This window comes from Solanum lycopersicum, chromosome 9 (genome assembly GCF_036512215.1).
Source record: "Solanum lycopersicum chromosome 9, SLM_r2.1".
Lineage (NCBI taxonomy): Eukaryota > Viridiplantae > Streptophyta > Magnoliopsida > Solanales > Solanaceae > Solanum > Solanum lycopersicum.
The window spans coordinates 37,315,044-37,387,132 of NC_090808.1; the positions used below are offsets into that span (position 1 = coordinate 37,315,044).

The window sequence follows — 72,089 nt, forward strand, 5'->3', positions numbered from 1 at the left end:
ATGACTAATAATATGAATAGATTGCTTTGAGTTGGAAGTCCAACGAAAAGAGGAAGACTTGAGTAACAGAGTGATTGTGTGACTATTTGAGGCAAGTGGATTTCTAAACTCTTGTAAAGTGTATGAAATGCGTGTATTTCCTTGTGAATTATGTTTGGGAGTAACGGTATTGGTGATGGGTTTACTTGTCTACATTGATTAATTCTAATGAAAAAAAAGGGATAACAAAAGGCAATGTTATTAATTATTTTTGTGTGATGTGTTGAAAAAGGGTTGAAGGCTTGTTGAATCATTGTTGATATGACTTCATGTTTGTGTGGTTGTGAACTATGTGATGTTATGTAAATGTTCATCTCCTCATTATTTGTGTGACCTTTTCATCTTCATTATTCTGAGGCCTTGGTTGTGACAAGTGTTTGTGCATTGATAAATAATGAGTACTTAAGAGGATGTACCATTTAGAGGGACATTTTGCGCGCCGCGATGGATAATATATTTCGAGGGACGTATCGCTCAATGCGATGATTACTATTATCTAGGGTCATGTTGTGCGCCGGGACAAATGCATGGACAGATATATCCCCCATGGGTCCTGGACTAAGAGACAACGGGTGTGTATCACTAGTTCAGACATGCATCATTATACTTGTCAATTCATTCCATGGCATTGCACATTCTTATAATTATTGAAATGTATATCGTGTTTTGTTGATCTTCTGATTGCCTTTCTGTTGAACTTGTGATTGTTCAATTGTAACGAACTGTTTAGTCGTTTTGAGACGCAGACTTCAATTCTGGAAAAACGGTCAGAAATGACGGACCCCACGACGGACCGTCATGGGCACGACGGACCGTCGCAGGGTCTCGTTTCAAAACACTTTTTTTTGTTTCAAAACACTAAGAAAATCTGAAATTGGGTACTGAAAATCAACTCTCTGAACTTCGTGACGGAATGGCAGGACGGACCGTCACAGGCGTGATGGACCTTCACAGGCGTGACGGACCGTCACAGGCGTGACGGACCGTCACAGAGCCTTCAATGAAAATCCATTCTCTGAACCTTGCGACGACCTGCAAGACGGACCGTCGCAGGCACGACGGGCCGTCGCAGGTTGCGTAATCCCAGTCTGGGTCAGATTTCTTTACACGTTTTAAGGGACGTTTTGGAATATTCCTACTTTAATTATAAAGTTAGAGGGTTAATGTTAATAAGTCTAATTACTTGGTGGTTAAAAGAGGTAACCTTAAGTTTATTAGTGGGTTATTATTGTCATCTTTTATTCTTAATTATATACTAATTAGGGTAAAAGAAAGAGGGTTTGAATAAAGAAAATAGAAAATAACAGAAAGAGAGAGAAGGGGAATCGATATAGAGAGAGACGCTCGAGAAGGGGGAAAAATACAAAGATTTAGGGAAAATTTGCTTGCTTGATCACGAATCTTCGGTGGAGGTAGGTTATGGTTTTCATGCTATTCGTAGTAAACTCTTAATAGCGAATGATATGTGTTAGTAGTATTGTAAACCCTTCTATATGCTTAATTGTATGCTTGCATGAATGATGTGATTATGTAATCATGAATAAATAAGCATGATGAAGCTATTGAATCTCAAATCTTGAACAGAAACCCTAATCTACTTTGTTAATTATGATGCCTTTGTATAAAAGAAGGCTTGATGAACGAAAGTAGTGAGATTAGGGGATCGGGTGCCACGTTCCCGTACCAGGATAGAATATGGATCGGGTGCCACGTTCCGGTACTAGGATAGTATATGAGGATCGGAGTGTCACGTTCTGACACCAGGATAGAATATGGATCGGGTACCACGTTCCGTTACAAGGATAGTATATGAGGATTGAAGTGTCACGTTCCGACACAAGGATAGAATATGGATAGGGTGCCACGTTCCGGTACCAGGATAGTATATGAGGATCGGAGTGTCACGTTCCGACATCAGGATAGTATATAGATCGGGTGCCACGTTCCGGTACCAGGATAGAATATGGATCGGGTGTCACATTCCGACACCAGGATAGAATGAGGAGCAGAGTGTCACGTACCGACGCGAGGGGAATAAAGATAATGAATCTTGAAAAATGTTAATATATTCAATCTAATGAACTGAATTCCCAAATGAGTATGTAGAGGAGGCGTGAGTCCTCATTGATGTGCTTGGTGTTGTAACCAAGGGTTATGGTAACTATAAATGCTGCATGTTAAGGATATTAGTCGATTTTATGATATTGCTTAATATATACTATTTTCTATTTTGAGTTGGCCGATGATATCTACTCAGTACCCGTGTTTGTACTGACCCCCTACTTTTATGTTTTCTTCTTGTTTATTTGTGGAGTGCAGCAAACGTGCCGTCGTCTTCGATTCAACAGTAATTCAAGCCAGTCTTATTACATCGGAAATTCGGGGTGAGCTAATGCTTCTAGCTTTGACTGGATTTTCTTCTTCAAGTCTTGATGCCTTGAACTTCCGGCATGGACTAGCTTCTTATGTATTTTTAGCTTTTAGAATACTCTTAGCTTAGTCATTTGATCGTAGATGTTCTTGTGGTGATGACTTCCAGATTTTGGGGATAATAATAGTTATTGATTTTAATAATGAGTTTAGTCTTCCGCATTACTTTATGTTGATATTACATTGAAATGTTAAGGTTTAGATTGGTTGGTTTGCTCAAATAGGAGGGTAAGTGTGGGTGCCATTTGCGGCTCGGATTTGGGTCGTGACATCAATATTGAGCTTGTTATTGAAGATATGTAGTTTGTTAAAGTATCATTGTTGAGGATACGGAATTTGTTAAAGTGTTGTTGTTGAGGATATATAATTTTTCCAAGTGTTGTTGTTGAGCTACGTTCTATGTAAACTGTCAGCTGTTAGGTTGGGTTGATATTAATGCAGGTTGAGGTTGTGGAGGTTCGGTTGGGGGTTATAGGAGTACCCGTGTTTCATCCCCTTAGCTTGTGTTTAGAGGTTTACTTGCTGAGTACCGTGTGGTTTGGTACTCACCCCTTGCTTCTACAAATTTTTTTGTAGGTTATGAGCCTGGAATTTTGTTGTACTTGTCATTCTCTTCTTTTCCGACGATTCTTAGAGATTTGTCAGGTAGATTTTTCCATCGCAGCAGATTCTCTTCTCCTTAATTATGATCCTGTTCTATTCTAGAAACAAGTTCATTTGAGACTTGAGTTTTTCTTTTAAATCAACTGTAATACTTTAAAGGCTTGTACACGTGTCTACCTGGTTTTGGGGGTTTTATTAAGTTACATATAATTTATTTCTGCACTTTATTGTAATGGTTGAGTTTTAGGCTGACTTGTCTTGGTGGGATAAGAGGAGTGCCATCACGTCCATTTTTGGGTCGTGATGAAAATGGTATCAGAGCCCCAGGTTCATAGGTCTCACGTTATACAAGTCGAGTCTAAATAAAGTCTTGAGGATAGGTATGTAGACGTCTATACTTATCTTCGAGAGGTTATAATGACTTTTAGGAAAAAAACATCACTTTTGAATCTTTATCGTGGATCATTGTCCCTTCTGATTCATATTGCCTCATTTCATTCTCTCTCAATTATAGTGATGAGTCATGTGTGGTTCCTTAAGTTTAAAGTTGGTGTTTCCTATATGGTTTAGAGGTTAGACCTGATAATAAGATGAAAAAGATGTGTGGTTAGATTGGAAATTTTCAATTTAAAACGATTGAGTTAGGTGATGGCTTGGCTCATAGAATTTGTAAATGATGAGGTTGAACAATGGTCTGATGGACTTCACGAATGCGTTATCCTCTTCCGGTTAGTTTCCCCAACTGAAGGAATAATACTTATGTGGTATAGGCATTATTTGGAGTGGTTTGACAATTTGAAATGGAATGATTAATATGATGGCTTGATAATGAAAAGTATAACCTTGGAAAATACAATTGGCATAGTTTTCATGACATATATTGATTTCTTAGAGAATAATGTTGCATCAATCAAGGTTAAAGTCTTTCATAGATTGAGTGTATATAAAAAGGTTCATAGTACGACTACTATACTGGTGCCGATTCCTACTTGTTTCGAGTTAAAGAATGTGTACTCTTATTATTGACCTGATCTACGAAGAAATGCATATAGCGTTGGACGAGAAATCAAACAAATTTGATAGTGTATGTTAGTTCCTTAATGGGGCAGGAATGTGTAGGCTATTTGGGTACAATCTTCTCCATATGTATAATGTGTTCTAGTAATGGATTTAACAAATTTAACAATGTGGTACTAGTGGCTTATGGAAATGAATACGGTGCTGTCAAGTGCAAGTACTAACTACTTAAAAAGTTGTCAATTGTATCACATGCTCGTATAATGATATTCGATGTTGTATTCACATTTGAGAAACCAACTAAATTGTAACTATAGAAAAATAAGTTAAGGATTGTTTGTAAGGGGAATTTTTAGTGGTGGATTTTTGATTTGATATTAATGTGTTTAGGTTGTCAAGTGTATCTCGAGAAATTTAACAAAGGACACTTGATTTCACTATAAGCTCCAATATAATGGATTAATGTTTAAATGCCAAGATTGTGGGTAAAGGAAGTCCTAAAGTGTATAGTTGTGTGAAAGCAATTGAGAATTTTAGTAGGAAAGTACATATAAGATTGAAATGGATTGAATTAGATTGGAATAGATGGGTTTGAAATGTCATGAAGATGAAAAGGTTGACTCTGAGATGAGAAAAAATGACTAACGAGAATAACAATAATAAGAATTTGTGATGAAATCGCAATTAAGATGCAACTATATGATAAGGATTTTTTGTTAAACAAATTTTGTATCGTAATAACGACTAGCAAGTAACTAATGTAGTCGTTTCCACTATTTGATGAGTAATGTGGTTGTATGAAAAGTTTAACAAGATGTAGAGACACTACTTGAATAAAATTTAAAGCATGTACAGTCATACTGAAAAAAGTGTTGAATGTAGTAGAGCCTTCAGAAAGAGGTAAGAGTGAGTTTATTTTTTTTCTTATTGCAATGGCTAAAGGGGTGTCTTTAAATTGATCGAGAACTGCGTTTAGAGACATGTGATTTATTTCAATATGTGTTGGTTATGATAATAATGTCACAAGTTGATCATATTGGTTAACAACTATTGGATAAGATTTGACAAAGGAGTGTATATACGTCGTTCAACTCGAGTGTGATTATAATTTCTATCGTGATCTTGAGTTTGATAATGAGTATAATGGTTCAATTTTTAGCGAAGCATATGATAAGATCGAGAAAAAGGCAAAATGAAAAGGTAATACAAATGAATTCATAAAAATATATGAGGTATGAGTTAATGTTAATAATAATGAGATTGTGCTACATGGTTGGAAAGAAATTAATTTAAGATTTTCATTGTGAGGTACTGGTAGCGTGTTTTTTCAAGGTATGGATTGGTAAGGTATGAAATGTTGATGGCAATGAGTATGAAGCACTTGACAAGACTTAAAAAGAATTTGATTAGTAACCTTTGATTGTTATACTTAACGGGGGGTTTCAATATATCATGAATTGTTGGTCAAAGGATAAAATTTGTAATCAAGTCAGCGAAAGGAAATTGAGAATTGTGTATTGAAGGTTCAAGATATTTAGAATTTTATGGCATGGAAAGAATCTAAGAAAAGCGAAGGAATAAGACCTCTCGTATAAACCCTTGATTTCTAGTTGAAGAATTTATTAATTTTTAATTACATATGATTGTGAGATATGAAGTAGTAAAGACTTACTAGAAATTATCATCAACTTTTCTAAAGATTGAGTTTTGTTTGGGTGACTAGTAATGATGTGGGAAAGATTATATGTGGTTATATCGAGCTAGATTGTTGAAATTATGATTGATAACTTATTGATGTTCAACACTAAGTACCTAGATTCTACATGGTTAATTAGAATTTTGAGGGGATTGAAATAAATTTGTTGATGGGATGATATATACTATTATGATATTTTACATAGGCATTTGATAATGTGTAAAGATTTTGAGATTATATTATACATAAGTATTGGAGTGACCAATAGTGTCTTTGAGTTTTGGCATGAGGTATATGATGGTTTGAAGGATACTTAAACCTTGGTATGTGAGTTGTTGTGTGATATTGACAATGAGTATGATTCAATTATGTTACCAAGATGCGAAAGTACTTTAATATTTATAATTAGTGTCATTTTTTTAGTGTGACTCGTATTTGTCATGAAAAGGTTAAATGTAAATAAAGAGAGCCATACTTCAAAAATTTTAAAGACTACAATATGTTTGCTAAGAATAATTTTTTTACATTAATGACACTTTGAGAGTATGGTAAATTTCTTATATGGTAATGATGTTTGTCAGTATCAAGAGTAATGAATTAATGGAGTATTGTTAGAAGTTTGTTGGATTTGATGAAACAAGTATTTGTTATATTGTAATGAGGATTTGACGGATTGATTGTTGATGACCAAAAACCAAAGAGACGAGTCATTTGAAAGGAATGTTTGATATGGGCGCTATAGAAAAAATATATTGTGTTATTCGATTTTGTTATGTACATTTTTATGTCGACTACCTACTTCATTTAAGACATGATTGGGAGTATCATTCATTGCGTAAATCCACGTATGTTTCTACATCAATGGGTGAATCCATAGTGGTGGATCTAATGTATCGATCATCTTGTGTCCTCTTGATAGGATATGATCTTTAGGCAAACGTGGTTATTTCAGTAATGATAGGTTTGATGTTGTTTGGGATAGTTAAAGTATACCACTACCTGCACGACCTTGCTTTTGATAAGTTGAAGAAGAACTTCCGCGAGTACTTACAATTATCCGACAATGTTGTTAAAGGTTATGCATTCTAGAGTGTATCACTTGTTCGGTGTTTACTTGATCTTGTTCTTCTTTTTGTTAGATAAGTTTGATTCTCCCTTCATTAGTACTTCATGTCTAAAGATCAAATTTTCATAACTTAAGTCCACAAAAAGATTGTGTTGTGAGAATGGAATTTTGAAAAAAAAATTAGGATGGTTCACTTCTGGTTTCAGCCGATATTAATTCAAAATTGTCTTGTGGTTAATTATGAACAGATTTTCCATGAAGATTGTGGTATGGGATACTATGTCTTGGTTTAAATTTTTACTCATCAGTTAGTAGTTGATCTCTATGGAATGATCTTAAGGAGGAGCTCACTTGAACACGAAATAGTAGTTCATAACTCAAGATTTTGATAACATCGGTTGATTTTCCTTCACCTACTTTATGTTCGAGGACGAAATGATTTTAGTGGTGGATAATGTAACGACCCCTTAGTCATTTATGAATTTTACACATTTATCAAAACTTAATTATTTTAGTAGTTTTGATAAATAATTTATGACTTATAGAAATAAGTGCTATAAATTTATAAAAAAATAATAATTAATTATGTTTTAAAAAATAATAAAATAAAAATAAATGTACTTAATTTTAATAAAAATATTATAATAATAATAATAAAATAATAACTAATTAAAAAAAATAAAGGGTTAAGCCCAATTTAAAAGGAAAAAAAAGGGTTAAAGCTACTGTACTTGTTAGCAGCAGCAGTCACGCATAATTTTTTTTTTTGGAAAAAGAACATACCACGAAGTGTAACAAGAAAAAAAATGGAAGAAGAAGAGAGGCAACGTTGCATCGTTAAACAGGAACCATGTCTTTAAATCAGGTAAGAAAATCAATCTTCTATAATTGGATTGAATTATTTTGTACAATTATTTATGAAATCATTAACACCAAAGGGTTAAATTTTAAAGTGTTTTATCAATTGATTTGAAATTTGGTTAAGATCATATTTTTTTAATTTGTGGGTTAATGTATTACTAATGTATTGAGTGGGTGAGGATTAAGAAAGTTATGATTTTTGATTGAAATACAAGAATAATTCAAAATTTTACATTATTATATGTTTGTTCCTAAGGAGTTATTGTTGTGATTCCACATAGTGAATAATGTGATATCCTTACCAAAATTAAAGATTTATATGCCTAAATGTGAGAGAAGATATTCACAAGTTCTTGAATCAGTGACAAGGATGTTTTCTATTCAAATTATGACACTGGTAGAATTATTGCAAAAGCATGCTTGTCAATGTCAATGATTGTCCATTAGTATTTTGTTAGAATTATGGAATGAATGATATATTGAGATTTTTGTATAATAATATTTTAAACGGTGGTCTATAAAAATGCATAATGGTTATGGGATTGGTTTAGTCTCACAATTTTCTTATAGTTATCAAGTAATAATTAAAGTTTTGTGATAATGAGATAGGTAATTAAATATTAATGTCATTAGAATTATGATATAGGAGAAGGGAAACGTAACCCTAGACTTGAAATTTGGAAATATGAGGGTTGACATCATAATTGACATCAATATTACGAGCTTGATTACATATCTGAGTGAGTTTTGTGTTTAGAATAGACCTATAGTAATTTGAGTTTTGTTGGGTTCGAAATCTTATTATGACTAATAATATGAATAGATTGCTTTGAGTTGGAAGTCCAACGAAAAGAGGAAGACTCAAGTGACAAAGTGATTGTTGGACAATTTGAGCCAAGTGGATTTCTAAACTCTTGTTAAGTGTATGAAATGTGTGTATTTCCTTGTTGTATATGTTTGGGAGTAACGGTATTGGTGATGGGTTCACTTGTCCACATTGATTAATTCTAAAGATGAAAAAAAGGGATAACAAAAGGCAATGTGATTAATTGTTTATGTGTGATGTGTTGAAAAAGGGTTGAAGGCTTGTTGAATCATTGTTGATGTAAATTCATATTTGTGTGGTTTGGAACTGTGCGATGTTGTGAAAATGGTCATCTTCTCATTATTTGTGTGAACTTGTCATCTACATTATTCTGAGCCCTTGGTTGTGATAAGTGTTTGTGCATTGAGAAAGAATGAGTACTTAAGAGGATTTACCATTTCGAGGGACGTATCGCGCGCCGCGATGGATACTATTTTTTGAGAGACGTATCACGCGCCGCGATGGTTATTATTATCGAGGGTCGTGTCATGCACTGTGATAGATGCATGGAAAGATATGTCCCCCATGGGTCCCGGACTGACAGACAACGGGTGTGTATCACTAGGTCAGACATGTATCATTATACTTGACATTGCATTCCATGGAATTGCACATACTTATCATTAGTGAACTGGATATCGTGTTTTGTTGATCTTCTGATTGCCTTTCTGTTGAACTTGTGATTGATCAATATTGAGCTTGTTATTGCGGATATGTAATTTGTTGAAATATCATTATTGAGGATACGTAATTTGTTAAAGTGTTGTTGTTGAGGATATGTAATTTGTCTAAGTGTTGCTGTTGAGCTACGTGCTATGTAAACTGTGAGCTGTTAGGTTGGGTTGATTTTAATGCAGGTTGTAGTTGAGGAGGTTCGGTTGGGGGTGGTAGGAGTACCTATATTTCATCCCCTTAGCTTGTGTTTAGAGGTTTACTTGCTGAGTACCGTGTGGTTTGGTACTTACCCCTTGCTCCTAAAATTTTTTTTGTAGGTCATGAGCCTAGAATTTTGTTGTACATGTTATTCTCTTTTATGGGGCTTCTTGGAGATTTGTCAGGTAGTTGTTTCCATCTTAGCAGACTTTCTTCAATCTCAATTAGGAACTTTTTCTATTCTGGAAACAAGTTCATTTGTGACTTGTGTTTTTCTTTTGAATCAATTGTAATACTTTAAAGGCTTGTACACGTGACTACCAGGTTTTGGGTGTTCTATTAAGTTACTTATATTTTATTTCCTAACTTTATTGTAATGTTTGACTTTTAGGCTAACTTGTCTTGGTGGGATAAGACGTGTGCCATCACGTCCATCTTTGGGTCGTGACATTATTAGGTTTATATGATATAACTTAACATTGAATTTTTAGGTTATTTGAAGAGATTACAGTTAAAATATTGGCTTGAAATTTAGCACATATGATAATTTTGGCACATAAACTATATCAAGATTTTGGAGCTTATGAGATATATGAGTGGGTTTTAGAGTCTATGATAAGACAAAATAAATTGAAGGTCTACAAATTCACTTACTTACGAATATTGAACAATTGATAGATTGGGAATGTTCCGATGCTTTGCGAAAAGGAAAGGAAAAATCTTGAAGATTGGTGAAACGAGTTCGGCATTAAAGGTATGTTTAGACTTTTTAGACCTGATGAAGGATGTTTTCCTAATTAAACATTAAAATTAACATAGACAAAGGGGTAAGGGTGAAAGATGGGGGTCTCATATCAATGATGTGACGGGCATTGGTATGAGTACTAGTGTTATAAAATGCAAAGTTACTACTATAGAATGCGGATTGTAATTTGAATATTTCCAAAGCATATGGACATTAGCTGATTTATTATTGACTTGAAATCCTTGTGTGATAGTGTTTTATTTATTTCACCCGTATAGTTGTGATAATTGAGATGGTAAGGTATTATGTTGATATTGATTGATTGAGATGCATCATCATCCCCATATGTTGAAATAATATTGTGCACAGGCATTAACATGAGACTGAGTATAAGTTATGCACGTGGAGATCGTCCATGCTAGGGATGGTGAGATGTTAAGATTGTTATTTGTGCACGTGGATACCGTCTGTGCGGAAATTGTTTGGTATTATGATAGTGCGTTGATATCATCCGCACAGACACGTGGAGATCGTCCGTGTCGGTATATGGACTTCGCGAGTCCCCCATGGGTCATGATCTCTCGATTTATTTCTGAGGAGTATCATGTATATACGGTTGAGTGAGTAGCAGATATTCTGAGACATATCATTAAATGGTATTATATTGTATTGCATTTCATCACATCATTCATTCATTCTTGATAATTGTGTGTTTTGTTTGTGTTGGAAAATGCTTGATGTTTGATTACCTTTTGTCACGACCCAAAACCGGGCCGCGACTGGCACCCACACTTACCCTCCTGTGTGAGCGAACCAACCAATCTAAACCTTAACATTTCAATATAATATCAACAGAAAGTAATGCAGAAGACTTAAACTCATTAATAAAATCAATAACTATTATTATCCCCAAAATCTGAAAGTCAACATCACAAGAACATCTATAATCAAATTACTAGACTAAGAGTATTCTAAGAAGCTAAAACAAATAAAAGCTAGTCCATGCCGGAAGTTCAAGGAATCAAGACATGAAGAAGAAGATCCATTCCAAGCTAGAAGCTTTAGCTCACCCTGAAATCCGAAGTAATGAAGACTGGCTAGAGTTGCGGTTGAGTTGAAGACGATGGCACGTTTGCTGCACTCCACAAATAACAAAGAAGAAAACAATAAAAGTAGGGGTCAGTACAAAACACGGGTACTGAGTAGATATCATCGGCCAACTCAAAATAGAAAACAATATATATTAAGTAATATCATAAAATCAACTAATATCCTTAGCATGCAGCCTTTACAGTTACCATAACCCTTGGTTACAAAACCAAGCACATCAATGAGGACTCACGCCTCCTCATCATACTCATTTGGGAATTAGGTTCATTAGATTTGAATATATTATCATCTTTCAAGATTCATTATCTTTATTCCCCTCGTGTCGGTACGTGACACTCCGCTCCTCATATACTATCCCGGTGTTGGAACGTGACACTCCGATCCTCATTTTATCTTGGTGTCGGAACGTGAAACCCGATCCATATTCTATCCTGGAACTGGAACGTGGCACCCGATCCATATACTATCTTGGTGTCGGAACGTGACACTCCGATCCTCATATTCTATCCTGGTACCGAAACGTGGCACCCGATCCATATACTATTCTGGTGTCGGAACGTGACACTCCGATCCTCATATACTATGCTGGTATCGAAATGTGGCACCCGATCCATATACTATCCTGGTGTCGGAAGGTGATACTACGATCCTCATATACTATCCTGGTACCGGAACGTGGCACCCGATTCCCTAATCTCACTACTTTCGTTCATCAAGCCTTCTTTTATACCAAGGCATCATCATTAGCAAAGTAGATTAGGGTTATCTTTCAAGATTTAGGATTCAATAGCTTCATCATGCTTATTTTATCACAATCATATAATCACATTCATGCAAACATACGATTAAGCATATAGAAGGGTTTACAATACTACCCATACATATCATTCGCTATTAAGAGTTAGTACGAATAGCATAAAAACCATAACCTACCTCCACCTAAGATTAGTGATAAAGCAAGTAAATTTTCTCCAAAGCTTTGTGTTTCTTCTTCTCGATCGACCCTCTCTCTCTCTTCTTGTTCTTTGTATTTTCTTTATTCAAACACTCTTTCTTTTACCCTAATTAGCATATAATTAAGAATAAAAGATGGCAGTAATAACCCACTATTTAACTTAAGGTTACCTCTTTTAACCCACAAGTAATTAGACTTATTAACATTAACCCTCTAACTTTATAATTAAAGTAGGAACAGTCCAAAATGTCCCTTGAAATGTATAAAGAAATCCGACCCAGACTGGGATTATGCAATCTGTGACGGCCCGTCGCGCCTGCGACAGTCCGTCCTGCTGCTCCGTCGCAGACTTCAGAGACTCAATTTCTCTATAGGGTCTGTGACGGTCCGTCACACCTGTGACGGTTTGTCGTGCCATTCCGTTACGAAGTTCAGAGAGTCAATTTTCAGTACCAAATTTTAGATTTTCTAAGTGTTTTGAAACGAGACCCTGTGACAGTCCGTCGTGCCCATGACGGTCCATCGTGGGGTCCGTCGCTTCTGCCAGTTTTTTCCAGAATTGAAGTGTGCTGCTCAAAACGACTAAATAGGTCTTACAATAGATACTAATTTACCCATCGTTCGTCCCCGAACGATCACAAGAAGGAAAACAAGGGCGAAAAGGAGTACCTGAATCTGTAAACAGGTGTGGGTATCTTTCTCGCATATCGACCTCCTTCTCCCAAGATGCTTCTTCAACCGACCGATTCTTCCATTGAACTTTGATGGATGCAATCTCCCTTGATCTCAACTTGCGAATCTCTCTATCTAGAATGGCAACAGGCTTCTCCTCATAAGACAAATTCTCATCAAGCAAAACTGAATCCCAACGGATAATGTAGTGTCCATCCCCATGGTATCTTTTCAACATAGACGCATGGAATACCGGATGCACTCCAGACAGCACCGGAGGCATGGCTGACTCATAAGCCACCTCCCCTACACTCTTAAGTACTTCAAATAGACCAATATACCTTGGGCTAAGTTTACCTCGCTTACCAAACCGCATCACCCCTTTCATTGGCGAAACCTTCAACAAGACTTTTTCATCCTCCATAAACTCCAAGTCTCTAACCTTCCGATCTGCATACTCTTTCTGTTTACTTTGAGCCGCTAACAACTTTTCTTGAATAGATTTCACTTTATCTAACGATTCTCTCAGAAGGTCAGTACCCCAAGGTCTAACCTCAAATGCATCAAACCACCCAATGGGAGACCTACATCTTCTCCCATATAGTGCCTCAAATGGGGCCATATCAATGCTTGAGTGATAGCTATTGTTGTAGGAGAACTCTGCTAAGGGTAAAAAGTTATCCCACTGACCACCAAATTCTATCACACATGCACGAAGCATATCCTCCAACACTTGAATCGTTCGCTCAGACTGACCATCGGTCTGAGGATGGAACGCAGTACTAAGGTCCAACCTACTACCCAATTCCGCATGCAGTGTTTTCCAAAACATAGAAGTAAACTGCGTACCTCTATCTGATATAATAGAGAGTGGAACCCCATGCAATCGCACCACTTTCGAGATGTAAAGTTTGGCTAACTTCTCTGCATTGTAAGTCACCTTGACCGAAATGAAATGAGCAGACTTAGTTAACCTATCAACAATTACCCAAATAGAATCAAACTTTCCAAATGTCTTTGGAAGACCAACCACGAAATCCATTGCAATTCTCTCCCACTTCCATTCAGGAATGGGCATTCTCTGAATTGTTCCTCCAGGCCTTTGGAGTTCATACTCTACTTGTTGACAGTTTGGACATTTGGCAATAAAATCAACAATATCACCCTTCATTCTACTCCACCAAAAGTGTTGCTTTAGGTCACGGTAAATCTTGGTTTCACCCGGATGTATTGAATACCTTGAACTATGAGCCTCTGTCAGAATAGTGTTGATTAAATCATCGACGGGTACACATACCCTTCCCTTAATCCTCAAAACACCTTCCTCATCGATTGTCGCCTCTTTAGCCACTCCTTGCAACACTTTATCTCGAATCCGGATCAATTTTTCATCATTAAACTGCTTTCCCTTAATCATGTTAAGGAAGGAAGTTCTTGCCTCCACACAAGCTAAAAATCCTCCCTTCTCATTTACTTCTAGTCTCATAAGGTCGTTAGCCAGAATCTGAACTTTTCTAGCCAATGGGCGTCTAGAAACTTGCAAGTGAGCTAGACTTCCCATGCCCCCTGCCTTTCTACTTATGGCGTCTGCCACAACATTAGCCTTTCCCGGATGATATAAGATAGTGATATCATAGTCCTTCAGTAGTTCCATCCTCTCCTCTGTCTCAATTTCAAATCTTTCTGAGTAAAGAGATAATGTAGGCTACGATAATCTGTATAGACCTCACACTTAACTCCATATAAATAGTGTCTCCATTGCTTTAATGCAAACACTACCGCGGCCAATTCCAAATCACGAGTTGGATAGTTACGTTCATGCACTTTTAATTGTCTTGAAGCATAAGCAATCACATTCTTCTCTTGCATTAGCACTGAACCCAAACAAGAATAGGATGCATCACAATAAACAATGAAGTTCTTACCCTCTATGGGCAAGGTCAGAATGGGTGCGGTAGTCAACAAAGTCTTGAGCTTCTGAAAACTTTCCTCACACTCATCCGACCATACAAATGGAAAATTTGCTTGGTCAAGTTTGTCAGTTGGGAAGCAATAGAAGAGAATCCCTTGACTAATCGGCGATAGTAGCTAGCTAAACCAACAAAGCTCCTTATTTCTGACACGTTAGTAGGTCTTACCCAATTTTTCACTGTCTCAATCTTAGATGGATCCACCATCACTTCATCCTTAGAGACCACGTGTCCAAAGAAGGACATTGAATCTAGCCAAAACTCACACTTGGAGAATTTGGTATAAAGTTTCTTCTTCCTCAATAAATCTAACACCATTCTCAAATGCTCCTCATGTTCCTTCTTACTCTTTGAGTATATCAATATATCATCAATAAATACTATCACAAAGAGATCCAAATATGGCTTGAAAATCCCGTTCATCAAACTCATGAACGCAGCAGGGGCATTCATAAGACCAAAAGACATTACCACAAATTCATAATGCCCATACCTTGTTCGAAAAGCAGTCTTTGGCACATCCGTTGCCCGTATTTTCAATTGATGGTAACCGGATCTCAAGTCAATCTTAGAGAAGACAAAAGAACCTTGTAACTGATCGAACAAGTCATCAATGCGAGGAATCGGATACTTGTTCTTAATAGTTACTTTGTTCAACTGCCAGTAGTCTATGCACATCCGAAAACTCCCATCCTTCTTCTTCACAAACAAAACCGGAGCACCCCAAGGAGATGCACTTGGTCTAATGAAGCCTTTGCTCAACAACTCTTCAAGTTGTGCTTTTAACTCTCTTAACTCCGTGGGAGCCATTCTATAAGGGGGTATAGAAATGGGGCGAGTACCCGGTTCAATATTAATACAGAAGTCAATATCCCTATCTGGTGGCATACCAGGAAGATCTTCAGGGAAAACATCCAGAAACTCACGGACCACCCAAACCGACTCAATCGAAGGTACTTGGGTATTGTCATCCTTGAGATGTGTCAAGAAAGCTAAACACCCTTTACTAAACATATTATTAGCACGAAGAAAGGAGATGATACGCACCGGATTGGAAGTGTAGTCACCCTCCCACACTAATGGATCTGTCCCAGGTTGGCTAACGTCACAGTTTTAGCATTACAATCCAAGATTGCAAAATTCAGGTAAAGCCAAGTCATACATAGAATTACATCAAAATCAACCATTTCTAAGATAACCAAATCTACATAAGTGTTTCTCCCCACAAAGTTCACCTAACATGACCTATATACCTTTTCAACTACCACAGACTCACCCACCGGAGTAGAAACACGAATAGGCATATCAAGTAATTCACAATGTAAATTTAGACCATTAGCAAATGAGGAAGATACATAAGAAAATGTGGATCCAGGATCAAACAATACAGAAGCCATGCAATCACAAACCGAAAGATTACCTGTGATGACAGCATCTGATGTCTCTACTTCTGACCGCCCAGGGAAAGCGTAACAATGGGCCCTTTCGTTTGTTTTTCCGTTGACCCAACCATGTTGTGATTTAGTGGCTCCAGTTTGCCCATCACCCCGACCGTTTTGGTGACCACCATTACTTCGACCACCACGTCCTCCAGAATGACGACCTCTTCCATAACCACCTCTACCTCTAACATTTGGAGGTCTGTAACTCTGTTTTGGACAATACCTCTTAATGTGTCCGATCTCCCCACATCCATAGCACTCTCTGGGTTCATGCATAGGTCTCTGAGAGAAGTGATTACCGGTCTGAGGTGGACCCCCAACTACAGTCTGTAGTGAAGACTCAATTGGTCGGTCTGCGTAACCTTCGGAACCTTGTCCTCAAGAGTAAGAACCATTAACTCACCTCCCTTTCGAAACCTTTTTGATGTAGTTGCCATGGTAATGTCATCTGGCTTCACACCCTTTACCTCTATTACGAAATCTACCACTTCTTGGAAGGATTTTGCCGTAGCCGCTACCTGTAAGGCTGAAATCCGCAACTCTGACCTCAACCCCTTCACAAAACGATGAATCCGCTCTTGTGGACTGAAAGAAAGTTAAGTGGCATATCTGGATAGTGCACGAAACTTAGCCTCATATGCATTGACCGACATCCTACCTTGCTCTAGGTTCAAGAACTCATCCCTTTTCCTATCCCTCAAAGTCCGAGGGATATACTTATCCAAGAACAAGCTAGAGAATGAGGCCCAAGTCATAGGTGGTGCCTCCGTTGGTTGACACTCAACATGTGACCGCCACCACATTTTGGCGTTCCCTTGAAACTGATAACTCACGAACTCAACACCAAACCGTTCTACTATACCCATCTTGTGTAGTAGCTCATGACAGTCAACTAGAAAATCGTAAGCATCCTCAGATTCAGCACCCTTGAAGACTGGAGGTTTCAATTTTAAGAAATTACTGAAAAGTTCATGCTGATCATTTGTTATTATAGGCCCAGTAGTCAGACGTGGAAACGTGCCTATGTCCAATGAGGCATCCATACGAGGAGACATAATGGCTGCATGTTGTACCTCTGAAATCGGAGGTGTTGGTGCAGAAAACACTGGAGGGGCCTGACCCTGATCAAACAACCCACTAAGATAAGCGAGAACCTGATTGATCATCTCTGGGGTAGGTTGGGGTGGCAATTCCTCATTTTGCACTTGTTTATTCTCCCCTTCCTCACCCTCTCTTACCACTTCCTCAGTCGGTGGAGGAGTCACCGCCCTAGTATCAGACAGGCTAGGTGCTCGTCCTCTTCCTCTAGAGGACGTCCTCCCACGACCTCCACCACGGCCTCTTGCCGCTACTCTTCCTCGAGCTACAGTCCCAGTGGCTTGCTCGGACGCTTCTTGTCTTGCCAATGTTGGTGTTGGCAGTTGTTGCTCTAGTTCTAACCATCTGCGAGACAGTGAAGATGGTCAGATAACAATTTGTATCACCTAGATACCAATTGGACCCAAGTAATAGCACGAAAGAAAGAATGAAAGAATGGAATTTTCCTAAAGTCTTATAGCCCCTCAAAGAAAAGTAAAGGAGTCCCCCTACCATTCCTTAAGACTCTACTAGACTCATTCTTGTGTGATGAGACCAACGAACCTAATGCTCTGATACCAAGTTTGTCATGACCCAAAATCGGGACGCGACTGGCACCCACACTTACCCTCCTGTGTGAGCGAACCAACCAATCTAAACCTTAACATTTCAATATAATATCAACAGACAGTAATGCGGAAGACTTAAACTCATTAATAAAATCAATAACTATGATTATCCCCAAAATCTGGAAGTCATCATCACAAGAACATCTATGATCAAATTACTAAACTAAGAGTATTCTAAAAAGCTAAAACAAATAAAAGCTAGTCCATGCCGGAAGTTCAAGGCATCAAGACATGAAGAAGAAGATCCAGTCCAAGCTAGAAGCTTTAGCTCACCCTGAAATCCGGAGTAATGAAGACTGGCTAGAGTTGCGGTTGAGTTGAAAACGATGACACGTTTACTGCACTCCACAAATAACAAAGAAGAAAACAATAAAAGTAGGGGTCAGTACAAAACACGGGTACTGAGTAGATATCATCGGCCAACTAAAAATAGAAAACAGTATATATTAAGCAATATTATAAAATCAACTAATGTCCTTAGCATGCAGCCTTTACAGTTACCATAAACCTTGGTTACAACACCAAGCACATCAATGAGGACTCACGCCTCCTCATCATACTTATTTGGGAATTAGGTTCATTAGATTTGAATATATTATCATCTTTCAAGATTCATTATCTTTATTCCCCTCGTGTCGGTACGTGACACTCTGCTCCTCATATACTATCCTGGTGTTGGAATGTGACACTCCGATCCTCATTCTATCCTGGTGTCGGAACGTGACACCCGATCCATATTCTATCCTGGTACCGGAACGTGGCACCCGATCCATATACTATCCTTGTGTCGGAATGTGACACTCCGATCCTCATATTCTATCCTTGTACCGGAACGTGGCACCCGATCCATATACTATTCTGGTGTCAGAACGTGACACTCTGATCCTCACATACTATCCTGGTACCGGAACATGGCACCCGATCCATATACTATCCTGGCGTCAGAACATGACACTCCGATCCTCATATACTATCCTGGTACTAGAACGTGGCACCCGATCCCCTAATCTCACTACTTTCGTTCATCAAGCCTTCTTTTATACCAAGGCATCATCATTAACAAAGTAGATTAGGGTTATCTTTCAAGATTTAGGATTCTATAGCTTCATCATGCTTATTTTATCACAATCATATAATCATATTCATGCAAACATACGACTAAGCATATAGAAGGGTTTACAATACTACCCATACATATCATTCGCTATTAAGAGTTTACTACGAATAGCATAAAAACCATAACCTACCTCCACCGAAGATTAGTGATCAAGCAAGCAAAGCTTTGTGTTTCCCCTTCTCGATCGACCCTCTCTCTCTCTTCTTGTTCATTCTGTTTTCTTTATTCAAACCCTCTTTCTTTTACCCTAATTAGCATATAATTAAGAATAAAAGATGGCAGTAATAACCCACTAATTAACTTAAGGTTACCTCTTTTAACCCCCAAGTAATTAGACTTATTAACATTAACTCTCTATCTTTATAATTAGAGTAGGAATAGTCCAAAACGTCCCTTGAAACGTATAAAGAAATCCGACCCAGACTGGGATTAAGCAGTCTGTGACGGCCCATCGCGCCTGCGACAGTCCGTCCTGCTGCTCTGTCACAGACTTCAGAGACTCAATTTCTCTAAAGGGTCTGTGACGGTCCGTCACACCTGTGACGGTCCGTCTTGCCATTCCGTTAAGAAGTTCAGACAGTCGATTTTTAGTACCCAATTTCAGATTTTCTAAGTGTTTTGAAACGAGACCCTGCGACGGTCCGTCGTGCCCATGACGGTCCGATGTGGGGTCCGTCGCTTCTGCCAGTTTTTTCCATAATTGAAGTCTGCTGCTCAAAACGACTAATCAGGTCATTACACCTTTATTGATGAACTTTAAATAGTAAGTGTAATATATGTATATTTATACTTATATAATTTAAGAATTTATATTTCTAATATAAACTCCCATCACTACTTCTTCATTGTCCGTCAATGAGACATACTGGGTACCCTTGGTTTCGTACTCATACTACACTTGTTGTACTCTTTGTGGTGCAAATTAAATTTCGAGTAGGAGAACACATCGAGGAGTAGTTTGCATCCGAGTTCCGAGTGTCTTGGAGTTGTGGTGAGCTGCTTGGTTGTTCCGCGGCCAACACCTCCCACTATCTTTTACTTATTCTGTTATTTAGTATTCAGACAAGATATCCCTTATTTTAGATTTGTCTTTTTAGTTTCATACTTGGATCATATTTTAGAAGATCTTGTACTTATGAGAAACACATTGTTGGAGATTTGACAAATTGTTGTCTATTCACTAATTAGTTAGTAAAGTTTGTTAAAATATGTTCGTTGTCTTACCTATTGGTTTGGAACATATGTGGCATTACGACTCTTGATTTTTTGATCGTGACATTAACTAATTAGACATAGAAAAATTGGTAAGTTATTCAAATAAGTTAATGTGATTTAGTTGGTTAATGTGTTTGAATTAAATTAAAACATAACTAATTAAACTTAGAAAATATTTAAGTTCTCCAAATATGTTCATGTAATTTAGTTGATGAATATAGTCTTAGAAGTAAGTTAAAACTTAACTAATTAGACTTAGAAAGTTATTACGTTTTCTGAATAAGTAACCTGATTTTGTTGGTGAATATAGTTTTTGGAAGTAAGTTAAAACTTAACTAATTAGACTTAGTAAGTCTTTAACTTCTCCCAATACTCAATGTGATTTAGTTGGTGAATATAATGTTAAATTAAATTAAAACAAAACTTATTACACTTAGAAAGTTGTTAAGTTTTTGAAATAAGAAATGTGATTTCATTGGTGAACATAGTGCTTTAAAGTAAGTTAAAACATAACTAATCATACTTAGAAAGTCTTTAAGTTCTCCGAATACTTAATTTGATTTAGTTGTAAATATAGTGTTAGAAGTAAGTTTAAACTTAACTAATTAGACCTAAAAAATTGTTAAGTTTTTCAAATAAGAAATGTGATTTCGTTGGTGAATATAGTGTTTGGAAGTAAGTTATAACTTAACTAATAAGACTTAGAAAGTTTCAAGTTCTCCAAATACTCAATGTGATTTTTTAACGACCCTCTTAGTCATTTTAGAAATTCCAACTACTATTTTTATATTAACCTTTTTAGTAGATTTTATAAACAATTTATATGACTCGTATCAATGAGTGACATGATTTTAGATTTAATAAATGAATAAAATAAAAAAAGGTGCAAAGTGCCGTAAACTGTTAAAAGCCGCACGACTTATGAGAATGAAAAAAAAAGAATGATCTGGAAAAAAAACACAGAGAAGAAAAGAAAAGGGAAAAGGAGGAGAAAAATCAACATTTTCATCTCAAGGCATCAAGGTAATTATATTCATCCTTTCTATTATGTTTTTATGTGTCACGACCCAAAACGTGTCATGAGTGACACCCACATTTACCCTCCTATCTAAGAGAACCAACCAATCCAAACCCCAACATTTCAAACATAATAAATAGAAAACAATGCGGAAGACTTAAAACTCATTAACAGAATCAATAATCAACTTCTAAAACTCAAAACTTATCATTATCCCAAAAATCTGGAAGTCTTCATCACAAGAACATCTATCCTCAAATTACTAAATCTAAGAGTATCTAAGAAGCTAAAATATCTAAACAGCTAGTCCATGCCAGAACTTCAAGGAATCAAGACGTAAAGAATAAGATCCAGTCCAAGCTAGAAACAATAGCTCACCCCGAAATCTTACGTGATGAAGACTGGCTAGAGTTGCGGTTGAGTTGAAGACGACGGTACATTTGCTGCACTCCACAATTAACAAAAAGAAAACACACAAGTAGGGGTCAGTACAAAACACAAGTACTGAGTAGATATCATCGGCCAACTTAAAATAGAAAACAGTATATAAGAGATAATATCATAAAATCAACTACAATACTCAACAGGTAGCAACAACATGTACAAGGATCTTTGATAAATAATGCTAAGTACACCCATGAGGACTCAAGCCTCCATACCATACTCATTTGGGAAATAGTTTCATAAAGTTGAGTATATTAACATATTTCAAGATTCATTATCTTTACTATCCTTGTGTCCGAACGTGGCATTCCGATCCTCATCATACTATCCTGGTGTCGGAACGTGATACCCGATCCAATACTACTATCTTGGTGTCGGAACGTGACACTCCGATCCTCATCATACTATCCTGGTGTCGGAACGTGACACTCCGATCCATATACTATCCTGGTGTCGAAACGTGACACCTGATCAATATACTATCCTTGTGTCGGAACGTGACACTCCGATCCATATACTATCCTGGTGCCAAAACGTGACACTCGATCCATATACTATCCTGGTGTCGGAACGTGACACACGATCCTCTAACCTCATTCTTTTAGTTCACCAAGCCTTCTTTTATACCAAGGCATCATTATTAACAAAGAGGTTTCAAGGTTTAGGACTTAATAGCCTCGTCATGCTTATTTTATCACAATTATATAATCACATCATGCAAGTACACAATTAAGCATATAGAAGGGTTTACAATACTACCCAATACATACATTCGCTATAAAGAGATTACTATGAGACAGCATAAACAATAACCTACCTCCACCGAAGAATTCGTGATCAAGATATCTACTTTTCCAAAACATTGTTTTCCTCTTCGTTTCTCCTCTCTCTTGTTCGTTCATTCTCTCTCTCCTTGTACTTTCTATTTTTCATCTTCAAACCCTTTTTCATTTACCCTAATTAGCATATAATTAAGTATAAACGATGACAAAAGCAACCCACTAATTAAATCAAGGTTATCTCCTTTAACCCCAAAGTAATTGAATTTTTAACATTAAACCACTAACTTCATAATTATAAGCAGGAATAGTCCAAAACGCCCCTTTAAACATTTAACAGAAATCCGACCCAGGTAGGGTTACGCAGACTGTGACGGCCTGTCGTGCCTGCGACGGTTCGTCCTTCTGCTTCCGTCACAAACTTCACAGACTCAATACCTTGAAGAGTCTGTGACGGCCCGTCATGCCTGTGACGGTTTGTCCTGCCATTTCATCGCCAAGTTAAGAGAGTCGATCTCAGTACCCAAATTTCAGAATTCTAAGTGTTTTCGAACGAGACACCCTCGACGGTCCTTCTTGCCCATGACGGTCTGGCGTGGGGTCCGTCGACTCAAACAGTTATTACCAGAAATAAACTCCACTGCTCAAAACGACTAAACAGGTCATTACAATAGATACCAATTTACCCATCGTTCATCCCCGAACGATCACAAGAAGAAAAATAAGGGAGAAAAGGCGTACCTAAATCTGTAAACAGATGTGGGTATCTTTCTTGCATATCCGCCTCTTTCTCCCAAGTGGATTTTTTAACCGGCCGATTCTTCCATTGTACCTTGATAGATGCAATCTCTCTTGACCTCAACTTGCGGACTTCTCTATCTAAAATAGCAACAGGCTCCTCCTCATAAGAAAAATTCTCATTAAGCAGGACTGAATCCTAACGAATCATGTAGTTTCCATCCCCATTGTATCTTTTCAACATAGACACATGAAATACCGGATGCACTCCTGACAGTCTTTGGGGTAAGGCCTATTCATAAGCTACCTCCCCCACGCGCTTCAGAACTTCAAATGGACCAATGTACCTTGGACTAAGCTTATCTCGCTTACCAAACCGCATCACCCCTTTCATGGGCGAAACCTTCAGCAAGACTTGCTCACCCTCCATAAACTCTAAGTCTCTAACTTTTGGATGTGCATATTCTTTCTGTCTACTTTGAGCCGCTAAAAGCTTTTCTTGAATGCATTTCACTTTATCTAATGATTCCCTCAGAAGATCAGTACCCCAAGGTCTAACCTCAAATGCATCAAACCACCCAATGGAAGACCTACATCTTCTCCCATACAATGCCTCAAATATGGCCATATCAATACTTGAGTGATAACTATTGTTGTATGAGAACTCTGCTGAGGGTAAGATGTTATCCCAATGACCACCAAACTCAATCACACATGCACGAAGCATATCCTCCAAAACCTGAATCGTTCGCTCAGACTGACCATCGGTCTGAGGGTTAAATGCAATACTAAGATCCAATCTAGTGCAAAATTCAGCATGCAATGTTTTTCAAAACTTAGAAGTAAACTGCGTACCTCTATCTGATATGATGGAGAGTGGGACTCGATGCAATCGAACAATTTCTGAGATGTAAATTTTGGCTAACTTCTCTGCATTACAAGTCATCTTGACCGGAATGAAATGAGCAGACTTTATGAATCTGTCAACAATAACACAAATAGATTCATACTTACCCATCGTATTTGGAAGACCAACCACGAAGTCCATTGCAATTCTCTCCCACTTCCACTCAGGAATGGGCATTCTCTGAAGTGTCCCTCCAGGTATCTGGTGTTCACACTTTACCTGCTGACAATTCGGGCATTGAGCAATGAAATAAACAATGTCCCGCTTCATCCTACTCCACCAAAAATGTTGCTTTAGGTCACGGTACATCTTGGTTGCACAAGGATGTATAGAATACCTTGAATTATGAGCCTCTAAAAGAATAGTGTGAATCAAGTCATCGACACGGGGTATACATACCCTTCCCTTAATTCTCAAAACACCTTCCTCATCTATTTTTGCTTCTTTAGCCTCTCCTCGTAACACCTTATCTCAGATCCGGATCAGTTTCTCATCGGTAAACTGCTTTCCTTTAATCTTATCAAGAAAGGAAGATCTGGCCTCCACACAGGCAAAAAATCCTCCCTTCTCATTTACTTCAAGCCTCATAAGGTCATTAGCCAGAGTCTGAACCACTTTAGCCAATGGGCGTCTAGAAACCTGCAAGTGGGCTAGACTTACCATGCTCCCTGGCTTTCTACTTAAAGCATCTGCCACAACATTAGCTTTTACCGGATGATACAAGATAGTGATATCATAGTCCTTGAGTAGTTCCATCCACCTCCTCTTTCTCAAATTCAAATCTTTCTGAGTAAAGACATACTGTAAACTACAATGATCCGTAAAGACTTCACATTTAACACCATATAGATAGTGTCTCCATTGCTTTAATGCAAACACTACCACAGCCAACTCCAAATCATGTGTCGGATAATTATATTCATGAACCTTTAATTTCCATGAAGCATAAGCAATTACATTCTTCTCTTGCATTAGCACTGCACCCAAAAAAGAATAGGATGCATCACAATAAACAACGAAGTTCTTTCCTTAGATTGGCAAGGTGAGAATTGGTGCAGTAGTTAACAAAGTCTTTAGCTTCTGAAAGCTTTGTTCACACTCGTCCGACCATACAAATGTGACACTCTGCTTAGTCAAATTTGTCAATTGAGAAGCAACAGAGGAAAATCCTTTGACAAATCGACGGTAGTAGATAGCTAACCCAACAAAGCTCCTCACCTCTATAACATTAGTAGGTCTTACCCAACTCTTCACTGCTTCAATCTTAGAAGGATCCACAATCACTCCATCCTTAGAAACTACGTGCCCCAAGAAGGACACTGAATCTATCCAAAACTCACACTTAGAGAATTTGGCATAAAGCTATCTCTCCCTCAATATTTCCAATACCATTCTCAAGTGCTCCACATGTTCTTTCTTGCTCGTTGAGTATACTAGTATATCATCAATTAACACGATGACAAAGAGATCTAGATATGGCTTAAAAATCCCATTCATCAAGCTCATGAAAGCGGGAGGGGCATTCGTAAGCCCAAAAGACATTACTAAGAACTCATAATGCCCATAACTGGTTCGAAAAGCAGTCTTGGGCACATCCGTTGCTCGTATATTCAATTGGTGATAACCAGATCTCAAATCGATTTTTGAGAAGGTACAAGCACCTTGTAACTGATCGAACAAATCATCGATGCGGGGAAGAGGATACATGTTCTTAATAGTCTCCTTATTCAGTTGCTTGTAATCTATGCACATCCTAAAACTTCCATCCTTCTTCTTCAGAAACAAAACAGGAGCACCCCATGGGGATGCACTTGGTATAATAAAGCGTTTGATTTACAACTCTTGATGTTGGGCCTTTAACTCTTTTAAATCGGTGGGAGCCATCCTATAAGAGGGTATGGAAATGGGGCTAGTACCCGGCTCCAGATCAATATAGAAATCAATATCTCTATCCGGTGGCATACCAGGAAGATCTGCAGGGAACACATCCAGAAACTCACGGACTATCGAAACCGACTCAATTGAAGGTACTTGGGTAGTATCACCCCTGAGGTGTTCCAAGAAAGCTAAACAACCCTTACTAACAATTGTCTTAGCACAAAGAAAGGAGATGATATGAACTAGAGTGGAAGTGTAGTCACCCTCCCACACTAACGGATCTTTCCAAGGCCTGGCAATTGTCACAGTTTTGGCATTAAAGTCTAAGATTGCAAAGTTTGGAGAAAGCCAAGTCATACCAAGAATTACATCGAAATCAGCCATTTCTAAGATAACTAATTCTACATGAGTTTTGCTTCCCACAAAAGTTACAAGTCAAGACCTATATTCCTTTTCAAGTATCACAGACTCACCCACCGGAGTAGAAACACGAATAGGCATGTCAAGCAATTCACAATGTAAGTTAAAACCAGTAGCAAATGTGGAAGATACATATGTAAATGTGGATCCAGGATCAAATAATACAGAAGCCATGAAATCACAAACAAAAATATTACCTGTGATAACAACATCCGATGTCTCCGCTTCAGATCTCCCAGGCAAAGCATAACAATGGGCCCTATCACCTGTCTGCTCGTTGCCCCTACCATGTTGTGCCGTAGTGGCTCCAGTTTGCCCGTCACCCCGGCCGTTTTGTGACCACCATTACCTCAGCCACCACGTCCTCCAGAATGACGGCCTCTTCCATAACAAACTCTACCTCTAACTATTGGAGGTCTGTAACTCTGTTTTGGACAGTACCTCTTCATGTGTCCAGTATCCCCACATCCATAACACTCCCATGATTCAAGCATAGGTCTCTGTGAGAAGGACGAAGTCTGGGGATAACCTCCAATATCTGAGAAATGTTAACCGGTCTACGGTGGACCCCCAGCTACAGTCTGTAGTGAGGACTGAATTGGTCGGAGTGGGTAACCTCCTAAACCCTGTCCTGTGGAGTAAGAACCATTAAACTCACCTCCCATACGAAACTTCTTAGTTGCTGATGCCATGGTGAAATCATCTGCCTTCACTCCCTCCACCTCTATCACAAACTGTATCACTTCCTGAAAGGATTTTGCCGTAGCAGCTACCTGTAAGGTTGAAATAAGAAAATCTGACCTCAACCCCTTCAAAAAACGGCGAATCCGCTCTTGTGGACTTAAGCAAAGCTGGGTAGCATATCTGTAGAGTGCACCAAACTTAGCCTCATAATAAGAAACCGACATCCTGTCTTGCTCTAGGCTTAGAAACTCATCTCTCATCCTATCCCTCAAAGTACGTGGTATATACTTCTCCATAAATAAACTAGAGAATGATGCCCAAGTCATAGGTGGTGCCTCTGTTGGTTGAAACTCCACATGTGACCGCCACCATATTTTGGCGTTCCCTTGAAATTGATAGGTCACAAACACGACGCCAAATCGTTCTACTACACCCATCTTGTGTAGTAACTCATGACAGTCAACCAGAAAATCGTAGGCATCCTCAGATTCAGAACCCTTGAAGACTTGAGGTTACAATTTCAAGAACTTCCTGAAAAGTTCATGCTGATCACTTGTCATTGTAGGCCCTGTAGTCAACTGAGGAAACGTGCCTATTTCCAATGAGGCATCCATGTGGGGAGTCACAACAGCTGCATGTTGCACTCCCGGAACCTGAGGTGCTGGTGCAGAAAACACTGGAGGTGTCTGGCCCTGATCTGATAACCCACTAAGATTAGCAAGAACCTGATTAATCATCTCTGGGGTAGGTTTGGGTGGTAATTCCTCATTCTGCACTTGCTCATTCTCCCCTTCCTCCCTCTCTCTTACTACTTCCTCAGTTGGTGGAGGAGTCACCGCCCTATTACTAGATGGGCAAGGTGTTTGTCCTCTTCCTCTAGAGGACGTCCTCCCGCGACCTTTACCACGGCCTCTTGTCACTTCCCCTCTTCGAGCTACAGCCCCAGTGGCTGGCTCAGATGCATATTTTCTTGCCGGTGTTGGTGTTGGCGCAGTTGTTGCTCTAGTTCTAACCATCTGCAAAATAGAGTGAAGATGGTTAGATACCAATTTGTATCACCTAGATACCAATTGGACCCAAGTAATAGCACGAACGAAAGAAAAAATGGAGTTTCCCTAAAGTCTTATAGCCTCTCAAAGAATAGTAAAGGCGTCCCCCTGCCATTCCTCAAGACTTTACTAGACTCGTTCTTGTGTGATGAGACCAACAAACCTAATGCTCTGATACCAAGTTTGTCACGACCAAAAAGGTGTCGTGAGTGGCACCCACATTTACCCTCCTATGTGAGCGAACCAACCAATCCAAACCCCAACATTTCAAACATAATAAATAGAAAACAATACGGAAGACTTAAAACTCATTAACAACATCAATAATCAACTTCTAAAACTCAAAACTTATCATTATCCCCAAAATCTGGAAGTCATCATCACAAGAACATCTATCCTCAAATTTCTAAATATAAGAGTATCTATGAAACTAAAATAACTAAACAGCTAGTCCATGCCAGAACTTCAAGGCATCAAGACGTGAAGAATAAGATCTAGTCCAAGCTAGAAACAAAAGCTTACCCTGACATCTTACGTGATGAAGACTTGCTAGAGTTGCGGTTGAGTTGAAGACGATGGAACGATTGCTGCACTCCACATCTAACAAAAAGAAAACACACAATAACGGGTCTGTACAAAACACAAGTACTGAGTAGATATCATCGGCCAAATAAAAAAAAAAACAATATATATTAGATAATATCATAAAATCAACTACAATACTCAACAGGTATCAACAACATGTACAAGGATCTTTGATAAATAACGCCAAGTACACCCATGAGGACTCAAGCCTCCATACCAAACTCATTTGGGAAATAGGTTTATTAAGTTGAGTATATTAACATATTTCAAGATTCATTCTCTTTACTATCCTGGTGTCGGAACGTGACACTCCCATCCTCATCATACAATCCTGGTGCTGGAACATGACACCTGATCCAATACTACTATCCTGGTGTCGGAACGTGACACTCCGATCCTCATCATACTATCCTTGTGTCGGAACGTGACACTCGGATCCATATACTATCCTGGTGCCGGAACGTGACACCCGATCCATATACTATCCTTGTGTCGGAACGTGACACTCCGATCCATATACTATCCTGGTGCCGGAACATGACACCCGATCCATATACTATCCTGGTGTCGGAACGTGACACCTGATCCTCTAACCTCATTCTTTTAGTTCAGCAAGCCCTCTATTATACCAAGGCATCATTATTAACAAAGAGGTTTCAAGGTTTAGGATTCAATAGCCTCATCATGCTTATTTTATCACAATTATATAATTACATCATGCAAGCACACAATTAAGCATATAGAAGGGTTTACAATACTACCCAATACATATCATCCGTTATCAAGAGTTTACTATGAGACAACATAAACCATAACCTACCTCCACCGAAGTATTCGTGACCAAGAAATCTACTTTTCCAAAGCTTTGTTTTCCTCTTCGTCTCTCCTCTCTCTCGTTCGTTCGTTCTTCCTCTCCTTGTTCTTTCTATTTTTCTTCTTCGAACCCTTTTGTTTTTACCATAATTAGCATATAATTAAGTATAAACGATGACAAAAGTAACCCACTAATTAATTCAAGGTTATCTCCTTTAACCCCCAAGTAATTGAATTATTAACATTAAACCACTAATATCATAATTATAAGCAGGAATAGTCCAAAACGCCCCTTAAAACATTTAACAGAAATCCAACCCTGGCAGGGTTACGCAGACTGTGACGGCCCGTTGTGCCGACGACGGTCCGTCCTGCTGCTTCCGTCAAAAAGTTCAGAGACTCAATTCCTTGAAGAGTCTGTGACGGCCCGTCATGCCTGTGACGGTCCGTCCTTCCATTTCGTCGCGAAGTTCATAGAGTCGATATCAGTACCCAAATTTCAGAATTCTAAGTGTTTTGGAACGAGACACCCTCAACGGTCTGTCGTGCCCATGACGGTCCATTGTGGGGTCCGTCGACTCAGACAGTTATTACAAAAAATAAACTTCACTGCTCAAAACGACTAAACAGGTCATTACATTATGTAATTAGAAGTAGATTTTTAGATTAAAACGTGTATAATTTACACTAATATGTGAAGCTAATTTTTCATTTTGTGTACATGTATGAATATGTTATTTAGCATAAATTTTACCTTAGTCATTAATTAATTATGAGCAATTGTTGATGATCATGAAACAATTTTTGGGAAGGGAGGTAAATAGACATGTAAGAAGCATTTCATGAAATATCTTTATTTTGGTTTTCAAATATGGGTGATATAAATTGGGATTAATTTGAGATCCTTTTAATAGTTTTCATATTATCATTTAAGTTTTGACATATTAATATATATAATTAATTATAAGGTATATGGTATTAAATGAATGTCGTAAGATTTATGATATTGAAAACAAAATTAAAATTTTATCCTAAACTTGAAACATGAGAACTTAATTATAAATTTGCGTGAGTTTTTTTTGTTTAGTCTAGACACGTGAAATATGTGTGTTGTTAATGTTTTTAATTATTTGAATAGACTGGATTTTATTTAGAAGTGCAATGAAAGAGGAAGACTCAAAAAGAGTGATTGTTCGACTATTTGAGGCAAGTGTATATCTATTCTATTTTTAAGTGTATGAAATACATGTATTTCCTTGTGGTATATGTTTGGGAGTAACGGGATTGGTGATGGGTTGACTTGTCCACATTGATTAATTCTAATGATGAAAAAAAGGGATAACAAAAGGCTAAGTGATCAATTGTTTATGTGTGATGTGTTGAGAAAGGGTTAAAGGCTTGTTGAATCATTGTTGATGTGACTTCATGTTTGTCTGGTTGTGAAGTGTGCGATGTTATGAAAATGATCCTCTCCTCATTATTTGTGTGAACTTGTAACCTGCATTATTCTGAGGCATTGGTTGTGACAAGTGTTATGTGTATTGAGAGAGAATGAGAACTTCAAGAGGATTTACCATTTCGAAGGATGTATCGCGCGCCGCGATGGATACAATATTCCAAGGGACGTATCGTACGCCGCGATGGTTACTATTATCGAGGTTCATGTCGTGCGCCGCGTAAGATGCATGGACATATATGTCCCCCACGGGTCCCGGATTAAGAGATAGCGGGTGTGTATCATTAGGTCTGACATGCATCATTATACTTGACATTGCATTCCATTGCATTGCACATACTTATTATTAGTGAACTTGATATCCTGTTTTACTGATCTTCTGAATGCCTCCTGTGGAACTTTTGATAGATGAATATTGAGCTTTTTATTGCGAATATGTAATTTGTTGAAGTGTTGTTGTTGAGGATATGTAATTTGTTAAAGTGTTGTTGTTTAGGATATGTAATTTGTCTAAGTGTTGTTTTTGAGCTACGTGCTATGTAAACTCTGAGCTGTTATGTTGGGTAGATTTTAATGTAGGTTGTAGTTGTGGAGGTTCGGTTGGGGGTGGTAGGAGTAATCATAATTCATCCCATTAGCTTGTGCTTAGAGGTTCACATGCTGAGTACCGTGTGGTTAGGTACTCACCACTTTCTTCTACAAATATTTTTTTGTCACGATCCAAAATGAGCCGCGAGTGGCACCCGCGCTTATACTCCTATGTGAGCGAACCAACAAATCTGAACCCCAACATTTACCAATATTTCAACCATAACGAACAAACTAAAATAATGAAGACTCAAAACTCATTAATGAAACCAATTAAATAACTTCTAAAATTTAGCAATTACTATCCCCCAAAATCTGGAAGTCATCACACCAAGAACATCTATTCTCAAGTTTCTAATTCTAAGAGTATTTAAGAAGCTACAGTATGTAAAACAGATGGTCCATGTACGAACTTCAAGACATCAAGACGTGAAGGAGAGAACCCGGCACGAGCTTGGAACAGTAGCGCACCCTAAATTCTGATATGTTGGAGACTAGCTAGAGTTTCGGACGAGTCGAAGTCGATGGCACGTTTGCTGCACTCCACAAATAACAAAGAGAAGAAAATACAACTAGGGGTCGGTACAAGGAACACGTACTGAGTAGGTATCATCGGCCAACTCAAAATAGAAAGCAATAAATATCCAATAATAATATAAAATCAACTACCACACTTAATTGGTGACAACAACAAGTACAAGAATCATTGGCAACAACGCCAAACACACCCATGAGGACTCAAGCCTCCACACCATACTCATTCGGGAAATAGGTTCTTTGAATTTGAGTATATTACGTAATTTAAGATTCAACCTCTTTATTATTATCATGTCGGAACGTGACACTCCGATCCCCTAATACTACGTGTCGGAACGTGACACCCGATCCCCTAATACTACGTTTCGAAACGTGACACCCGATCCCGTAATACTACGTGTCGGAACGTGACACCCAATCCCCTAATCTCATTGCTTTAGTTCATCAAACCTCTTTTATGTCAATGCATCATCTTAATGGAGAGGGATAAGATTTAGGATTCCACAATCACAACATACAAACACACAATCAAGCATATAGAAGACTTTACACAATACATATTAATCGCTATTTAGAGTTTACTATGAAATAGCATAAACCATAACCTACCTCTACCGAAGACTCGTGATCAAGCAAGCTACTTCCCAAAGCATTTTTGCTTTTCCTCTTCGTTTCTCTCTTCTCTCGCTCGTTCTCCCCTCTTCTTGTTCTCTTCTACAGATTCTTTTTATTTTACACTAATTATCATATAATCAAGTACAAAAGATGATAAAAGTAACCCACTATTTGTTTCAAGGTTACCTCATTTAACCCCCAAGTAAATAAGTTATTAAACTTACCCACTAATTTCATACAGTTTGTCATTAATAGTCAAAAACACCCCTTAAAACTTTTAGCAGAAATCCGACCCAGTCGAGGTTATGCAGCTCGTGACGGTCACGACGGTTCGTGCTGTAATTCCGTCGCGAAGTTCATAGAGTTGATCCCATAACACACAGGAAAATTACACAAGTGTGGGACGACAGAGTCCATGATCCGTCGACCCAGTCAGTTTTATCACAAATGATTCTACTGCTCAAAACGACTAAACAGGTCATTACAATAGATACCAATTTACCCATCGTTCGTCCTCGAACGATCACAAGAAGAAAAACAAGGGCGAGAAAGAGTACTTGAATCTGTAAAAAGGTGTGGATATCTTTCTTACATATCAGCCTCCTTCTCCCAAGTGGACTCTTCAATTGACCGATTCTTCCATTGAACCTTGATGGATGCAATCTCCCTTGATCTCAACTTGCGGATTTCTCTATCTTGAATGGAAACAGGCTCCTCTTCATTAGAAAAATTCTCATCAAGAAAAACTGAATCCTAACGAATAATGTAGTTTCCATCCTCATGGTATCTTTTCAGCATAGACACATGAAATACCGGGTGCACTCCTGACAGTACGGGAGGCAATGCCAATTCATAAGCCACCTCCCCCACGCACTTCAGAACTTGAAATGGACCAATATACCTTGGACTAAGCTTACCTCGCTTACCAAACCGCATCACCCCTTTCATGGGTGAAACCTTCAGCAAGACTTGCTCACCCTTCATAAAATCTAAGTCCCTAACCTTTCGATCTGCATATTCTTTCTGCCTGTTCTGAGCGGCTAGAAGCTTTTCCTGAATGTATTTCACTTTATCTAACGATTCCCTCAGAAGGTCAGTACCCCAAGGTCTAACCTCAAATGCATCAAACCACCTAATGGGAGACCTACATCTTCTCCCATACAATGCCTCGAATGGGGCCATATCAATACTTGAGTGATAGCTATTATTGTATGAATACTCTGCTAAGGGTAAGAAGTTATCCCAATGAACACCAAATTCAATCACACATGCACGAAGCATATCCTCCAAAACCTGAATCGTTCGCTCAGACTGAACATAGGTCTGAGGGTTAAATGCAATACTAAGATCATACCTTGAACCTAATTCAGCATGCAATGATCTCCAGAACTTAGAAGTAAATTGCATACCTCTATCTGATATGATGTAAAGTGGAACTCTATTAAATCGGACAATTTCTGAGATAGCGAGTCTGGCTAACTTCTCTGCATTGTAAGTCACCTTAACCGGAATAAAGTGAGAAGATTTAGTTAATCTGTCAACAATTACCCAAATGGAGTCATACTTACCCAATGTCTTTGAAAGACCAACTACAAAATCCATTGCAATTCTCTCCCACTTCAATTCAGGAATGGGCATTCTCTGAAGTGTCCCTCCAGGCCTTTGTTGTTCATATTTTACTTGCTGACAATTCGAGCATTGGGCCACAACATCAACAATGTCATGCTTCATCTTTCTCCACCAAAAATGTTGCTTTAGGTCATGATACTTTTTGGTTGCACCAGGATGTATAGAAAACCTTGAACTATGAGCCTCTGTAAGAATAGTGTAAATCAAATCATCAACGCGGGGCACACATACCCTTCCTTTAATTCTCAAAACCCCTTCCTCATTAATTTTTTCTTCTTTAGCCTCTCCTCGCAATACCATATCCCGAATCCGGATCAGTTTATCATTAGTAAACTGCTTTCCCTTAATCTTGTAAAGAAAGGAAGATCTAGCCTCTACACAGGTTAAAATCCTCCCTTCTCCAGTACTTCCAACCTCATAAAGTCATTAGCTAGATTCTGAACCCTTCTAGACAATGGGCGTCTAGAAAACTGCAAGTGAGCTAGATTTCCCATGCTCCCTGCCTTTCTACTTAAAGCATCTGCCACAACATTAGCTTTTCTTGGGTGATACAAGATAGTAATATCATAGTTATTCAGTAGTTCCATCCACCACCTCTGTCTCAAATTCAAATATTTCTGAGTAAAGACATACTGTAAACTCTGATGATCTGTATAGACTTCACACTTAACCCCATATAGATAATGTCTCCATTGCTTTAATGCAAACACAATTGCAGCCAACTCCAAATCATGGGTCGGATAGTTACGTTCATACACCTTTAATTGCCTCGAAGCATATGCAATTACATTCCTCTCCTGCATTAGCACTGCACCCAAACAAGAATAAGATGCATCACAGTAAACAATGAAGTTCTGACCTTCCACTTGCAAGGTTAGAATTGGTGCAGTAGTCAACAAGGTCTTGAGGTTCTGGAAGCTTTCTTCACATTCGTCCGACCATACAAATGAAACATTCTTCTTAGTCAAATTTGTCAATTGGGAAGCAACAGAAGAAAATCCCTTGACAAATCGACGGTAGTAGCTGGCTAAACCGACAAAGCTCCTTACCTCTGTGACATTAGTAGGTCTTACCCAAGTCTTCACTGCTTCAATCTTAGAAGAATCCACCATCACTCTACCCTTAGAAATTACATGCCACAAGAAGGACACTGAATCTAGCCAAAACTCACACTTGGAGAATTTAGAATAATTCTTTTTCTCTCTCAACACGTCCAATACCAGTCTCAAATGCTCCTCATGTTCTTTCCTGCTTTTTGAGTATATCAATATATCATCAATGAATACAATGACAAAGAGATCCAGATATGGCTTAAAAATCCCGTTCATCAGGCTCATGAAAGCAGTAGGGGCGTTCGTAAGTCCAAAAGACATTACTAAGAATTCATAATGCCCATACCTGGTTCGAAAAGCAGTCTTTGGCACATCTGTTGTCGTATTTTGAATTGATGATAACCATATCTCAAATCAATTTTTGAGAAGGTACAAGCACCTTGTAACTGATCAAATAAATCATCAATGCGAGGAAGAGGATACTTGTTCTTAATAGTCACCTTATTCAGTTTCCTGTAGTCGATGCACATCCTAAAGCTTTCATCCCTCTTTTTCACAAACAAAATAGGAGCATCCCAAGGGTATGCACTGGGTCTAATAAAGCATTTACCTAACAACTTTTGAAGTTGGGCCTTTATCTCCCTTAACTCAGATGGAGCCATTCTATAAGGGGGTATGGAAATGGGGTGAGTACACGGCTCCAGATCGATAGAAAAATCAATGTCCCTGTCCGGTGGCATACGAGGAAGGTCTGATGGAAACACATCCAGAAACTCACGGACTATCGAAATAGACTCAATGAAAGGTACTTGGAAAGTATCATCCCTGAGATGTGCCATGAAAGCTAAACAACCATTACTAACCATTCTCTTGGCACGAAGAAAGGAGATAATACGAACCGGGGTGGAAGAATAGTCACCCTCCCACACTAGCTGATCTGTCCCAGGCTTGGCCAATGTCACATTTTTTGCATTACCATCTAAGATTGCAAAATTTGGAGAAAGCCAATTCCTAACCAGAATTACGTCGAAATCAACCATCTCTAGAATAATCAAGTCTACATGAGTATTGCTCCCCACAAAAATCACAAGGCAAGACCTATACACCTTCAACACTATCACAGACTCACCAATAGGAGTAGAGACACAAATAGGCATGTCAAGCAAATCACAATGTAAATCAAGACCTGTAGCAAATGAGGAAGATACATATGAAAATGTGGATCCAGGATCAAACAATACAGAGGCAATGCAATCACAAACGAAATGATTACCTTTGATAATAGCATCAGATGTCTCTGCTTCAGATCTCCCAGGGAAAGCATAACAATGGGCCCTATCACCGGTATGTCCATTTCCCCTACCATGTTGTGCTGCAGTAGTTCCAACTTGTCCGCCACCTCGGCTAATTTGGTGACCACCATTACCTTGTCCAACGCGTCTTCCAGAATGCCGGCCTCTCTAGTGACCACCTTTACCCCTAATTATTGGGGGTCTGTAACTCTGTTTTGGACAAAACCTCCTAATATGTCCAGTCTCTCCACATCCGTAACACTCTCTGGAGTCAAGCATAGGCCTCTGTGAGAACGACGAAGTCTGGGTATAACCTCTAAACTCAGAGAAATGCTGACCGGTCTGCAGTGGACCTCCAGCTACAGCCTGCAGTGAAGACTTAATAGGTCGGGCTAGGTAACCTCCTGAACTCTGCCTTCTTGAGTAAGAACCACTAAACTCACCTCCCGTGTGGAACTTCATAGAGGTCGACGCCATGGTGAAGTTATCTGGCTTCACCCCCTCCACCTCTATCATAATGTCAACCATTTCCTGAAAGGATTGTGCTACAGCAGCTACCTGTAAGGCTCGGATCTGCAAATCTTACCTCAATCCTTTCACAAAAACAAGGAATCCGCTGTTGTGGACTGAAGCAAAACTGGGTGGCATTTCTGGATAGTACACGAAATTTTGCCTCATAAGCAGTAACAGACATCCTGCCTTGCTCTAAGATAAGGAACTCATCTCTCCTCCTATCTCTCAAAGTCCGGGGTATATACTTCTCGATAAATAGGCTAGAGAATGATGCCCATGTCATAGGTGGTGCCTGTGAGGGTTGACACTCAACATACGACCGCCACCACATTTTTGCATTTCCCTGAAACTTATAGGTCATAAACTTAACACTGAATCGTTCCACTATGTCCATCTTATGTAGCAGTTCATGACAATCAACCAGAAAATCATAGGCATCCTCAAATTCAGCACCCTTGAAGACTGGAGGTTTCAACTTCAAGAACTCAGTGAAAAGTTCATGCTGATCACTCGTCATTATAAGTCCTGCAGTCAATCGAGGAAACGTGCCTACTCCCAATGAGGCATCCATATGGGGAGCCACAGGAGCTGCATGTTGTACTCCCGGAACCTGAGGTGCTGGTGCAGAAAAAACTGGAGGTGTCTGGCCTTGATTAGATAACCCGCTAAGATAAGAAAGAACCTGGTTAATCATCTCTGGGTAGGTTGGGGTGGTAATTCCTCATTCTGCATTTGCTCATTTTCCCCTTCCTTACCCTCTCTTACCACCTCATCAGTCGGTGGAGGAGTTACCGCCTTGTACTAGCTGGACCAGATGTTTGTCCTTTACCTCTAGAGGACGTCCTTCCGCGATCTCTACCACGTCCTCTTGCCACCGCTCCTCTTCAACTTACAGCCCCAGTGGCTGGCTCAGACGCGCCCTGTATTGCCGGTGTTGGTGTTGGCACAGTTATTGCTCTAGTTCTAACAATCTGCAAAATAGAGTAAGGATGTCAGGTACAAAATTGTATTACCTAGATACCAATTGGATCCAAGTAATAGCACGAACAAATTAAGAATGAAATTTTCCTAAAGTCCTATAGCCTCTCGAAGAAAAGTAAGGGCATCCCCTACCGTTCCTCAAGACTCTACTAGAATCGTTCTTGTGTGATGAGACCAATGAACCTAAGCTCTGATACCCAGTTTGTCACGACCCAAAATGAGCAGCGAGTGGCAGCCACACTTATCCTCCTATATGAGTGAACAAACAAATCTAAACCCCAACATTTACCAATATTTCAACCATAACGATCAAAATAAAATAATGCGGAAGACTCAAAACTCATTAATGAAACCAATTAAATAATTTCTATAATAAAGCAATTACTATACCCCAAAATCTGGAAGTCATCACACCGAGAACATCTATTCTCAAGTTTCTAATTGTAAGAGTATTTAAGAAGCTAAAGTAAGTAAAACAGATAATCCATGTCCGAACTTCAAGACATCAGACGTGAAGGAGAGAATCCAGCACGAGCTAGGAATAGTAGCTCACTGTAAATTCTGATATGCTGGAGAATTGCTAGAGTTGCGAACGAGTCGAAGTTGATGGCACGTTTGCTACACTCCACAAATAATAAAGAGAAGAAAATACAAGTAGGGGTCAGTACAAGGAACACGTACTGAGTAGGTATCTTCGGCCAACTAAAAATAGAAAGCAATATATATCAAAGAATAATATAAAATAAACTACCACACTTAATTTGTGACAACAACAAGTACAAGAATCATTGGCAGAAACGCAAAACACACCCATGAGGACTCAAGCCTCCACACCATACTCATTTGGGAAATAGGTTCTTTGAATTTGAGTATGTTACATAATTCAAGATTCAACCTCTTTAATATTATCGTTTCGGAATGTGACACTCAAATCCCCTAATACAATGTGTTGGAACGTTACACCCTATCCCTTAATACTACCTGTCGGAAGGTGACACCCGATCCCCTAATACTACGTGTCGGAACGTGACACCCGATCCCCTAATCTCATTGCTTTAGTTCATCAAACCTCTTTTATGTCAATGCATAATCTTAATGGAGAGGGAAGATTTAGGATTCCACAATCACAACATACAAACACACAATCAAGCATATAGAAGACTTTACAATACTACTCAATACATATCAATCGCTATTTAGAGTTTACTATGAAATAGCATAAACCATAACCTACCTCCACCGAAGACTCGTGATCAAGCAAGATACTTCCCAATGCCTTTTTGCTTTTCCTCTTCGTATCTCTCTTCTCTCGCTCGTTCTCCCCTCTTCTTTTGCTTCTTATTTTTCTTCTACAGATTCTTTTTATTTTATCCTAATTATCATATAATCAAGTATAAAAGATGATAAAAGTAACCTACTATTTGTTTCAAGGTTACCTCCTTTAACCCCTAAGTAAATAAGTTATTAAACTTACCCACTAATTTCATACAATTTGTCATAAATATTCCAAAACACCCTTTAAAACTTATAGTAGAAATCCGCCCCGTCGAGGTTACACAGCTCGTGACGGCCCGTCATACATGCGACGGTCCATCCTGCAGGTCCGTCTCAAAGTTCACAGAGTTGATTCAGTAGGGATGTTTGTGACGATCCGTCGAGTCTACGACGGTTCGTGCTGCATTTCCATCGCGAAGTTCAGAGAGTTGATCCCATAACCCACAGGAAAATTACACAAGTGTGGGACGACGGAGTCCATGATGGTTCGTCATGACCATGACGTTCCGTCACGTGATCCATCGACCCAGTCAGTTTTATCACAAATGATTCTACTGCTCGAAATGACTTAACAGGTTGTTACATTTTTGTAGGTTATGAGCCTTCATTTTTGTTGTACTTGTGATTCTCTTCTTTTCGGAGGCTTCTTGGAGATTTGTGAGGTAGATGTTTCCATCTTAGTAGACTTTCTTCTCCTTAATTATGATCTTGTTCTATTCTAGAAACAAGTTCATTTGAGACTTGAGTTTTCTTTTGAATCAATTGTAATATTTTAGCGGCTTGTACACGTGAATACCAAGTTTTGGAGGGTCTTATTAAGTTACTTATATTTTATTTTCGCCATTTATTGTAATGGTTGAGTTTTAGGCTGACTTGTCTTGGTGGGAAAAGAAGAGTGCCATCACGTCCATTTTGGGATCGTGAAATATTTAGTTGGTGAATATAGTATTAGAAGTAAATTAAAACTTAACTAATTAGAATTAGAAATTTGTTAAGTTTTCTAAAGAAGTAATGTAATTTCGTTGGTGAATAGTGTTAGAAGTAAGTTAAAACTTAACTAATTATACTTACAAAAATTGTTATGTTCTTGAAATAAGTTAATGTGATTTAATTGGGGAATATAGTGTTTGAATTAATTTAAAACTTAACCAATTAGACGTAGAAAGTCTTTAAGTTCTTCAAATAAGTTAATGTGATTAAGTTGATCAACATAGTGTTTTAGTTAAATTAAATCTTTAACTAATTAGACTTAGAATGTTGTTAAGTTTTCCAACTAAGTAATGTGCTTTCATATGTGAATAGTGTTACAATTAAGTGAAAACTTAACTAATTAGACTTAGAAAAATTTATAAGTTATTCAAATAAGGTAACGTGATTTAGTTTGTGAATATAATGTTTGAATTAAGTTAAAACTTATCTAATCACACTTAGAAAGTCTTTAGGTTCTCCAAATAAGTTAATGTGATTTAGTTGATGAATGTAGTTTTTGAGTTAAGTTAAAACTTAACTAATTGGCCTTAGAAACTCTTTAAGTTATCCAAATACTTAATGTGATTTAGATTGTCAATATAGTGTTAGAAGTAAGTTAAAACTTAAGCTATTAGTCATAGAAAGTTATTATATTTTCCAAATAAGTAGTGTGATGTCGTTGGTGATTATATTGTTTGGAAGTAAGGTAAACTTGGCAAATTAGACATAGAAATTCTTTAATTCCTCCAAAAACTTAATGTGATTTAGTTGGTGAGTATAATGTAAGAACTAAGTTAAAACTTAACTAATTAGACTTTGAAAGTTGTTAAGTTTTGCATATAAATAATGTGATTTTGTTGGTGAATAAAGTGTTTGGAAGTAAGTTAAAACTTAAGTAATCAGACTAAGAAAGTCTTTAAGTTCTCCAAATATTAATGTGATTTATTTGATGTATATACTGTTAAAAATAAGTTAAAGCTTAACTAATTACACTTAGAAAGTTATTATGTTTTCCAAATAAGTAATGTCATGTCGCTGGTGAACATAGTGTTTGGAAGTAAGCTAAAACTTAACTAATTAGCCTTAGAAAGTCATTAAGTTCTCTAAATACTTAATGTGATTTAGTTGGTGAATATAGTGTTAGAAGTAAGTTAAAATTTACCTCATTAGACATAGAATGTTGTTATGTTTCCAAATAAGTAATGTGATTTCGCTGGTCAATAGTGTTAGAAGTAAGTAAAAACTTAACCAATAGATTTAAAAAGTTGTTAAGTTTTCCAAATGAGAAATGTGATTTTGTTGGTGAATAGAGTGGTTGGAAGTAAGTTAAAAATTAACTAATCATACAAAGAAAGTCTTTAAGTTCTCCAAATACTTAATGTGATTTAGTTTGTGTATATAGTATTAGAAGTAAGCTTAAACTTAATTAATTAGACTTAGAAAGTCTTTAAGTTCTCCAAATACTTAATGTGATTTAGTTCGGGAATATAGAATTAGAAGTACGTTAAAACATAACTAATTATACTTTGAAAGTTATTATGGTTTTTAAACAATTAATGTGATTTAGTTGGTGAATAGTGTTAGAAGTAAGTTAAAACTTAACTAATTAGACTTAGAAAAATTGTAATGTTCTTCAAATAAGTTAATGTGATTTAATTTGTGGAATAGAGTGTTTTAATTAAGTTAAAACTTAAATAATTAGACTTAGAAAGTCTTTAAGTTCATCAAATAAGTTAATGTAATTTAGTTGACCAATAGAGAGTTTTAGTTAAGTTAAAACTTAACTAATTAAACATAGAATGTTGGTATGTTTTTTCAAACAAGTAATGTGATTTCGTTAGTGAATAGTGTTAGAAGTACCTGAACACTAAACTTATTAGACTTAGAAAAATTGTTAAGTTATTCAAATAAGTTGATGTGATTTAGTTTGTGAATATAGTGTTTGAATTAAGTTAAAAATTATCTAATTAGACTTAGAAAGTCATTAAGTTCTCCAAAAAAGTTAATGTGATTTAGTTGATGAATATAGTATTTTAGTTAAGTTAACACTTAACTAATTAGCCTTAGAAAGTCTTAAAGTTCTCGAAATACTAAATGTGATTTAGTTGGTTAATATAGTGTTAGAAGTAAGTTAAAACTTAACTACTTAGACTTACAAAGTTGTTATGTTTTCCAAATAAGTAATGTGTTTTGGTTGATGAATATATTGTTTTTGGAAGTAAGTTAAAACATAACTAATTAGACTTATAAAGTCTTTAAGTTCTCCAAACAGATAATGCAATTTAGTTGGTTAATATAGTGTTAGAAGTAAGTTAAAACTTTACTCATTAGACTTAAAAAGGTGTTAAGTTTTCCAAACAAGTAATGTGTTTTTTGGTGAATTGTGTTAAAAGTAGGTCAAAACTTAACTAATTAGACTTAGAAAGTGTCATGACCCAAAAATGGAGGTGATTACACTCGTCTTATCCAACAAAGACAAGTCAGTCTATAACTCAACAATTACAATAAAGTGTGGAAATAATATACAAGTAACTTAATAAAAACCCAAAAACCTGGTAGAAACGTGTACAAATCTCTAAAGTATTAAAATTGATTCAAAAGAAAAACGTAAGCCTCAAATAAACTTGTTTCTAGAATAGAACAAGATCATATTAAGGAGAAGAAAGTCTAGTGAAATGGAAACAACTACCTCACAAATCTCCAAGAAGCCTCGGAAAAGATGAGAATGACAAGTACAACAAAAAAAATCCAAGCCCATAACGTACAAAAATTTGTAGAAGCAAGGGTTGAGTACCAAACCACACGGTACTCAGCAAGTAAACCTCTAAACACAAGTTAAGGGGATGAAATACGGGTACTCCTACCACCCCCAACCGAACCTCCACAACTACAACCTGCATAAAAATTAACCCCACCTAACAACTCAAAGTTTACATAGCACGTAGCTCAAAAAAAAGACATACACAAATTACATATCCTCAACAACAACACTTCAACAAATTACGTATCCTCAACAACAATACTTCAAAAAATTATATATCCACAATAACAAGCTCAATATTGATCAATCACAAGTTCCACCGAAAGACAATCAGTAGATTAACGAAACACGGTATCAAGTTCACTAATAATAAGTATGTGCAATGCAATGATATGCAATGTCAAGTATAATGATGCATGTCTGACCTAGTGATTCACACCCACTGTATCTCTGTCTGGGAGCCATGGGGGACATATCTTTCCATGAATCATTCATGTCGCACGACACGACCCTAGATAATAGAAACCATCACGTCATGCGATACGTCCCTTGAGATATAGTATCCATCACGGTGCGTGATACGTTCCTCGAAATGGTACATCCTCTTAAGTACTCATTCTTTTTCAATGCACATAAGACTTGTCACAACCAATGTCTCAGAATAATGCAGATGACAAGTTAACACAAATAATTAGGAGATGACCATTTTCATTACATCGCACTGTTAACAACCACAATAACATGAAGTCACATCAACAATGATTCAATAAGCCTTCAACCATTTCTCAATACATTACACATAAACAATTAGTCACATTGCCTTTTGTTATCCCTTTTTTTCATCATTACAATTAATAAACGTGGACAAGTCAACCCATCACCAATCCCGTTACTCCCAATCATATACAACAATAAAATACACGCATTTCATACACTTAACAAGACTTTAGAAATCCACTTGCCTCAAATAGTCAAACAATCATTGGGACTTGATCCTCCCCTTTTAATGGAACTCCCAACTCAAAGAAATCTATTAAAATTAATGACTACAATACGATTTCAAAACTAACAACACTCATGTTACTATGTTTTTAGCTTTGACCCAAAAATTCACCAAAATTTATACTCAAGTTTCTAATCTTGATGTCAATTAACATGATCATTCTCATATTTTTCAAATTTCAAACCTAGAGTTGAGTTTAAATTTCTCCAATAAACTACATATAATAATATTCATATAATTTTATAACTTTATATTTAATTACATATGATAGTTTATCAAAGTAGGATAATTATATAATATGATGAATATAAGACCTATTTTAAATGAAAAAAAAGAACCAGTACGTTAATCACTCTATTCCATATATATATATATATATATATATATATCAATAATCCAAAAATAATATAATAGAAATAATTAAAAATCTGAATTTGGAAAATTGGCAATCATCGGCCAATGAATGTCGTTAATGATTTAAACCTAACTTTTTCAATTGTGTTTTTCTCTTTCCACATATTAATAATAATAATTTACCTTATAATAATATTTATACATAATAATAGACTTACTTATTAATGTAGTGATAACTTTTACTTGACGATTGACGAGGTCGCAATTCCTACAGTGGTCGCGTAGAGCACTGCTTAGGTTATTTCATGTTTTGTTTTTAAAAAAAATTAATTATGTACCAAAAGTGATAAATTTCACCAACTTATTTTAATAAATATAGGTCAAATAACACAGGGTATGAAATAATTATTAGTTTAGCCCAATAACTATCAATTAAGTCAATTATCTACAATTACTCATCATTAATTAACTCAAGATAAATGTATAATCAAAACTTCTAAAAATAACCTTCAGGGACATTACATTATCCACCACCAAAAATCATGTTCGTCCTCGAACATAAGGTTAAAGAAGGAACAGTAATCAATGTTACCAAAGCCTAAATTATTTCTAATTGGTGTTCGTCTCTCTTAGCTCTTCCTTAATACCATGTCATCAAAATCATCTACTTGTCCTTGTGTTATGAGACCAACGAATCTAATGCTCTGATACCAAGTTTGTCACGACCCAAAATGATTCGTGAGTGGCACCCACACTTACCTCCTTAGGTAGGCGAACCAACACATCTAAGCTCCAACATATACAAATAGTTTAACTATAAATAATATAAATAATGCGGAAGCTCCAAAATATACTAAGCAACCAATTTAAAAAAATTTCTAAAGTGTAATACTTAACATCCGAAAATCTGATAGTCATCACATCATGGACATCTAATCTCCAATACTATGTCTAAGAATATCGAATACACTAAAATAAGAATAAAATGGTATGTGTCCGAAAGTATAGGACATCATGTCATGACCAAGAGAATCCAACATGAGCTTGAATGGATAGCTCCCCCTGTAACTTGATATGCGGGAGGCTGACTAGAGCTGAGGGAAATCAGAAGTCGTAGGTACACTTGCTGCATTTCATAAAAGGAAACCAAAGAAGAAAACAAGTAGGGCTCAGTACGAGGCAACATGTACTGAGTAAGTATCATCAGTCAACCCAAAATAGTAAATAATATAAAAAGAATAATAGTATGAACTCGACTATAGCATTTAACATGTGATAAGCAACAAACAACATGAACAAGTGTCAATAACAATAAAGTAAGAACGTATTAAGTCAACTGTATCAAGATCACACATGAGGACTCATGCTTCCAGACCAAACCATTTTGGGAGTTGACCTTTGAGATTGAGTATCTTCTGTTAATTCAACATATTTTTTCTTTAATATTATTGTGTCGGAACGTGATAATCCGATCCACGAATACCGTGTCGGAACGTGACACTCAGATCCAAGAATGCCGTGTCGGAACGTGACACTCCGATCCAAGAATATTGTGTCAGAACATGACACTCCGATCGTATAATATCATTAGTTTATCATTTAGTATCACCACATTTTCATTCGTTAATAATATTTTATCTAGCCTTCTTTATTCAAGGCATTACTTCGATAGAGATGCCTTGGTATAAAAGAAGGCTTGATGAACGAAAGTAGTGAGATTAGGGGATCGGGTGCGACGTTCCGGTACCAGGATAGTATATGAGGATCGGAGTGTCACGTCCGACACCAGGATAGAATATGGACCGGGTGCCACGTTCCGGTACCAGGATAGTATATGAGGATCGGAGTGTCACATTCTGACACCAGGATAGTATATGGATCGGGTGCCACGTTCCGGTACCAGGATAGAATATGGATCGGGTGTCACGTTCTGACACCAGGATAGAATGGAGCGGAGTATGGAGCGGAGTGTCACGTACCGACACGAGAGGAATAAAGATAATGAATCTTGAAAGATGTTAATATATTCAATCTAATGAACCTAATTCCCAAATGAGTAGGATGAGGAGGCGTAAGTCCTCATTGATGAGCTTGGTGTTGTAACCAAGGGTTATGGTAATTGTAAATGCTGAATGCTAAGGATTTTAGTTGATTTTATGATATTATCTGATATATACTTTTGTCTATTTTGAGTTGGCCGATGATATCTACTCAGTACCCGTGTTTTGTACTGACCCCTACATTTATGTTTTCTTCTTGTTTATTTGTGGAGTGCAGCAAATGTGCCGTCGCCTTGGACTCAACAATAATTCAAGCTAGTCTTACTACATCGGAAATTCAAGGTGAGCTAACGCTTCTAGCTTGGACTAGATCTTCTTCTTCAAGTCTTGATGCCTTGAACATCTGGCATGGACTAGCTTCTGATGTATTTTTAACTTTTAGAATACTCTTAGTTTAGTCATTTGATCGTAGATGTTCTTGTGGTGATGACTTCCAGATTTTGGGGATAATAATAGTTATTGATTTTATTGATGAGTTTAAGTCTTCCGCATTACTTTCTGTTGATATTATACTGAAATGTTAGATTTTAGATTGGTTGGTTCGCTCACATAGGAGGGTAAGTGTGGGTGCCAGTCGCGGCCCGGATTTGGGTCGTGACAAACTTGGTATCAAAGCCTTAGGTTCGTTGGTCTCATCATACAAGAACGAGTCTAGTAGAGTCTTAAGGAACGGTAGGGGGACGCCTTTACATTTCTTTGAGAGGTTATAAGACTTAGGAAAGTTACATTCTTCTTTCTTTCTTTCGTGCTATTACTTGGGTCCAATATGTATTTAGGTGATACAAATTGGTATCTGACCATCTTCACTCTATTTCGCAGATGGTAAGACCTAGAGCAACGACTACGCCAACACCAACACAAGCACCAGCGAGACAGGGTGCGTCTGAGCCAGCCACTGGGGCTGTAGCTCGAGGAAGAGCAGTGGCAAGAGGCCGTGGTAGAGGTCGTGGGAGGACGTCCTCTAGGGGAAGTTGACGAGCACCTAGCCCATCTGATACTAGGGGAGTGACTCCTCCACCGACTGAGAAAGTAATGAGAGAAGGGGAGGATGGGGAAAATGAACAAGTGCGGAATGAGGGATTGCCACCCCAACCTACCCTAGAGATGATCAATCAGGTTCTCGCCTATCTTAGTGGGTGTTCTGATCAGGGTCAGGCACCTCCTGTGTTTTCTGCACCAACGACTTCAGTTTCGGAGGTACAACATGCAGCCACTATGGCTCCTCGTATGGATGCCTCATTAGATATAGGCACGTTTCCAAGTCTGACTACTGGGCCTATAATGACAAATGATCAGCATGAACTTTTCAGTAAGTTCTTGAAATTAAAACCTCCAGTCTTAAGGGTGCTGAATCTGAGGATGCTTATGATTTTCAGGTTTGCTGTCATGAGCTACTACACAAGATGGGTATTGTAGAACGGTTTGGTGTTGAGTTCGTGAGTTATAAGTTTCAAGGGAATGCCAAAATGTGGTGGCGGTCACATGTTTAGTGTCAACCAAAAGAGGCACCACCTATGACATGGGCATCATTCTCTAGCTTGTTTATGGAGAAGTATATCCCTCGGACATTGAGGGATAGGAAAAGGGATGAGTTCTTGAGCCTAGAGCAAGGTAGGATGTCGGTCAATGCATATGAGTCTATGTTTCGTGCACTATCCAGATATGCCACCCAACTTTGTTTCAGTCCACAAGAGCGGATTCGTCGTTTTGTGAAGAGGTTGAGGTCAGAGTTGCGGATTTCAGCCTTACAGGTGGAGGCTACGGCAAAATCCTTCCAAAAAGTGGTAGATTTCGTGGTAGAGGTGGAAAGAGTGAAGCCAGATGAATTCACCATGTCATCGACATCAAAGAGGTTTAGAAAGGGAGGTGAGTTTAATGGTTCTTACTCTAGAGGACAGGGTTCCGGAGGTTACTCAGTTCGACCCATTCAGTCTTCACTACAGACTGTAGTTGGGGGTCCACCTCAGACCGGTCAACACTTCTCTGAGAGACCTATGCATGAACCCAGAGAGTGATATGGATGTGGGTAGATTGGACATATTAAGAGATATTGTCCAAAACAGATTTACAGACCTCCAAATGTTTGAGTTAGAGGTGGTCATGGTAGAGGTCGTTATTCTTCAGGACGTGGTGGTCGAGGTACTGGTGGTCACCAGAACGGACGAGGTGATGGGCAACTTGTAGCCACTACATCACAACATGGTAGGGGCAACGGACAGACGGGTGAGAGGGCCCATTGCTACGCTTTCCCTGGGAGATCTGAAGCGGAGGCATCAGATGGTGTCATCACAGGTAATCTTCTGGTTTGTGATTGCATTGCTTCTATACTGTTTGATCCTTGATCCACATTTTCTTTTGTATCTTCCTTATTTGCTAGTGGTCTAAATTTATATTGTGAATTACTTGATATGCCTATTCGTGTTTCTACTCCGGTGGGTGAGTCTGTGGTAGTTGAAAAGGTATATAGGTCTTGTTTGGTGAACTTTGTGGGGAGCAACACTTATGTAGATTTGGTTATCTTAGAAATGGATGATTTTGATGTAATTCTGGGTATGACTTGGCTTTCTCCGCAATTTGCGATCTTGGATTGTAATGCTAAAATGGTGACGTTACCCAAGCCTGGGACAGATCCGTTTCTGTGGGAGGGTGACTACACTTCCAATCCGGTGCATATAATCTCCTTTTGTCGTGCTAAGAAAATGGTTAGTAAAGGGTGTTTAGCTTTCTTGGCACATCTCAAGGATGACACTACCCAAATACCTTCGATTGAGTCGGTTTCAATGGTCCGTGAGTTTCTAGATGTGTTCCCTGCAGATCTTCCTGGTATTCCACCAGATAGGGATATCGATTTTTGTATTGATCTTGAACCGGGTACTCGCCCCATTTCTATACCCCCTTATAGATTGGCCCCCGCGGAGTTAAGAGAGTTAAAAGCCCAACTTCAAGAGTTGTTGAGCAAAGGCTTCATTAGACCAAGTGCATCTCCTTGGGGTGCTCCGGTTTTGTTTGTGAAGAAGGATGGGAGTTTTCGGATGTGCATAGACTACCGACAGTTGAACAAGGTAACCATAAAGAACAAGTATCCTCTTCCTCATATTGATGACTTGTTCAATTAGTTACAAGGTTCTTGTGTCTTTTCTAAGATTGACTTGAGATCCGGTTATCATCAATTGAAAATACGGGCAACGGATGTGCCAAAGACTGCTTTTAGAACCAGGTATGGGCATTACGAATTTGTAGTGATGTCTTTTGGTCTTACGAATGCCCCTGCTGCTTTTATGAGCTTGATGAATGGGATTTTTAAGCCATTTCTGGATCTCTTTGTGATCGTTTTCATTGATGATATATTGGTATACTCAAAGAGCATGAAAGAACATGAAGAGCATTTGAGAAGGGTATTGGAAATGTTGAGGGAGAAAAAGCTTTATGCCAAATTATCCAAGTGTGAGTTTTGGCTAGATGCAGTGTCCTTCTTGGGGCATGTGGTTTCTACGGATGGAGTGATGGTGGATCCTTCTAAGAATGAGACAGTAAAGAATTGGGTAAGACCTACTAATGTGTTAGAAATAAGGAGCTTTGTTGGGTTAGCTAGCTACTTCCGCCGATTTGTCAAGGGATTCTCTTCTATTGCTTCCCAACTGACGAACTTGACTAAGCAAAATGTTCCATTTGTATGGTCGGATGAGTGTGAGAAACGCTTTCAGAAGCTCAAGACTTTATTGACTACCGCACCTATTCTCACCTTGCCAGTGGAAGGTAAGAATTTCATTGTCTTATGTGATGCATCTTTTTTGGGTTTGGGTGCAGTTCTAATGCAAGAGAAGAATGTGATTCCTTATGATTCAATACAATTAAAAGTGCATGAACGTAACTACCCAACTCATGATTTGGAATTGGCCTCGGTAGTGTTTGCATTAAGGCAATGGAGACACTATTTATATGGGGTTAAGTGTGAGGTCTATACGGATCATCGTAGCCTACTATATGTCTTTACTCAGAAAGATTTGAACTTAAGACAGAGGAGATGGATGGAACTACTGAAGGACAATGACATCACTATTTTGTATCATCCGGGGAAGGAGAATGTTGTAGCGGATGCTTTAAGTAGAAAGGCGGGAAGCATGGAAAGTCTAGCTCACTTGCAAGCTTCTAGATGCCCATTGGCTAGAGAGGTTAAGACTCTAGCTAATGACTTGATGAGATTAGAAGTAAATGAGAAGGGAGGATTGTTGGCTTGTGTGGAGGCAAGATCTTCTTTTCTTGACAAGATTAAGGAAAAACAGTTTGATGATGAGAAACTAAGAAGAATCCAAGATAAGGTATTGCGAGGAGAGGCTAAGGAAGCACAAATCGATGAGGAAGGTGTTTTGAGAATCAAGGGAAGGGTATGCGTACCCCGCGTCGATGATTTGATCAACACTATTCTGACAGAGGCTTATACTTCAAGGTATTCGATACGTCCGGGTGCAACCAAGATGTACCGTGACCTAAAGCAACACTTTTGGTGGAGTAGAATGAAGCGTGATATTGTGGATTTTATTGCCAAATGTCCAAACTGTCAACAAGTAAAGTATGAACACCAAAGGCCCGGAGGAACACTTCAGAGAATGCCCATTCCGGAATGGAAATGGGAGAGAATCGCAATGGTTTTCTTGGTTGGTCTTCCAAAGACAATGGGTAAGTATGACTCTATTTGGGTGATTTTTGATAGGTTAACTAAGTCTGCTCATTTCATTACGGTCAAGGTGACTTACAATGCAGAGAAGTTAGCCAAAATCTATATCTCAGAAATTGTTCGGTTGCATGGGGTTCCACTATCCATCATATCAGATAGAGGTACGCAGTTTACTTCCAAGTTTTGGAGAACATTGCATGCTCAATTAGGTAGTAGGTTGGACCTTAGTACCGCGTTCCATCCTCAGACCGATGGTCCGTCTGAGCAAACGATTCAAGTGTTTGAGGATATGCTTCGCGCATGTGTGATAGAGTTTGGAGGCCATTGGGATAGCTTCTTACCCTTAGCGGAATATTCATAAAATAATAGCTATCACTGAAGCAATTATATGGCTTTATTTGAAACATTGTATGGTAGGAGATGTAGGTCCCCCATTGGTCGGTTTGATGCGTTCGAGGTTAGACCTTGGGGTACTGATCTCTTGAGGGATTCGATGGAGAAAGTGAAATCTATTGAAGAAAAGCTTCTAGAGGCGCAAAGTAGACAAAAAGAATATGCAGATCGAAAGGTTAGAGACTTAGAGTTCATGGAGGGAGAACAAGTCTTGCTGAAGGTTTCGCCCATGAAAGGGGTTATGCGGTTTGGTAAAAGGGGTAAGCTAAGTCCAAGGTACATTGGACCATTTGATGTACTTAAGCGAGTAGGGGAGGTGGCTTATGAGTTAGCCTTGCCCTTAGGGTTGTCCGGAGTACATCCGGTCTTCCATGTGTCGATGTTGAAAAGATACTATGGGGATGGAAACTACATTATTCGTTGGGATTCAGTTCTGCTTGACGAGAATTTGTCTTATGAGGAGGAACCTGTTGCCATTCTAGATAGGCAAATTCGCAAGTTGAGATCAAGGGAGATTGCATCCATCAAGGTGCAATGAAAGAATCAGCCGGTTGAAGAAGCAACTTGGGAGAAGGAGGTCGATATGCGAGAAAGATACCCACACCTGTTTACAGATTCAGGTACTCCTTTTCACCCTTTTTTCCTTCTTGTGATCGTTCGGGGATGAACGATGGGTAAATTGTTATCTATTGTAATGACCTTTTTAGTCATTTTGAGAAGCAGGCTTCAATTCTGGAAAAACTGGCAGAAACGACGGATCCCACGACGGACCGTCATGGGCATGACGGACCGTCGCAAGGTCTCGTTTCAAAACACTTAGAAAATCTGAAATTGGGTACTGAAAATCGACTCTCTGAACTTTGTGACGGAATGGAAGGACGGACCGTCACAAGCGTGACGGACCATCACAAAGCCTTCAATGAAAATCCATTCTCTGAACCTTGCGATGACCTGCAGGACGGACCGTCACAGGCACGACGGGCCGTCGCGGGTTGCGTAATACCAGTCTGGGTCGGATTTCTTTACAAGTTTTAAGAGACGTTTTGGACTATTCCTACTTTAATTATAAAGTTAGAGGGTTAATGTTAATAATTCTAATTACTTGGGGGTTAAAAGAGGCAACCTTAAGTTAGTTAGTGGGTTATTATTGTCATCTTTTATTCTTAATTATATGATAATTAGGGTAAAAGAAAGAGGGTTTGAATAAAGAAAATAGAAAATAACAGAAAGAGAGAGAAGGGGAATCGATAGAGGGAGAGACGATCGAGAAGGGGAAAAACACAAAGCTTTGGGAAAATTTGCTTGCTTGATCACGAATCTTCGGTGGAGGTAGGTTATGGTTGTTTTTATACTATTCGTAGTAAACTCTTAATAGAGAATGATATGTATGGGTAGTATTGTAAACCCTTCTATATGCTTAATTGTATGCTTGCATGAATGTGATTATGTAATTATGATAAAATAAGCATGATGAAGCTATTGAATCCTAAATCTTGAAAATGAAACCCTAATCTACTTTGTTAATGATGACGCCTTGGTATAAAAGAAGGCTTAATGAATGAAAGTAGTGAGATTAGGGGATCGGGTGCCACGTTATGGTACAAGGATAGTATATGAGGATCGGAGTGTCACGTTCCGACACCAGAATAGAATATGGATCGGGTGCCACGTTTTGGTACCAGGATAGTATATGAGGATTGGAGTGTCACGTTCCGACACCAGGATAGTATATGGATCGGGTGCCACATTCCGGTACCAAGATAGAATATGGATCGGGTGTCACGTTCCGACACCAGGATAGAATGAGGAGCGGAGTGTCACGTACCGACACGAGAGGAATAAAGATAATGAATCTTGAAAGAAGTTAATATATTAAATCTAATAAACCTAATTCCCAAATGAGTAGGTTGAGGAGGCGTGAGTCCTCATTGATGAGCTTGGTGTTGTAACCAAGGGTTATGGTAATTGTAAATGCTGCATGCAAAGGATATTAGTTGATTTTATGATATTATCTGATATATATTGTTTTCTATTTTGAGTTGGCCGATGATATTTACTCAGTACCCGTGTTTTGTACTGACCCCTACTTTTATGTTTTCTTCTTGTTTATTTGTGGAGTGCAGCAAACGTGCTGTCGCCTTCAACTCAACGGTAATTCAAGACAGTCTTACTACATCGGAAATTCAGGGTGAGCTAATGCTTCTAGCTTGGACTGGATCTTCTTCTTCAAGTCTTGATGCCTTGAACTTCCGGCATGGACTAACTTCTTATGTATTTTTAACTTTTAGAATACTCTTAGTTTAGTCATTTGATCGTAGATGTTCTTGGGGTGATGACTTCAAGATTTTGGGGATAATAATAGTTATTGATTTTATTTATGAGTTTAAGTCTTCCGCATTACTTTCTATTGATATTATACTGAAATGTTAGAGTTTAGATTAGTTGGTTCGCTCACATAGGTGGGTAAGTGTGAGTGCCAGTCGCGACCCGCATTTGGGTCGTGACAGTATAATTATTAACTCGTAGGTTAATAATATAAAATGAACTAGAACATCTCACTTGAGAATGACGTGTTAGCATGTGGTCATGAGGATTTGATGAATAACATTTGTTTTATACTTCGTTAATCTAAGTAAACAATAACCAGTAGTTAATAACACATTAAATTACAAATCTCTCTTTACCACTAGTTCCCACTACTTTAAGACATTGCAATTAAAATCCTTCCAACAACATAACATAATCTAATTATGGATTTTATTAAAGGACTTGTAATGGTAGTAACAAGTGTACATGAACGTACTAGCTATTACACACCTATCAATCAATGTGTATAGAAAAATTAGAGCTTTTTGAATTTTTACCTGAAGGAGTAGTCACTTCCATGTCCTCCGGTAAGCATGTCTCTCTTTTATTTTCTTTCCTCCTCCAAATTATTTACTACCCTAATTGTTATATATAACTAATTATGAAAGTAGCCCACTATTTATTTTACTATTATTTTCTTTAACCACCAGCTAAATAATTATTAAAACTACCCCACTAATTTTATAATTATAATTACGAATAGTCCAAAATACCCATTTATTATATTTGAAAATTATTTTATGAAATAAAAGTTCTAATATTTAAAACTACCAAATGGGTCGTTACATTTGATACCAAATTGCCCATCGTTCGTTCTAAAACAATCAAGGGAAAGGCGAGAGTAAGAAGGGTATTTGTCTCAACGATTCTTTCAAAAATATTAATTCCCAAGGACTCATATCAAAAGTATCAAACCAATCATTTTGGAGGCAACATCATATCATACTATGTCTCCAATGGGGTCATCTCAATACTTGAATGATAACTATTATTGCATGTAAACTCGACTAATAACAAAACTATTTCAATAACCACCAAGTTAATCGTATTCGCATCGTCAACATGTTATCAAGGACCCTAGCACAACCATTTGGTGGAATCTTTTCTCACATAGCCATGATAATATCTCAAAACCAATATGGGATATCATCAGTGGTGAACTTGAAAAAACCACCACACACTCATAGTGCACATACCATCATAATTTTTGTCAGTATTTTCTTCTCACAACATACACTTTCCATGAGCTTAAGTTATAATTTGACCTTTATACATGAAGTACTCCTAAACGGAGAATCAAACTTATCTAACCCAATTTTTATCTTATTTTATTTTAAAAAAAGATCAAGTAACCACACATTAAGAGATACTTGCTAGCATACATAATCTCTAATAAAACAAAGCCGCTACATGATACTAATGATGAGATAGATCTTAAGTCTATCACATAACTGTAAATTTGCATGGTAGCTATCCAATAAATTCTCATAAGTAAAGATCTATATGTAGAGTCACTAGTATTTTCAACTATTTCAAACAACACCAAATCTTTCGTAATTGAAACGAGTAAGTCTAAAAAAAATGTCACCTTACCACAAAATTGATATGCCGGATCCATTACTAAGATCTCATTCATAGAAATAAATACATGCATGAGAATAATTAGTGAATCATACTCCAAATCGTGTCCAGTTTAAATAGGTGGTCACATAAGAATGTTCAGAATAACGGTCGAACAACTTTAGATACTTTTTACATCAAACATGTAAGGAGAATATTTAATTTTGAGCCACCAACAATAAACCAGTTTTGTACTTGTTACAATAATACATATATTTAATTTATCAAACCCTACATATTTCTCATAATACTGTATTAAATTCAACACTCTTAATACAACCAAAAATCATAACTACACCCTTCATTTGTCTTACTCTCAAATTGTCACTCGTTTATAGTCTTCTTAGAAAACACATTGTCGCCTCTAAGAATTTCAAACTATAGCTCCTTCTCTTTTCATTTATTATCGCATAATAGATCTAGGGCCACAACCAAGGCTGATAGATATACTTTCAAAAGTAATAGTACTCTCACTTCGAGATAGAGTTATTAAATCACACATAATGTCGCCTCTACACAATATTTCATACACCTAATTTATGCTACCATTCAAATCATTCGATAACTCATACCAACACTTCAAAAAAAAATTAGTCACCGCCATAAGTTTATATACTATGAGCACATAACCTCTATTTACTATCAAATGTATATGTAACATATCATAACCTTCTATGAAGTTCCATCAATAGAGTATTAATCCAAATTTTATTATAACCATGTAAAATTATATCTCACCTTGTGCATCATTCGTAAGTCATCTATCTTAATTTGAGAAATCTAATCCCATGTAAAACTCTAAACTTTTCATACCTCCTTTGTAAAATTCGATGATAAATTTCTAGTATGTTTGTACCAAACTAGTTCACATCTCACACTCATATCTAAACTCATACGCAAAAATCAATACAACTATCAACTACACCCCATGGGTTTATAAAAGAGGTCTTATTTCATAACTTTTCACAACATCCTAAAGATACCTCTTTAGACCTTGTATTTAGAAAATATATTCTTGTTCTCACCTTTTCTGAAGGCTACACTACATTCCACATATTTTTTTCTTTACTAATCTAGCTCCGTTAATTCTATGTGAACGGTGACTCAACATTCCTCAAAACTTTCCATACAACCACTTTACTCACTGAATAGTATAAATCACAACCTTAAATACTCACAAGTATTTATTACCCTATGAAGTTTATTTAACAAAACAAAACAAAAAAATAAATTAATAAATAGTTTCATCCCAACCACAATTCCTCACCAATCCCTTATCATCATTAGTAACTCTCGTCACCTCCATTGTCTGAAATTAAGATTTCTCTTATTAAATATTATATTAAAACACCTCATAATACACACTATAAATACAATTCCTGTAATATTTTAATGCAAACACCACCCAAACGAAGCTGTTGATCAGAACAAAAAAAACGAACTCGCAGACATCCGAATTCAATCTGCACCATTCAAATTAACCACCAAGATGTCAGGATGTAACAACATGTCTAGTTGGTTCGAGCAGTAGAATCATTTTTGATAAAAACTGACTGGTCGACGGATCATGCGACGGACCGTCATGGTCACGATGGACCGTGATGGACTTCATCGTCCCATACTTGTGTAATTTCTTCTGCTTCTCTCTTCATTACCCTCGACAAAGGTGGGACGAACCGTCATAGGCACGACGGTCCGTCGAGCGTCTTCGTTCCAAAACACATCAACTCTGAAATCTGGGTACTGGGATCGACTCTCCGAACATCATGACGGAACTGCAGTACGGATCGTCATAGATACGACGGACCTTCACAAGTTACGTAACCTCACTATTGAAATTAACTCTATGAACGTTGTGACAGATCTACAGGACGGACCGTCGTAGATACGACGGACCGTCACAAGCTCCATAACCCCGACATGGTCAGGCTTCCGCTAAAAGTTTAAATGGTTGTTTTGGACTATTCCTGATTATAATTATGAAATTCGTATGGTTAGTTTAATAATTTACTTACTTGGGGGTTAAAGCAGATAATAAGGAAATAAATAGTAGGTTACTTTTATCATAATGGATTATATGATAATTAGGGTATAAGAAAAAGAATCTGGAGAAGAAAAATAAAAAGAACAGAGAGGGAGAACGAGCGAGAAAGACAGAACGAAGAGGAATACAAATGCATTGGGAAAGTAGCTTGCTTGATCACGATTCTTCGGTGGAGGTAGGTTATAGTTTATTTCTATGTGATAGATAAACTCTAAATAGCGATTGATATGTATTGGGTGGTATTGTAAAGTCTTCTATATGCTTGATTGTGTGTTTGTATGTTGTGATTGTGTAATTTTGGTGGATTAAAATGATGAGACTGTTGATTCTTAAATCTTAAATCCTCCCTACTAAGATGACGCCTTGACATAAAGAATACTTGATGAAATAAAATAATGAGATAAATGGATCGGAGTGTCACGTTCCGACACCGTAGTATATCGGATCGGAGTTTCACGTTCCGACACGATAATAATAAAGAGAATGAATCTTGAATTATGTTAATATACTCAAATTCGAAGAATCTATTTCCCAAATGAGTATGGTGTGGAGGCTTGAGTCCTCATAGGTATGCTTGGTGTTGTTGCCAATGGTTCTTGTACTTGTTGATTTCCACCTGTTAAGTATTATGGTTGATTTTATATTATTATTCAGTATATATTGCTTTCTATTTTTAGTTAGCCGATGATACCTACTCAGTACGTGTTCCTTTTACTGACCCATACTTGTAATTTTCTTCTTTGTTATTTGTGGAGTGCAGCAAGCGTGCCACCGACTTTGACTCGTCCTCAGATCTAGCCAGTCTTCAGCACATCAGAATTCAGGGTTAGCTATTATTCCTAGCTCGTGCTGGATTTTCTCCTTCACGTCTTGCTGTCTTGAAGTTCGGACATGGACCATCTTTTTACTATTTTTAGCTTCTTAAATAATCTTACATTTAGAAATTCGAGGATAAATGGTCTTGGTGTGATGACTTCCATATTTTGGGAATAATAAGTATTAAACATTAGAAGTTTATTTAGTTGATTTCGTTAATGAATTTTGGATCTTCCACATTATATTTACTATTCATAAATGTTTTACTGGTAAATGTTGGGGTTTAGATTTGTTGGTTCGCTCAACTAGGAGAATAAGTGTGGGTGCCATCGCGGCTCGTTTTGGGTCCTGACAAACATTGTATCAGAGTGTTAGGTTCGTTGGTCTCATCACACAAGAACGAGTCTAGTGGAGTCTTGAGGAACGATAGGGGGACGCCCTTACTTTTCTTTGAGAGGCTATAAGACTTAAGGAAAATTCCATTCTTTTATTATTTCGTGCTATTACCTGGATCAAATTGGTATCTAGTTGATGCAAATTGGTATCTGACATCCTCACTCTATTTCGCAGATGGTTAGAACTAGAGCAACAACTATACCAACACCAACACCGTCAAGACAGGGTGCGTTTGAGCCAACCATTGGGCTGTAGCTCGAGGAGGACCAGTGGCAAGAGGCCGTGGTAGAGGTCGCAGAAGGAAGTCCTCTAGAGTTAGAGGACAAAAAACTGGTCTAGCCAGTAATAGGGTTGTGACTCATCCACCGACTGATGAGGTAGTAAGAGAGGGTGAGGAAGGGGAAAACGAGTAGGTGCAAGATGAGGAATTACCACACCAGCCTACCCTAGATATTATTAATTAGGTTCATACTTATCTTACCGGGCTATCTGATCAAGGCCAGACACCTCCAGTGTTTTTCTGCACCAGTACCTCAGGTTCCGGGAGTACAACATGCAGCTGCTGTGGATCCCCGCATGGATGCCTCATTGGAAGTATGAACGTTTCCTCGATTGACTACAGGGTCTATAATGACGAGCGATCATCATGAACTTTTCACAAAATTCTTAATGTTGAAACCTCCAGTCTTCAAGGGTTCTAAATCTAAGGATGCCTATGATTTTCTGGTTGATTGTCCTGAGCTGCTACATAAGATGGACATAGTAGAACGATTCGGTGTTGAGTTTGTGACCTATCAGTTTCAGGGGAATTCCAAAATGTGGTGGCAGTCGTATGTTGAGTGTCAACAAGCACATGCACCACCTATGACTTGGGCATCATTCTCTAGCTTATTTATCGAGAAGTATATAGCCCGGACTTTGAGGGACAAGAGAAGAGATGAGTTCCTAAGCCTAGAGCAAGGCAGGATGTCTGTTACTATTTATGAGGCTAAATTTTGTGCACTATATAAGTATGCCACCAATCTTTGCTTCAGTCCACAAGAGCGGATTTGCCATTTTATGAAAGGATTGAGGTCAGATTTGCAAATCCCAGCCTTACAGGTCGCTACTGCAGAAAAATCCTTTTAGGAAGTGGTTGATTTTGTGATAGAGGTGGAGGGGGTGAAGCCGGACGACTTCACCATGGTGCCGACATTTAAGAAGTTCCGTAAGGGAGGTGAGTTTAGTGGTTCTTACTCTAGAGGGCAGAGTTTAGGAGGTTACCCAGCCCGACCTATTTAGTCTTCACTGCAGGCTGTAGTTGGGGGTCCATCGCAAACCAGTCAGCATTTCTCTGAGTTTAGAGGTTATCCCCAGACTTCGTCATTCTCACAGAGACCTATGCATAACTCTAGAAATTGTTATGGATGTGGAGAGACTGGACATATTAGGAGATATTTTCCAAAACAGAGTTACAGACCCTTAATTGTTAGAGGTAGAGGTGGTCATGGGAGAGGCCGCCATTCTTGAGGTCGTGGTGGCCAAGGTAATGGTTGTCACCAAATCAGCCGGGGTGGCGGGCAAGCTGGAGCTATTGCAGCGCAACATGGTAGGGGCAACGAGCAGACAGGTGATAGGGCCCATTGTTATGCTTTCCCCGGGAGGTCTGAAGCAGAGACATCTGATGCTGTTATCACAAGTAATCTTTTGGTCTGTGATTGCATGGCTTCTGTATTATTTGATCCTGGATCCACATTTTCATATGTATCTTCCTCATTTGATATTGGTCTTGATTTATATTGTGATTTGCTTGACATGCCTATTCATGTCTCTAATCTTATGGGTGAGTCTGTGATAGTTGAGAAGGTGTATTGGTCTTGTCTTGTGACTTTTGTGGGGATCAATACCCATCTATATTTGATTATTCTAGTAATGGTTGATTTCGATGTAATTCTGGGCATGACTTGGCTTTCTCCAAATTTTGAAATCTTAGATTGTAATGCTAAAACTGTGACAATGGCCAAGCCTGGGACAGATCCTCTAGTGTGGGAGGGTGACTATATTTCCACTCCAGTTCTTATCATCTCCTTTCTTCGTGCTAAGAGAATGGTTAGTAAGGGTTGTTAAGCTTTCTTGGAAAATCTCAGGGATGATACTTCCCAAGTACCTTCGATTGAGTCTGTCTAGATAGTCCCCGAGTTTTTGGATGTGTTTCCTGCATAGCTTCCTTGTATGCCACCAGATAGGGATATTGATTTTTGTATAGATCTGGAGCCTGGTACCCGCCGCATTTCCATACCCCCTTATAGAATGGCTCCATCTGAGTTAAGGGAGTTAAAGGCCCAACTTCAGGAGTTCTTAGGTAAAGGCTTTACTAGACCAAGTGCATCCCCTTGGGGTGGTGAACTTAAGAATGCCCCTGCTGCTTTCATGAGCCTGATGAACGGGATTTTTCAGCCATATCTAGACCTCTTTGTTATAGTATTTATTGATGATATACTGATATACTGAAAGAGCAGGAAAGAACATGAGGAGCATTTGAGAATTTTATTGGAGTTGTTAAGAGAGAAAAGGCTTTATGCCAAATTCTCCAAGTGTGAGGTTTGGCTCGATTCAGTGTCCTTCTTGGGGCACGTGGTTATAACGATGGAGTGATGGTGTATCCTTCTAATATTGAAGCAGTGAAGAGTTGGGTAAGACCTACTAATGTTACAGAGTTAAGGAGCTTTGTTTGTTTAGCTAGCTACTACCGTCGATTTGTCAAGGGATTTTCTTCTGTTGCTTCTCAACTGACAAATTTGACTATGCAGAATGTTCCATTTGTATGGTCGTACGAATGTGAAGAGAGCTTCCAAAACCTCAAGACCTTGTTGACTACTGCACCAATTCTTACCTTGCCAGTGAAAGGTAATAATTTCATTGTTTATTGTGATGCATCTTATTCTGGTTTGGGTGCAGTGCTAATGCAGGAGCGGAATGTAATTTCTTATGCTTCGAGGCAATTGAAAGTGCGTGAACGTAACTATCCAACCCATGATTTGGAGTTGGCTGCAGTCGTGTTTGCATTGAAGCAATGGAGATATTATCTATATTAGGTTAAGTGTGACGTCTATACAGATCATCGTGGTTTACAGTATGTTTTTACTCAGAAAGATTTGAATTTGAGGCAGAGGAGGTGGGTGGAAGTACAGAAGGACTATGATATAACTATTTTGTATCACCCAGGAATAGCTAATGTTGTGGCAGATGCTTTAAGTAGAAAAGCATGGTGCATGGGAATCGTAGCCCACTTACAGGTTTCTAGGCGCCCATTGTCTAGAGAGGTTCAGACTCTAGCTAATGACCTTATGAGGCTGGAAGTACTAGAGAAGGGAGGATTTTTGGCCTGTGTGGAGGCAAGATCTTCTTTTCTTGACAAGATTAAGGGAAAACAGTTTACTAATGAGAAGCTCAGCCGAATTCGAGATATGGTATTACGAGGAGAGGCTAAAGAGGCAATAATTGATGAGGAAGGTGTTTTGAGAATTAAGGGAAGGGTATGTCTTCCCCGTGTTGATAATTTGATTCATACTATTCTTACAGAGGCTCATAGTTCAAGGTATTCTATACATCCTGGTGCAACCAAGATGTATCGTGACCTAAAGCAAAATTTTTGGTTGAGTAGGATGAAGCGTGACATTGTTGATTTTGTTGCCCAATGCCCGAATTGTCAGCAGGTAAAGTATGAACACCAGAGGCCCGGAGGACCACATCAGAAAATGCCCATTCCTGAATGGAAATGGGAAAGAATTGCAATGGATTTTGTGGTTGGTCTTCCAAAGACATTGGGTAAATTTGATTCTATTTGGTTAATTGTTGACAGATTAACTAAGTCTGCTCACTTTATTCCGGTCAAGGTGACTTACAATGCAGAGAAGTTAGCCAAACTCAATATCTCAGAAATTGTTCGATTGCATTGAGTTCCACTTTCCATCATATCAGATAGGGGTACGCAATTTACTTCTATGTTTTGGAGAACATTGCATGCAGAATTAGGTACTAGGTTTGATCTTAGTACTGCATTTCACCCTCAGATCGATGGTCAGTCTAAGCGAACGGTTCAGGTGTTGGAGGATATACTTCGTGCATGTATGATTGAGTTTTGTGGTCATTAGGATAACTTCTTACCCTTAGCACAGTTCTCATACAATAATAGCTATCACTCAAGTATTGATATGGCCCCATTTAAGGCATTGTATGGGAGGAGATGTAGGTCTCCCATTAGGTGGTTTGATGCATTTGAGGTGATACCATGGGGTACCGATATTTTGAGGGAATCGTTAGATAAAGTTACATTCATTCATGAGAAGCTTCTAGCATCTCAGAACAGGCAGAAAGAATATGCAGATCGAAAGGTTAGGGACTTGGATTTTATGGAGAGTGAACAAGTCTTGCTGAAGGTTTTACCCATGAAAGGGGTGATGCGGTTTTGTAAGCGAGGTAAGCTTAATCCGAGGTATTTTGGTCCATTTGAAGTTCTGCAGCATGTGGGGGAGGTGTCTTATGAATTGACATTGCCTCCAGGACTCTCAGGAGTGCACCCGGTATTTCATGTGTCTATGCTGAAAAAATACCATGGGGATGAAAACTACATTATTCGTTGGGATTCTGTTCTTCTTGATGAGAATTTGTCTTATGAGGATGAGCCTGTTGCTATTTTAGATAGAGAAGTCCGCAAGTTGAGATCAAAGGAGATTGCATCCATCAAGGTTCAATGAAAGAATCGGCCAGTTGAAGAGTCCACTTGGGAGAATGAGGTTGATATGCAAGAAAGATATCCAAATCTTTTTACAGATTGAGGTACTATTTCTCGCCCTTGATTTTCATGTTGTGATCGTTCGAAGACGAACGATGGGTAAATTGGTATGTATTGTAACAACCTATTTAGTCGGTTCAAGCATACAATCATTTTTGATAAAAACTGACTTGGTCGACGGATCACGCGACTGATTGTCATGGTCACGACGGACCGTGATGGACTCCGTCGTCCCATACTTGTGTAATTTCTTCTATTGCTCTTGTCATTACCCTCGACGACAGGTAGGACAAACCGTCATAGGCACGACGGTCCATCGAGCATCTTTGTTCCAAAACACTTCAACTCTGAAATATGGGTACTAGGATCGACTCTTTGAACTTCATGACTGAACTGCAGGACGGACCGTCATAGATACGATGGACCGTCACAAGTTGCGTAACCTCACTATTGAAATCAACTCTCTGAACATTGTGACAGACCTGCAGGACGGACCATCGTAGATACGACGGATCGTCGCAAGCTGCGTAATTCTGACTTGGTCAGACTTCCGCTAAAAGTTTAAATGGGTATTTTGGACTATTAATGATTATAATTATGAAATTATTGGGGTAATATAATAATTTACATTCTTGGGGGTTAAAGAAGATAATAAGGAAATAAATAGAGAGGGAGAACGAGCGAGAAAGAGAGAACGAAGAGGACAACAAAGGCATTGGGGAAGTAGCTTGCTTGATCACGATTCTTCGGTGGAGGTAGTTTATGTTTTATTTCTATGTGATAGATAAACTCTAAATAGCGATTGATATGTATTGGGTGGTATTGTAATGTCTTCTATATGCTTGATTGTGTGTTTGTATGTTGTGATTGTGTAATTGTGGTGGATTAGAATGATGAGACTGTTGATTCTTAAATCGTAAATCCTCTCTATTACGATGACGCCTTGACATAAAGAAGACTTGATGAAATAAAATAATGAGATAAATGGATCGGAGTGTCACTCTCTAACACGGTAATATTGGATCGGAGTGTCATGTTCCGACACGGTAATATTGGATCGGAGTGTCACGTTCCGACACGGTAATATTGGATCGGAGTGTCACTTTCCGACACGGTAATATTAGATAGGTGTGTCACGTTCTGACACGGTAGTATATGGGATCGGAGTTTCACGTTCCGACACGATAATAATAAAGAGAATTAATCTTGAAATATGTTAATATACTCAAATTCGAAGAATCTATTTCCCAAATGAGTATGGTGTAGAGGCTTGAGTCCTCATAGGTGTGCTTTGTGTTGTTTCCAATGATTCTTGTACTTTTTGATTGCCACCTGTTAAGTATTATGGTTGATTTTATATTATTATTCAGTATATATTGCTTTCTATTTTGAGTTGGCCGATGATACCTACGCAGTACGTGTTCCTTGTACTGACCCCTACTTATAATTTTTTCCTTTGTTATTTGTGGAGTGCAGCAAGCGTGCCACCTACTTCGACTCGTCCTAAGATCTTGCCAGTCTTCAGCATATCAGAATTCAGGGTGAGCTATTATTCCTAGCTCGTGCTGGATTCTCTCCTTCACGTTTTGATGTCTTGAAGTTCGGATATGGACCATGTTTTTACTATTTTTAGCTTCTTAAATACTCTTAGATTTAGAAATTCGAGGATAGATGTTCTTGGTGTGATGACTTCCAGATTTTTGGAATAATAAGTATTAAACATTAGAAGTTTATTTAATTGATTTCGTTAATGAGTTTTGGATCTTCCGCATTATTTTTACTATTCATAAATATTTTACTGGTAAATGTTAGGATTTAGATTTGTTGGTTCGCTCACCTAGGAGAATAAGTGTGGGTGCCACTCGCGGCTCGTTTTGGGTCGTGACACAAGAACACATAGTTCATATTTTTTTTCTCCGATCCAGCAGTTAGTTAATTGAGAAACACGATCTGAAGGTTTATTGTCGAAGAAAAGATATGCAGCAAAATAATTCTTTTTCTTCTCTCTTCTCTCTTGTTGAAAGCTCTTTCAAAACCTCTCTCAAAACCTCTCTTATATCCTAATGTATTTCAACGAGAATACTAATGACTAGTTCAATTTTTCTCTCAAGACCATTCTCTATTTATACAATTGTGCTTTCCCTTATAATGCAAAAATCAACTACAAATAGGATTACAATTCTGGAAACCAAATAAAGAGAATAATGTCAATCCTTTTTCAAGTAGGAGTAGGCCTAGTGTCCAACTCTTACGCAAAAACGAAATTCGATATCAAAACCATTCTAACACTTTCAAGACCTTGTTGCCACAAAAACTGACCTAAATGAGAATTTTCGATATAAGTACAACAAACATAAATCATATAGGTCATATATCACTTTCTCTCTTTACCATCATGCTTATCCTTACCTTTTCATCATCAAGAAGTGACCTTTTCCTTGACATGACACCTTAAAATAGGTATACCAATCAAATTTAAGGGACTAACTCAATTTTATTAGTATTTTGTTTTCAAAATCATCCATTTAGTTCACCAAAATATACTCAATATGACTTTCTTTCATCCTACAATCAATCTACTTTCTGAAGCTTAAGAGAAAAAAATCACCAGTCTTCATTTAGAACCCCTCATGATACATTTCACAACCTAAATATATATTAATATTTTACCAAAGATCCACAGCTAAAATATTTCTTAAAAATGATGCAATCCAAGTGCTTGTAGTAATAAACTTGTTGGTTTATCAAATGTTAAAGCAACACCGAATCTCATTATCTAATTATGTCATACCACTAACTACTTCTCATGTAATTAGTATTTACACTTGTCAATCAGTGTATTCGATTCAACCCACTAGTACTGTACCATGAAAGGTCATTAAATTCATCATTCGAATACATCATACTTATCAATAAGATCGTACTCAAATAGCCCACACATTTCTACCCTTTGAATAGCTCCAAAACATTATCGAATTTGTTCTGTTTTTAGCCTAGACGATTTTTATTCTTTCTAAGATCAGGTGGATAATAAAAGTAATTCACTTTGCATATCTAATCAAATGAGCACTGGTACTATTGTAGTAGTATACATTTAATTTTTTTTAAAATCGTAGTAGAAATTCTTTCCTAAATGACTCAACAAAATTTTATTATTCAATAAGCAACCCATATATCTTATGAGAAGTAATTTACTAACTATAATTTCTAAAGTAGTGATATTCATTAACTAGCCGGCATGTACGATATTTTTTTCTTTTTGGATGTTGTCACCATTGGAAAGTCATTTAGCTTCACCCTATCTGCATCATATCCATTAAGATCCGTAGAATATACTTCTTCATGAAGAAGCTAGAAAATGCTACCTAAGTCATGGGTAGTGTCATTAACGACAAGACTCAACATGAGACTCCCATCATATTTTCGCATCTTTCCACAATGATTAAGTTAGAAACTTAATGTCCCATCACTCTACCATATCCATCTTATGAAACAACTCTCATTAAAAAAAAAATAAAGAAATCATAAGCATCATTATTTTCAATACCCATGAAGAATAGAAGTTTCAACTTAATAAAAGATCATACTAGTCACCAGTAATTACAAGTCTATAGTGAATCATGGAAACATATCTATTTTTAAGGATGCATACTCTCTTACTGGTGCTTGGTGTTTCTAATTCTACCACTTTAATACTAATCATATGCGAAAAAGAGTGACAAAGGTCAGATACAAATTTGTATCACCTGGAATACCAATTAGACTCAAGTAGTAGTACGAAAGAAAAAAACAATGTAGTTTTCCTAAAGTCATATAGCCTCTCGAAGAAAAGTAAAGGTGTCCCTATACCGTTCCTCAAGACACTACTTGACTTGTCCTTGTGTGATGAGACCAAAGAACCTAACACTCTAATACCATGTTAGTCACGACCTAAAATGATTTGTGAGTGGCACCCACACTTACCTCCTTAAGTAGGCGAACCAACACATCTAAACCTCAACATATAAAAATAGTTCAACTATATATAATATAAATAATGCGGAAGCTCCAAAAGATGCTAAGCAACCAATTTAAATAAATTTCTAAAGTGTAATACTTATCAACCGAAAATCTGATAGTCATCACATCAAGGACATATAATCTCCGATACTATGTCTAAGAATATCGAATACACTAAAATAAAGAATAAAATGGTTTGTGTCCAAAAGTATAGGACATCATGTCATGACCGAGTGAATCCAACACGAGCATGAATGGATAGCTCACCCTGTAACTTGATATGCGGGAGGCTGGCTAGAGCTGAGGGAAATAAGAAGTCATAGGTACACTTTTTGCATTTCATGAAAGGAAAACAAAGAAGAAAACAAGTAGGACTTAGTACGAGGCAACATATACTGAGTAAGTATCATCGTTCAACCTAAAATAGTAACTAATATACAAAGAATAATAGTATGAACTCAATTATATCCCTTAACATGTGATAAGCAATAAACAACATGAACAAGTGTCAATAACAATAATGTAAGAACGTATTAAGTCAACGGTATCAAGATCACACGTAAAGACTCATGCTTCCAAACCAAACAATTTTTGGAGTTGACTTTTGAGATTGAGTATCTTCCATTAATTCAACATATTTTTCCTTTAATATTATTATGTTGAAACGTGACACTCCGATCAATGAATATCGTGTTGGAACGTGACACTCCGATCCAAGAATACCGTGTCGGAACGTGACACTCAGATTCAAGAATAATGTGTCGGAACGTGACACTCCGATCCTATAATATCATTAGTTTGTCATTTAGTATCACCACTTTTTATTCGTTAATAATATTTCATCTAGCCTTCTTTATTCAAGGAATTACTTCAATAGAGATGGTTTAAGATTATACATTCCACGGTCTCGGGATATTAGAACAATCATAAAACACACGACCAAGCCACACAATCACACAATCAAGTACATAGAAAACTTCACTGAAGAACCGATGTGAAATAAGCTACTTCTTCCCAATACTTTCATTTCCTCAATGCCTCCAAAACATTCCAATCTATCAAGTATATATTCATAATTTGTAAGTTAGCGAGAATAGAACCATTCATATTATTCTACGTCTAGCGTAAGCATAAAATCTCACCAAATTCTTTAATCTATAAACTAAAGTTCAAATTTAAGGATAAGTCTTAATTCCTCCAATTAGCATAACTTTAATAGTATTGAAGTAATACAATACACCTAATATTCAAAAGACTATTTAAATAAAAATAATATGGTAACGCATGAAAAGTTCCATTATAAATTTCAACTATGACAAAGAATGGATGATATTCTTCAATAAATATCTAATAGGTATATGTACAATTATTGACTCGTAGGTTAATAGTATATCATGAACTAGAACATCATTTACAGTATATCGTTAATAAGGTTGCCAACTCCTACTCAATTAAGAATGACGTGTTAACATGTTGTCATGAGGATTTGATGTATAACATTTGTTTTATCTGTGGTTAATCTCATTAAAAAATCACCTGTAGTTAATAACAAATTATATTCCAAATCTCTCTATACCACTAGTTCCCACTGCTTTTTGACATTGCAATTATAATCCTTCAAACAACATAACTTAATCTAATTATGGATTTTATTAAAAGGCTTGTAATGGTAGTAACAAGTGTACATGAACGTACTAGCAAACAAACACCTATTAATCAACGTGTATAGAAACATTAGAGCTTATTGAATTTATTCCTGAAGGAGTAGCCGCTTCAATATCCTCCTGGAACCATGCCTCTCTTTTATTTTCTTTCCTCCTCCAAATTATTTACTATCATAACTGTTATATATAACTAATTATGAAAGTAGCCCACTATTTATTTTACTACTATTTTCTTTAACCACCAACTAAATAATTATTAAAACTACCCTACTAATTTCATAATTATAATTACAAATAGTACAAAATATCCATTTATAATAATGAAAATTATTTTATGCCATAAAAGCTCTGATATTTAAAACGACCAAATGGATCGTTACACATAAACAACCATCATGATGAATATTTTCTAACATAACAAAGAATGACTTCTGAATCAATACTGTCTACAACCAGAAGTGGACCTTAACCGACTATGAAACACTCATAATGCACAAATCATCACAGATCTTGTGAAAATTCTCTGCTAAAAGCGTCATTTTTTCCCGAGCTTAAGTTATACGAATTTGAACTTTAGGCATCATATATTCATCATGGGAGATTCAAACTTATCTAACCCAAAGAAGAACAAAATAAAGTGATAATCCAACTAACGATACACTTCTAAATGCAAATCATTAAAAACACTTTCACATAACCGTAAACATTTCATGGAAGCTCTTCCATAATTTCTCATAAGCAAGGTCGTATAGGTAGATATAATGGTATACTTAAACTATCTCAAACAACATCAAATCTATCCTAATTGAAATAACCAATTCTACCGAAAGAACAGATCCTATCAAGAGGATATAAGATTATCGATACATCCGATCCACCACTAGAAATAAACCTACAGAAGTGAAACACGTATGTGAATCATACTAAACCATGCCCAAAACAAAGAAGTTTGTCACATAAGAATATATAGTAGAAAGCTCAAATAACACAATATACTCTTTTCAGAGTGTCCATACCAATAAAACTCCTTTCATCTGAATCAATCTCTCTATTTTTTGCCACCCACAACCTATCAATTTGATCTCCATCACATTATTACAGATACTTAATTCATCAACTCCCACATACTTATCAGAGTATCTCACTAAAGCTAACACTCTAAATGCCAAAATCATACCTACACTATCAAAGTCTTTCTTGTAAATCCATTGTTACCTCTAAAAATTTCAAAATATGACTTTATGTCACACCCAAGACTAATAGCATTAATGTAACGACCCAAAAATGGGTTTGATGGCACTCGTCATACCCACTAAGACAATCAGCCTAAAACCCAATGTCTAACAAGGTGCGGAAGTAAATGACAATCCAACAACAATTTCTATTATGTAACCAAGTAATATTAATTCAATCCCTAATACTAGGTTGCCACGTGCACAAGCCTGTAATGTAAATATTAGAATTGAGATAAAATAAAATTCTAAAATAAAGTTGTCTTTCAAGTAAAAACAAAGTCATAAACTGGAGTAGGAAAGATCGCTTAGATGATAAGCAGCTACGTCACGACCCTCCACAAGATGCCTCGAAAATGAAAAAGAATGATAGGTATCACGAAGATACGTGCTCGTAACCTACAAAAATTTGTAGAAGCAAGGGGTGAGTACCAAACTACGGGGTACCCAACAAGCAAACCTCTAAACACAAGTTAAGGGAACAAAATACGGGTGCTCCTTACACCAGTATCTCGCTGGTCCGCGAAGCTGGAGTGTAACATATCGAACACCGTGTGACTCAGCTAATCCTACCACTTCTAGTTACTCTCGGCAGGTAGTTAGAAACTCATGAGCATCCTCGCTCTTCCCACCCAGAAACTCAGGTGGGCCCATCTTTCAAAACCTCTCATACCTACGCTGCTCATCCTCTGTCAGAACAACCACCGATGCAACTTGACCCTCAACTACTGGTGCAACATCATTTGAACCGCGGGATATGCTTGTAGTTGTCACACCGCATCCTGAACAACAGGAGCTTGTTGCTGCTCTTGTGTTTCAGCCCCCTCTCCTAGTACGAGAGTCATGTGGTGTGGTAGTCATACAACCACCTTGAGAAAAGCCCTCTAGCACACTTAATACCCTCAAAAGTGTATCTTGATGAAAAGGGGTGACTACAGGATCTGCAGGAACCTGGTCCTCTTTGCCATCAATCTGAGGTTCTGGAGAGACCTTTCTAGCACGACCTCTCTCCGGTGCTTCTCCACAGCCACGACCTCTGGCTACCATTGTACCACGAGTACGACCATTAGCTCGAGCTCTACCCCTACCCTTAGCTGGGGCCTGAACAACATCCTCGGGAAGTGCCTCCCCTATACCACCGATAACATTAGTTCTAGTCCTCGTCGTCTGTGAAAAGAGTATGCAACAAAGTACTTATGAAGGTTACTACGCACGATGAGAAAGAATGAACAAAAGGAAGTTTCCTTGTATTTTTTAGACCCTCTCATAGATGAGTACAGATGTCTCAGTACTGATCCTTGAGACTCTACGTAGACTCGGCTTGCAT

At 37.8% G+C, this 72,089-nt stretch overlaps 1 protein-coding gene across 1 annotated transcript; it reads right to left on the minus strand.

The window, feature by feature from the left end:
• Nucleotides 1-24,739: 24,739 nt before the first annotated feature.
• LOC138338496 (uncharacterized) lies at nucleotides 24,740-38,664 on the minus strand. Its single transcript, XM_069289462.1, has 16 exons — nucleotides 38,650-38,664; nucleotides 38,273-38,350; nucleotides 37,843-38,022; nucleotides 37,528-37,722; nucleotides 37,093-37,439; nucleotides 36,761-36,978; nucleotides 36,014-36,631; nucleotides 35,311-35,330; nucleotides 34,303-34,393; nucleotides 34,187-34,254; nucleotides 33,707-33,946; nucleotides 33,525-33,646; nucleotides 28,822-28,899; nucleotides 27,225-27,430; nucleotides 27,008-27,104; nucleotides 24,740-25,076 (listed from the first exon to the last, which is right to left on the minus strand). The coding sequence occupies exons 1-16, from the start codon at nucleotides 38,662-38,664 to the stop codon at nucleotides 24,740-24,742; spliced, it is 2,910 nt and encodes a 969-aa protein (XP_069145563.1).
• Between the last annotated feature and the right edge of the window lie 33,425 nt (nucleotides 38,665-72,089).

Coding starts and splice junctions, on each gene's coding strand:
- LOC138338496 (XM_069289462.1), bottom strand. Junction 36,632..36,760: donor ATCTTCCTCATTTGCTACAG/GTCTTGATTTAC, acceptor ATACTCATGTAG/ACTTGATTATTCTAGAGATG. Junction 34,255..34,302: donor TTACATCATATCAGATAGAG/GTATGCAATTTA, acceptor ATGCTGAATTAG/GTTCAAGGTATGATCTTAGT.